This window comes from Miscanthus floridulus, chromosome 1 (assembly GCF_019320115.1).
Source record: "Miscanthus floridulus cultivar M001 chromosome 1, ASM1932011v1, whole genome shotgun sequence".
Taxonomy (NCBI): Eukaryota; Viridiplantae; Streptophyta; class Magnoliopsida; order Poales; family Poaceae; genus Miscanthus; species Miscanthus floridulus.
The window spans coordinates 58,175,270-58,247,358 of NC_089580.1; the positions used below are offsets into that span (position 1 = coordinate 58,175,270).

At 50.6% G+C, this 72,089-nt stretch overlaps 1 protein-coding gene across 1 annotated transcript; it reads right to left on the reverse strand.

Annotated features, from left to right (window-relative positions):
* Positions 1-24,894: 24,894 nt before the first annotated feature.
* Positions 24,895-47,503, reverse strand: LOC136457322 (uncharacterized). The gene is made up of 5 exons (XM_066457364.1): positions 47,313-47,503; positions 46,855-47,232; positions 37,140-37,392; positions 26,002-26,165; positions 24,895-25,459 (listed from the first exon to the last, which is right to left on the reverse strand). Exons 1-5 carry the CDS (start codon positions 47,501-47,503, stop codon positions 24,895-24,897), a joined length of 1,551 nt encoding a protein of 516 aa, XP_066313461.1.
* Between the last annotated feature and the right edge of the window lie 24,586 nt (positions 47,504-72,089).

Genomic DNA, 72,089 nt, shown 5'->3' on the forward strand with positions numbered 1-72,089 from the left:
GCTCAGAAGCCATCTTACCAGCAGATTTGATATGGAACTCTCCCAGGGTTGAACAGTACAATCAAGGTAAAGCAGACGAAACCGATGGCTAGAAATTGACAGTGCCGAAGAAATCAAACTTAACGCAATCTTCTAGTCTGCTAGGTACCTACAAGGCCTATGATGTCACTATGACAAGAACGAGCACCCCCATACCTTTCAAGTCAGAGACCTAGTCCTCAAACGTATCCAGAATACATCAGTACGACACAAGCTACTCAGCCCCTAGGAAGGCCCCTTCATCGTCTCCAAAGTTAGTCGGCCAGGCTCCTTCGAGTTAATCATAGAGGATGGCGATCATGTGCCTAACTCTTGGAACATTGACCAGTTATGGAGATTTTACGCTTAATATTATTAAGTAGTTTTCTTGAATTCAGTGTTCTAGCTTATGTACTTTAGATTCTTTGTTATTAATACAGAGTCAATGTTCTTCGCTACGATGAACCTATCTTTTTACTTTTATGCAAGATACACAACTTCCCAATTGTCTCTCTTTGTTATAGCCTTTGTCACATCATATATGAGATATACAGTTGACTGATTGCGTAGCTACACATCTCTAAATATGATAAAGTTACTCAACACATAGTTCTTACACTGTATACCGAGTACCAAGCTATATTATACGAGATATGCCTCCTACTCAGATGGCTCACATCTCCTTGGCTAGGAGCCAACTACTGACATTTAGTCTGACTATCTCATGTCATCCTAGCTAGGGTGATTCCCACAAGCAGGGTACCTGATTCGTTAGCTATGGGGCAGGGATCCCAACAACAAATAATCACTACAAGGGTTCCTTGAACAAGTGACTTCGCTGCACTTAATATCGACAGGAAGGGTCTAACATGATTCTAATCATATAGACTACTGCTGATCACTTCTTACTTGGCTACTTAGTCTTAAGCACCTTTTTAAAGGACTTTACAAGACCAAACTTATAGCATAAACATACTACAATCTTATTCAAAAGATTATCAAGTCTAAAAGATGCTAACTTTGCACGGACAAGTTAACTGGGATAAACCATCTTCGGATGTTTAAGTACCCCAACAAGACGCATTACTTTTGAAATTTACAGGCTAAGTTTTTCATTTAACTAACAACTTATGCAAGCAAAAGAATATTGTTTCTTACATCATGCCTACCCAGCACACTTGCTTAACAAGTTTTTTCAAACTTACAACAGCCTATTTGCTAAGCTTCTCCATCCTTAGGTCTAGCTCATTTGCTATGGTGGTTGTAAGTCCATCGATTTCCTCCTTAGCTCTTTCCACATGGTAGTAAGATGGCCTTCATCATCATAGTCTGTGGCTACCTAATGGAGATCCATAGCTAGGTACAACACTTAGAGCATACCGAGTACATTACAGGACATAGACCTTAGCGGCTCCATGTACATAGCTCTCGAAACGATTGGGGATTTCTTTCACTATATCCACCCACCTTCTTCACCGTCTTTTGGCCTACGAAAGAGGAGGGCAAGGGGCTTCACAACTTCCTAGAGCATGTTGTGCTCCGTATGCACCCTCTCTAGCTAGGCCTTCATATCGGTCATCGACTTCAGAGCCTGCATCAGATCAAGATTAGCTCCTTGCTTTATTAGCTTAGCTCGAGCGAGTTCTTCACTCGCTCATTCTGTTACCTCTTTAGCCTGATTGTGCTGAGTCCTTAGGGCTCCATTGAGATCTTTCACCTCACCCTCTAGTCACCAGGTTTTGCCCTACCCGTCTGCAAAGAGGAACACTTATGATCATTATCATGATCACCGAGTACTACACTCAAGAGTTACAGGGAAGCCGTATAGTTTTCTTACCTTTCAACTTGGTATCACAGAGCTCGGCCTTCGCTATCATCTTCAATAAAGATTCAAAGGCGTCGCTCTTCCTCTTCTTGGCAGCCGCTTTCTGACGCTCGGCTTCACCAATCTAAGAATAGAGGATACAGAGGGCCTCTTCATGGAGCTTCTGCGTAGATTCCCACTCGGTCTCTTTCTTGGCCTACTCCTCCTTTAGCTTGGTTAGCTCTATCTGGACTTCATGAACCTTGACGGAGGCCTTCAACTCTGCGCCCTGGGTATACGACTGTTCCAGAGATAAGAACCTAGAAAATATCAACACACACGAAGCAACAAAGTATAGGACTTATTCTTAGCTGGCCATCGAAGACAGAGGCCTAGTTTAGCAACCCAGACAAAGACTTCATTAACCCAGCAAACTCTGGACTGTACGTCTGGCGGTCCGATCACCAGGATGAACTTTTCCTCACCAGCCAGCCGGGTACTGATCATCGCCACGTCTGGCGTAGGCACACTTGGACTTGGAGTACTCACGCTAGCACTCTACCCATCTTCAATGGTGGTAGAATCCGTCAGCTCTGGTCCCAGCAGCTGGTGAGCTTCGCCCTCATCAAGCGCCGCTAACTTGGGGCTATGACACCTCCACATGTTTCGCAGTACTTGACTTCTCTGCCTGTTCTGCCCCACCATCAGTGGATGTTGGATCCTACGGTTGCGGCGCTTTAGTGGCCTTAGGTGGGGATATAGGCCCGCCCTGCCTGGCCTTCTTCCACCCGGTCACTATTAGTACGCAGGTTCTCTTCAACCTAGGGCTCTTCACTCTACTCCCGAGTACTCAATGTTTTTTGTACCCTGGTATGAGTAGCAGTCAAGTGATGTCCTAGGAACAAAATACCATACAGTGGAAACTTTGATACTTACTTGGCACTAGATCTCTTCTTTAGGGTGGGCTTCCCTAGTGATAAACCACTAGATGATCGACCCAGGTCCAGGCTTGATACTGATGCTAACAGTACTGAGTCCTCCTGATGACTCACAATGCTAGCATCTTGTCCAAGCATAATCCCGTCACCCTAAGTTGGTACTCGGGAGCTCAAAAGGTCTGGTGGCAGCATCCTGCCAAGAGCGATTCAACGTCAACAAGTATATCTATGTTAGAATTTAGTATAGGACTTCACTCAGAATGAATACTTACTGTCTGATAAAATACGAGGTGTCTTCCTCCTCCTCTTCTGGTTGTTCCTCCATAGCTTCATGTGTAGTAGCCGTTCAAGAGATGGATTTAACACAAGAAAACATTCAGAATACATGGAGATATTTTAGACATCTCTTACTTGGTCTTAGGGTACAAGATCGATGGGGCCTCTTTGGTACTAGCCCACTCACGCTTGTGGCGACATTGGCCTCCAGCGACCGTTTCCCGCTAGCAGTTGTCTTCCTCGCACTTGTATTAACCTAGACTATGAAATAATTTGGGTTCCTCCAGTCACTGTCAGCCTCTTGCTCCATAGGGATGACAGAGGAGACACTTCCTCCATCTGCTCCACCAGACACCGCTCCGCTTCCGCCAACTCCCCTAGAGTTGAGATGCGGATGAGTGGCGGGCAAATCATTGAAATTTCACCCCAACTCCTGCATCAACACACAGGAGTTAGTTTTCACAAATATTAAGATATTTACATATCACAATATCAATCTACTTACAATGGCTGGTGGATTCTAATGATCATGCTCCAAATACTGGTAGTGTACCACCTGTACAAACCCAAGCACGTTCTGAATTCTCTCTAGAACTTCATTGTCCATCAGCTCATCAATGGTTACTCGGGCAGGGTCCTCTAACCCAGTGTACTCAAACCCGTAATGTATCCTCTCCTGCAGAGGCTATACTCGGCGCCTGATGAAGCTTGCAACCACTCCAACTCCACTAAGGCATTGGTCCTTCATGGCTTGGATTTGCTTGATGAAAGGACGAATCCCTTCAAGTTCTGTTGCATTAAGCGTCTCTTTATCCCAGCGATTGTTGGGTACATGAGCGGCGTTGCTATGCACTTCAAGGGGGGCCACATGTTCCCCACATAAAACCACTTGGCCCTCTAGTTCTTCATAGAATCAACCAGGGTATAGTGGACATACTCATTCTTCCTCCCCAAGTAGAATTGAATACCGGTACCCCCCCCCCCTAAAACACATGGATTTGTGGTGTCCACGTGCGATTTCAGTTTGAAAAAGTAGCAAAAAAGAGTGATGGATGAGGGGATGCCAAGGAAAATTTCATAGAGATGAACAAGGATCGATAGATGCAGGATGGAGTTAGGGTTCATATGATTCAGGGTTATGCCATAATAATGCAAAACCCCATGGAAACAAGGACATGCTAGCAACCCTAACCCATGCTGGATAAACTGGCATAAAGAGAACAATCTCACCTGGCTCAAGATTGGGAATATGGTGCTCTCCAGGCGCCTTCCATTCCCCAAGTTTCTACTTTGGCAGATAGCCCTAGTCACGGAGCTTCAGGAGATGCCTTGCCTTCGTGGTCGGTGAAAGTGCATCTAGCCCTTTAGTGGGTTTTGGATGATTGAATGACAACGTGATTAAAGGTCTAACCCATTTGCTAAGTGTGGACAGGTAATAGATTATCTCACAGGTACTTAATGAAAGCCAAAATAATTTGTTATATAAATAATCTAGTTCAAGTACAAGACAACAATGCAAATAGAATTCATACAAAGGTTTATTTATTATGGGATTTCCATGTACTATGTGAAAGCAAGCACGGTAAGAATTAATTAATGAGACATGAGGGATTGCATATGGAGTGGTCTCATATTTGAAGCTTGCTAAATTGAAATAAAAAAAAGATAACAATACAAATGAATGGATGATTCAATACAAGATGTGACTTGATGGCTTGAGATGGTGAAGATAGCAAGGAAAGGTTTCGAGGTACTAAGCAAGGGTGAAGGGCAAGCGACGGCTTGGTGGCCGAAGAACCTAGCTAGGGTGAAGAAGAAATTACTTACATTTAGTTGAGGTACTAATCAAGCTAAGATGGTCATATTGATGTGGAGGATCAAATCTATATTGGACAAAGTGTTGGAAGTGACTTGATGCATTTGGAGTTATTCATATTTGATGAATGGAATCAAGTCACGTGCTCAAGATGGCTATGGTCAAGTGAAAAGATCAATATCAACATGTTAGCACCCTCACTTGATGAAGATTGAAAGAGACGGCATCAATTCAAAAGAGATCAACTCAAGCGGTATAAATTTGTTTTTCCTTTGATCTTGAGTTTAATAGGTATGCCATAGTATTAAGAGAGATACATCATGTTGATAGATAATTATTCATAAGTGCTCATGCCAACCCATGTGAGTTTTGAGTGTTTAAGAGACAAAAGAGCTAACATGTTTTTTGCTGGTCTGGCAATACCGGACGTGTCCGGTATTTTCCTAGCCACGGTAAAATACTTGGTGTTCTCGTGTTGGTTCATTGGGAGTTCCGATGGTCGGGAGTTCTAGCAATCATTGGGAGTTCCGACGTCTTGTGCTTTACTAACTTGGAGAGTTGACTGCCTGGTCACACCGGACGTGTTCGGTATTCTACCAGACATGTCTGGTATAGCAGGCCAGAGCTTAAGGGCTAGTTTTCAAATGAGCTGAGGGTCAGGAGTTCTGATGTGAGTTGGGAGTTCCAGCATTTGTCGGGAGTTCCGACACCTCGCATATTGTAACTCAGTTATCATTGGCGCAGTGCAAGTCATACCGGACGTGTCTGGTATTGCCCAACGACTACATAACGGCTAGTTTTTAAAGGGGCTATAAATACCCCTTAGCCTCCACCTTTGGAGGCTGCTGATTTTGCTAGTTACAATACATGTTTTTGAGCTTTGCCAACTCTCCTAAACCCTCTCTTAGTGAGTGTGTGATCCAAATTTCCAAATCCATTAGTGGGTTGAGAAAAATTCAAAAAGAGAGCAATCCAACCACTTGAGCACTTGTGCATATTGTCAATTGCATTATTTGCATTTGTTACTCTTGGACTCTTCAGTCCTAGATAGCTAGGCGTCGCCGGAGAGCATCCGAGAGATTGTGGTGTGCCTCAGAAAGTTTGTAACGGTCGATTCCGCCGCCTTAGAATCAACTAGTGGAAGGAGGAAAAGGAGTTGGAAAAGACTCCGGCTAGAGTGACCTTCATGGTACCCTCTAGGGCTGACCTTCGCTGGGTCGCCCGCAGCCCCCTCAACGGAGAGTAGGACTCGAACGAGTCCAAACTTCAGTAAAATAAATATCGTGTCTCAATTTGTATTTCTTTCGATATTTGTGTTGCTCCAGCTCTTGTGTAGGTTCTCTGTGTATCTTATCATCTCTAGTAGATACCTGTAGTTTGTTTTTGAAGATAGAAATCAAAAGGAGCAAGTTGGAGCTGTTCCACTGAAACCGTGTATATCGGACACGTCCGGTATACCTACCGGACACGTCCGGTATTGATTCCTGTGCCAAACTTAATTGTATTTTGATTTAACTCTTTGGTTGTAGGTGTTTAGCTCCCTAAACTTATTTAGTATCCTTTATATACTCTATGGCTAACTTGTGAAAGGGGGGCTATTCTACAGAACACGTGTCTACCGGACACGTCCGGTATTTGAGCTCTGTGCTAAATTTATTTGATCCGTGTTCTAACTCTTGTGATGCAGGTTCTAGGCTCCTCAGATTATTTAATATTGTTTATTTACTCATTGGCTAACTTGTGAGGGGTTGTATTACTCTGATTTGGAGTTTCCACTTGGAAACTCCCATTACTAAATCATTTTCGCATTTAAAGGTGTTAATTTTTAGAAACGCCTATTCATCCCCCCTCTAGGTGGCATCCTAGGTCCTTTCATCATTTCGAGTACTTGGGTGGGTGAGGACACCGCAAATATTTTCACAAAATTTGTGTTGAAGTTGTCCCCAAGTATCAATGGAGTTGGCTCGTAACTTATCAAACCAGGCGAGAGGCACGATGTCGAGTGCCATGGGAAAATATAACACTTTAATGTCATCGTCGTCGCCTGCCAACTCGATGGACTGAGAGTAGATGCGCAACCGTTGGTTGGGTTCTGTCTTCCCATCGCACTTGGTATGGTTGGACATCTTGAACTTGTAGGGAAGCCGGACAGAGAGTAGTCTGTCAGAGAAACATGGGAACCTGTCCAGTGAGATGCCAGCCTCTCTATAGTCGGACTTGCCTCTACCCTCCCTGTTGTTGTTCTGGCGGAAAGATGATTGTGCGGCACCCTGATTCCTGTTTCTGGTTACCCTGTGGCCCTGGATGAGAGTGGACTGGTACTCATTGTCCTCCTCCTTGATTACCCGACGGTCCTAGACGGGAGTTAGCCAGTGCCCGTGAATCTGGCCCTCGGGAAGGGTTAGCTTGGGATGTCGCTTTTGCAGCCTGTATCAGAAAGGCTATGGATTCTAGAATGACTTTGAGTCATTGCTGATCTAGGGTAGGGTTTTCTATGGCCGCCATATCTTCTACCAGAGCATATACATTGGTGTAGGGTGTAGTAAAGACCCTGTGGCTAGCTACTTCCATGAACTCAGGCTCAAGGTTGTGTGATGCAGAGGCTCTGACGGCATCACGGTCTCGACGCTGTTGTTCTGCTTCTTCATCCCATAGACATTGTTCGTATGCTACTTCTGCAGCCAAGCGCTGTTGTTCAACGTCTTGACAAGTTGACTGATACCACTCCCACTCTTCCCTACGGTGTTGGGCGCGGTTGCGTCGAGCCTATCGAGCTCTGCTCTTCTTTTCCCTAGCCATCCTCTACTCATCCGTCTCTCCATTGGGCGGCGCCGTGTCTGGGGAGATGTCGGACAAGGCTTCTTCTCCATCTTGGATATTTGGTGGGTTAGGCATAGGGATCTGAGGTGGTTGCCCGACCATAAAGACTTCTCTAGAGTGCCTCATGGCCGAGTGAGTTCTAGATTCTGCAGTCATCGCGCTATCCAAGATCTCTGTAGAACCGTGATCGTCGTCGGTGGCTGGAAGAGTTCTACTATCCTAATAAGGCAAGAGTTCCACCATGCCGACTAGACGAGATGGATCTATAGAAGAAGTATCGAGTCGAGCACCCTTTGGGTGTGATGGATAGAACCAAACCCTTCTAGGCACCCGTTAGAGGGATCTCTTGCTCAAACTGCATGAGGTAGCTGATCGTATCTTGATAGATTGAAGCTGAGTTCTTGAGTCCGAGTGGAAAACAAAATGGATCTTCATGTTGGACTTCAGATGGGGTCTCTAGCCTAAACAAAGGTGACGTGTCCGAGTGGGAGTCTTGATTAATGGTGACCTCCTGTGTCTGAGTTGGATCGGAGATCGAGAGGTACAAAAACTTCTTGGTGAGTCAATCCAGCATGGTCGTCGAGATGTCTGGTGAAGCTTGAGGCACCGAGATCTCCATGAGATGACTTTGGAGCTTGCCATTGTCATCTGCCTTGTAGACCTAGGAGCCAAAGATGAAGGTGGTTCCCACCGAGAAAATCATGTTGTCAAGGTCCACCGAGCTCTCGATCGCAAAGTCACCAAAAGCCCCTACCTAGCGCGCTAGTTGTCGGTGTTTGATCACCGATAACTCGTCATGGGGTTATATGGGACAATGTTCGAAGGGCTTCGGCGTACGCAGAACTCGACAGTAAATGCAAAGAGACGAATGATTTATACTGGTTTGGGCCCTCTTGTTGAGTAATAGCCTCTACGTCCAGTCGACGTGTAGCCTTTTGTGTTGGATTGATTGTATGATTGTGTGTACAAGGGGGTGCATTGTGCCTCTCCTTATATAGGGAGAATCCTAATCCTTTTATAGGATCTAACTTTCATCGTAAGCCAACTAGGTCAATCTGGAATAGCTTGAAGTCCACGCCACCTTGTCTCGCGTCCTTCAATAGATCATGGGCTAGCCCATGACCCATCCGGGTAACACCCCTAGGGGAACCCCTAGGACCCTAGTCCGTCACACGCTTCAAAGGTCCATCTCTTATACCTTAGCATCATTTGGTAGACATTACTCTCCCACAACTATAATCCATGCCTATGTGCAAGCTTCAATCTAAACTCTTAGCACATATATAGGGGGAGCTAATGCTACCAATTCGGATTCATGAAACTTGTCCAAATCCATTACACGTGGTAAAAATGCTTGGGCAAGCAACATAGATTCAAAATGATTTTAATTCATATCTTTGTGAAAGGGTTGTCATCAATTATCAAAAAGGGAGAGATTGAAAGCTCTAGTTTAGTTTTGGTGAATTGATAAAACCCAAAGTGCTAACCTTTGACTCAAAGTGTGTATGAGATAGGTTAGTACCAATCCAAGTGGTGGAGCAATTGAAGTCCAAGGTGATGGTGTTGGACACGTCATGATGATCAAGCTTCGGACTTGGAAAAGAAGAAAGAGAAAAACAAAATGAGCTCAAGGCAAAGGTATATTTGATAGGGCTATTTTGTTTTGGTGATCGAGACACTTAGTGAGTGTGATCACATTTATGATAGATAGCCATACTATTAAGAGGGGTGAAACTCGTCGTGAAATATAGTTATCAAAGTGCTACTAGATGTTCTAACTCTTTGCATATGCATTTAGATTCTAGTGAGTGCTAACTCCCTTGAAAATGTTTGTAAAAAGTTGCTAACACACGTGCACAAGGTGATACACATGGTGGTTAACACTTTTGTGTAAGGGTGAAGAAGTTGGAGCTGAAAAGGAGTTGATTGCGCTGGTCACAGGGCGACTGGGCGCGTCCGACTTTGGGACCGTACGCGACCGGTGTTTTACCCAAGCTCGGGCATATGTTGCAGACATGACCGGACACGTCCGGTATTGGGACCAGACGCGTCCGGTATTTGGACCCAAGGTGAGCGACTAAGGTAGAGGTGACCGGACTCTGGCGTGTGTTCGATCAGTGGTGATCTGACACGTCCGGTCATGGTCTGGACCTCTCAGTGTAGTTTTTTGTCATGACCGGACGCTCAGTACTTCATGTGACCTGACGCTGAGCATCGCGTCCGGTTAGAGGGAGCAGCGTGTGTGGAGGAGAGTGACCTGACGTTGTGTGAGTCTAGTCTGGTGAGACCGGACACATCCAGTCAGTCCTCAACAGCTCTGGGAGCACTCTAGACTCGACCTGACGCTACTTCTTCAGCGTTCGATCATTTTCTAACAGCGTGTCTGATTAACTCGTGTCATAGTATGCAGAGAGAGCCGTTGGGCGCCAACAGCTACTTCATTTGAAGGGGACATGTGGCATCGCAGTAGCGGCCGAACGCGTCCGATCGGTGCACAGACTGCCCAAATATTGAGCCAACGGCTCTATTGTTTGGGGAATCTATAAATATCGTTTGGTCGGCTTAGGCTCACTCTCTTAGCCATTTCTATTGAGAATACACCCTAGTGAGCATAGCCAACACTCTCTAACTCACCTTGATTGATTGGATCATCGTCTAGTGAGATTTGAGAGCATCCAAATGCATTGCTTTGAGTGATTGCATCTAGCGGCACTTAGTGATTGTGTTTCACTATGGGATTCGCTTGTTACTCTTGATGGTTGCCGCCACCTAGACGGCTTGGTGCAGCTAGGATCGTCGAGCGAAGGGTGGTGCTTGTCTCCGGCTCCGATCGTGGTAATTGTGAGGCGTTCTTATCTTTTCCCGGCAGAGAGCCAGAAGGTACTCTAGTAGATTGCTCGTGGCTTGTGGATCCTCATTTTGTGTTGGGTGTGCGGCACCCGATTGCAAGTTAGGCGTGTGATGCCTATTAGCGTGTTAACCTCCAAGTGGGTGAATCACCACAACGGAGACTAGCTTACCGGCAAGCAAGTGAACATTGATAAAAAATCATTGCGTCATCTTGTCTCCGAGGATTTCATTGGTATTCATTGCATTCCTAGTGTAGCTAAGTTTTTTAGTGAAATTAGTTTTGAGAGCTAGCTTGTGTCTTGTTTAGTGGTTAGTGAGACTCTTTAGTTAGTCTTTGAGAGCTCACTAACTTGGAGAGTAGTGACTTAGCCTGTTGTGTGAATTAGAGATCATAGCAACTTGAATTATGGATAGGAGGCTTGCATTTTTGGTAGGCTAGTGCAACACTCACTTCGCTTCGTAATTATCTATCGCTTGGCTTAAGTGTTGTTGTAGATTTTTTAATAGGCTATTCACTCACTTTAGCCATTATGACCTTTCGACGGACGTTCTTAGCAGAGCATTAACAAAATAACAATGGACATGGTGACCCATAGTCTATAGGACCACTCGATGTGAAGGCATGCATCGTGCGTGCCAGATCGCCGGTTGGATTGGACGAAGGGGAGAGCAGAAGGCCGGCGAACACTCACACGGACCGGTCAATCAGGTGGAGGCATGCATGGTAGGATGTTCGCGTTCACGCACTGCCTTAGCCCCTGAGCTGAATAGCTAGCGGACCACACGTTGCAAAAGACTGAAAGAGCACGTAACACGCAGGGATTGATTGGTTGCCTCTATTAGGTTTAGCCAGCATAATCCAGTGTAATCTAAAACGTATGCAGTACGTGTTTGGATCTTATACAGCCAACTTAAGCCAATATAAAAGTATGTAGTGTCTTCGTGTTTAGTTGTCCTGCACAGGCAGCCATATTCGATAAAATTATGTTTGTTTATTGTTTACATTTTATACCAGATAGTCATCTTATATGTTCTATTAGAGTTTTCATGTTTCTAGTCTCTATTGTATGAAGTACGAAGTGTGACCATCTGCCCCGATGGTTTTCTTCGGCCTTAATCGAAATCGGCTCGCGCCTTCACCCCACGTCGCCAACAAAAAAAAAGAATCCCAAATCTGACCCATGCCCTGCCTCCACTCCGCTCGTCCCGCGTTTCGCCCCACGTTGCAAAAAAGAAGAATCTCCAGCGCCACATCTGCATCCTCCCATGCCCAGCCACGTCGCTGCGCCACCGCTGCTCTCCCCCTCCATGTGCCCCTGCCCATCGCGCGGCATCATGGCTCCGGAACTCTATGCCACTGCCACTGCCACTGCCGGACCGTGGCCGGTCGTCGCCCACTCAGCATTGGGGAGCGGACCTCGTGCCTCGGCCATAACCCTAGGGCCCGACACCATCGCCAAAGTTGACTCCTTCTCGGTCCCGTCCCACTCGGCGGGAGCTCCAGGGGCGGCCGGCGAGGAGAGGCCACAGCCCGTCGAGCAACAGTAGCAAGAGCTAGGCGCAGCAGGCGGAGGCGGCCTCGCATATCCAGCTCTCGCTCGCGCTTTGCAGCTGCTCCGAGGACTACGTCGCGACGGACCCCAACTTCTTCAACTCCTCCAACACCCTCGCATCGCTCCACAACCACAAGTCTGGCCTCAAGATATGTCCTGTAGACACGTCCGAAGCAGTAGAGGTCGGGCGACCTAACCTTTTGCCCCCTTGAGCTCCACTTTGGTCCATAAGCTGCTGTGAACGGACACTTCTGAAATACAAGTGGGACCAAGTTGTTTGAAAACAAAATGCTATCATGATGTTGAAATTATCTTTACTTTGCCGATATGTTGATAGTTGGATTGAGCATTTAGGGTCTGTTTGGTTGGTTTATTGTCTTTTGGAAAAGTTACTGTGAGCTATCGATTGGCAACTGATAGGATGATACAGTTAAAACAAAAAACTTACATCTCACGCTGCGTAATATCAAAGTTTAAAAAGTATTTGGGGCTTGTTAATTACTTAAACTTTAGTGGAGAAAGAGATCAAGTGTAATTATTTCTCCTAACACTTAACAAATAGCCTACATTAAAATTAGATATTTCAAAATCTCTATGGGTTTTGTGCAAAACTAAAATGGGTTACTTACACCATATACAACACATAAGTTGAATTTTGTTAGATCAAATCTCAATAAATAACTTGTTATAAGAAATATACAAGGTAACTGTGAAATGAGTTTTGGCTGGGCGCTCTCTTGTCATGCCAAACAGAATGATGTGACAAAACAAACTTAGCACGCTAGAAAGGGTGGCACGACATGACCTCCCACGACATGATTGGTGCAACCAAACAGATTAGAATTGAAAAATAGTTTTTGTTAGATTATTTCTAAAATATAAATTGAAAATAGAGTAAAATTTTAAAAAGTAAGGAAAGGGACAGATGGAAGGGGATTCTCGAGCAACTACACTATCCTACCTTGATTTTTTTTAATTTTAACACTTTTTCGAACTTAATTTTAAATCTAACACTCTCGGTTTTTTTAACTAACACTTTTGGCCGCGTCTAAGGCTGGACGAAAAACTCGAAGCTCGTTAGCTCGCTCGGCTCGTGGCTGGCTCGACTCGGCTCGGCTCGGCTCGTTATGATAACGAGCCGAGCCGAGCCAAGATTTTAGCTTGTTAGCTATAACGAGCCAACTCGAGCCAGCTCGCGAGCCGCTCGCGAGCTAAACGAGCCAAGCTTCCAGAAAAAAAAAGTATCAAAACTTGTATTAGTTTTTGTATTACTTCATGTCTTACACTTTATAATTGACTGGTAACTGGTCTAGACCCTATAAATTGACTGGTAACTGGTCTAGATGCATTTCTTTTGTATTATTATTATTCTTAAACTTTAGATAAATGCAAATATTATATTTTGTGTATTTTTTATACCTGGCTCGCGAGCTTAACGAGCCAGCTCGAGCTTTTAACGAGCCGAGCCGAGCTGGCTTTCTGGCTCGTTAGGATAACGAGCCGAGCCGAGCTAGCTCGTTATCTTAACGAGCCAGAACGAGCCGAGCCTAAACGAGCCGAGCTGGCTCGTTATCCAGCCTTAGCCGCGTCTATTGTCCTGGCGCTGCCAAATGCCTGTGCCGCGCCATGCATGGTGGCGCGGCAGAGGGCTAACGTGGCGGCAACCGGAAGCGCTGGCCGCTGACGTGGCAGGGCTCTGCCGCGCCACCGATCTTGGTGCGGCAGTGCCACGCCCTGATCGGTGGCGCGGCAGAGCCGGGTATAACCTCCGCCGCGGCCAGTCCCGCTTCCCGAGCAGCAAAGCGGCCTACCGCCCACGCCTGCCTTCGCCCGCGCCTGCCCACCGCCGTGCACGCCATCTGCCGCGGCCGCGTCCACCCACGCCAGCCTGCCCGCCCGCGCCAACCAGGCAGCCAGGCCGCCGGCCGCCGCGCCCGCACGTCGGCGCGCCTCCCCCTCCAGTCACGCACGGCGGCTGCTCTGCGCCCACGCCTCCTGGCCTGGTCTTGCGTGCTGCAACGAGGTACTCCACTAATATAGTTAGCACAGTTAATAAAGTTAGTAAAAATATTAAAGTATAGTTAGTTAGTTTAGTTAGTATACGTAATCTAATAAGTTAGTATAGGTAGTAAAGTTAGGTAGTTTAGTTAGTACAGTTATAGTATGCCTTGTATAGATGTTAATATTTGATTAGTTAGTATAGTTATAGTTAGAAAATATATTAATGTTAGTATGGACATTACGTATGATGATTTCGACGACTTAATGAAGGTTATTGAAATGCTTCTGCAGATGGATTGTTGTGTTAGAGTTTTGTACGGAGGAAGTGTTAGGAGAGATGATGGTATGTTTGAGGATATGGAAGAAGAATTAGAATGGTTTGATGAACCTCCTAGCTTCAACGACCTTTGTGTCCGTTTGAATATAAAGTTTGGCGGTGATTTCACACTAAAGGGGAGGTTTGATACTGGGAAGACTATGGCATACTATGTCATCATGCCCTTGCGCGACCCTGCTCACTGGTCCCGCTACACTAGGGTTCTCCAGAGTTCCAATGTGCCCATGGCTGAGGTGGTGGTGGAGAATGGGTACATGATGCATGGTGTTCAGAACGGCCCGTCCATTGAAGGTTTTGGAGGCAATGAAAAAGAATTAGGGGTCGAAGGGGAAGCAACTCAAGGTAACATGGATTTGAATGGTCAGTTGACGCAGGAGCAGTTTCATTCAACTGCAGTAGGTTGTATAAGCAATGACTTCGATGTGAATAAGTTTGAACGGGAAGAGGAGGAGCAGGAGGAGGAGGACAGGATCGGTGATGTAGTTAGCAGTGATTCAGACAATTCTAATGATGACCAAGGAGGTACAGATGCTATGGCAACAACGGCTGATGCCATGCCAGTACCGGTATATACTATGCCACTACCAGTACTGTCGGATACCATAAAACGGGGTACCCCGAACGTTTACCGAAAGAATCACTTAAGCCCTATCAAAGACAAAGCCAAAAGGTAAACCATTGGTTGACCTCCGGCCTTGTCCGAGCCCACCGGCTCTCCGCCTCGCATGAGGCCTCGCACAGGAGGCCTCGACAAGGAACCAATTCTCTGTCACGCCCGAGGCCCCGCGCGTAAAGCCTCGAACGAGACAACGATTCTCCATATCGCTCGAGGCCGGCTCAGCAATAACCCGTCGCTTCTGCCTCGACCGGGCTCCCCGACAGAGCATCACGTCCCATTAATATGCCAACCACTCCCGCAATATCAGCCGGACGACGGTTCGACACTGCAGAGTGGCCGACGAGACAAGAAGTCGCATCAACGCCATACCGACCAGGACAGGGCAAGGCTAGGATTACCGGCCACTGTGCTCTGGTGCTGTGCCCACGATCAGCGCTTGCACTACACTGTGCCACCTAACCCCCGCCCCAGAAACAACGCCGCGTGGGGAGTCAAGTCCGAGTCACCATAGCCTCGGAATCAGCGTACGAGACCAACAGCTCCCTCCAAGCCTCGGCAATCTACTTCAGGGTTTTGGCAACCTCGGGATTCACGTCTGCCGAGCCTCCCACGATGGCTCGGCCTCAGCACCAACTGAGTCTCGGCTTCTCACGCAGTCAATACACAGTGACCAGCACGTCGACCGCCACCCCCCGCTTCAAGATAACACTGGAGCCCCATGATGCATAGGATCGGATGTGACCGGCGTGTCGCCCCAGTACTTCAAGGACGGGACCACTCCATCGACCATGCCGCCACAGTAACAGGCTATAGGGCTCGGACATGCCACCTCCGTTCGCACAACGCCATGTAGCTAGCGCATGTATCACCCTTGTCCCCCTTCAACTATAAAAGGGAGGAACCAGGGCCATTTCTAGGGATCAGACACTTACGATTAGGCCTATACCCACGTGATGAACTTACACATAAACGCACGGACGAACACACGAGCTTCCCCGCTGCTTGAGATCAGCATCTCAAGCAATCCACGCCGCTCCATGCGGAGACCTGGGACAAGCTCCCTCTCTCGCCCTACTTGTAACCCCCTACTACAAGCATTTCGGTGCAAGGAATACAAGATCGAACTCTCAGACTGGACGTAGGGCACCCATCGCCTGAACCAGTATAAACCATGTGTCTCTTTGCATCACCATCCAGGATTGGGAACACGCAGTACAAATTTACTAGTTGGTTGAGGGCCCACCGGTCCGAAACACCGACAGTTGGTGCGTCAGGTAGGGGCTCTGTGTGTCAGCTTCATCTCCCTAACAAGTTCCGGATGGCAGATCTCGTACGACCACTGTGTCTCAGCACGGTGATCTGGTTCGGGAGCCTAGAGTTCATGTCTCTAGGATGTGAGTATGATATGGTACTTCTCACACCCTGAGCCCCACCGACCGATGACGACATCACGCACCCGTAGCCTAGGCGTAGGCGGTGCCCGGGCGGCCGCTCTCGTCGCGCTCGCCAGGCACGACGCGAGCAGGGCCACCCTGACACCACGTGAACTCAGGGCGACACGCCGCTCTTCACCGGTATCCCACGCCCAGCTGTTGGCACAAGGTCCCTAGTTGGGGACCTGTCTAGCCTGAGCCTGGACATGGAAAAGACGCCGGTGGCGCATGACGATGCCTTGGCATCAAGTTCTGCCCCGCCACGTCCTGAGGAGTCGACTTCGGTGGAGCAAGGCTCGGCGATGGCACCATCCCCATATCCCTTCGGGTTGGGAAATGCCGCCGCCACCTATGCTTCCGCCTACGCTTCTACTCACACAGAGCCCTTAGGACGCCACCAATGCTTCGCCCTCGACTTTGGTACCACAACTTCGACTCACTCCCACGCCGACTCCTCGGAGGAGGATGAAGCGTGGGCCAGAGTGGACTTCTCTGGGCTTCATGACCATGAAGCCATGCGCCGCTTCCTGGCCGTGAGCGACTACTACTTTGGCTACTCCGACTCTGACGACGAAGACACTTACGATCCCAATCGTGAGTGCTTCCACGTTAGACTCGGGATGCTAAGCACGGGCGATGAGGACGAGGGGCCAGGCAACCGTACCCCGCTTCACCAGGGGACGGGCGATGCCATGCCCTCACGCATTGTCCCACCAGCAGCGCGGAATGAGAACCTTGCCCTCAGACAACTTCGACGCCCAGACCTGGAGCAGCTCTGTGAGCTTCAGGCCAAGGTCGAGCAAGATCGACTCCTTCTGCAACAGCACCGAGACACTCTCAAGCAGGAGCAGCAGGGTTGCGGTGACAGCGGAGGAGCCCGACGGTGGGCCCACGACGTCCACCACCGCATCAACGACGACGAAGGGGGTGAGCATCCCCCAATCTTCAATCACGCTAGCTAGAACGTCGCGGCCGCGGCAATGCTAGTCTGAACGATGCCCAAGCCCTCTACTACGGAAGGGCGACGGGTCCGCGGCGAGCTCCGGGATCTCCTCGAGACCGCCGCGGTGCAGCAGGCCGAGAGTTCTGCCTCTGGACGACACGAGGGCACTTCAGAACTTCCCACGACACCGCCTCGGTAGGCTGGGGCGACCTTAGTCCGTCCTAAGCCCGCTCAGGTATCGACAGCCAACAGGGTCCCCTCGGTCCGCAACCACCTCGATAACCGACGCGAGGCGCAAGGCAACCACGAGGTGGTCGGCCGACGACGGCGCCACGACAGTGAGGGGCCCACCTGGGGCTATCATCCGCACTAGGGCGGCCGCTATGATAGTGAGGAGGACCACAGTCCTTCTCCTGAACCACCTGGCCCTCGAGTTTTTAGCAGAGCTATCCACGTTGCCCAATTCCCGGCCAGGTTTCACCAACCGGCCAACCTCCCAAAATATAGCGGCGAAACCAACCCCGAGCTTTGGCTGGCTGATTACCACCTAGCTTGTCAGCTGGGCGGCGCCGACGATGACCTGCTCATCATCCGCAACCTCCCCTTGCTCTTGTCAGACTTGGCACGAGCCTGGCTCGAACACCTTCCTCCCTCACAGATCCACGACTGGCGTGACTTGGTTAGGATCTTCGTTGGGAATTTCCAGGGCACATACGTGCGCCCTGGAAACTCCTGGGACCTTAAGAGTTGTCGCCAGAAACCAGACAAGTTTCTTTGAGACTTCATCCGGCGCTTCTCCAAATAGTGCACCGAGTTGCCCAGCGTCGGTGACTTAGAAATCATCCAGGCCTTCCTCTCTAGCACCACCTATCGAGACTTGGTCTGAGAGTTAGGCCAGAACGTGCCACGCTCGGCTGCCGCGCTCCTCGACATCGCCACCAACTTTGCCTCGGGCGAAGAGGCAGTTGGGGCCATCTTCCCCGACAACGATGCCAAGGGGAAGCGGAGGGACGAGGTCACCAAGGCCTCGGCTCCCCACCTCCCCAGGAAAAAGAAAAAGGGTCGCTAGGGGAAGCAGGAGATCCTCGATGCCGATCTAGTCGTGGCCATGGAGCGTAAGAATCCTCGAGGCCCCAGGGGCCCCGGGCTCTTTGACGACATGCTGAAGAAGCCCTGCCCTTATCACCAGGGCCCGGTGAGGCACGCCCTCGAGGATTGCATCATGCTCCATTGTTATTATGCCAAACTCGGGCTCCTCGACGACGATGCCAATAAGAGGGGCGCCAGTGACCGGGATGACAACAAGGACGAAGGGTTCCCTGAGGTGCACAACGCCTTCATGATCTTTGGCGGACCCTCGGCGTGCCTTACGGCGTGCCAGCGAAAGAGAGAACACCGAGAGGTCTTCTCGGTTAAGGTGGCCACTCCCCGATACCTCGACTGGTCTCGGGAGGTGATCACCTTTGATCGGGATGACCACCCCGACCATGTCCCAAATCCCGGGCAGTACCCACTCGTTGTCGACCCAATCATCGGCAACACCCGACTCACCAAGGTATTGATGGACGGAGGCAGCGGTCTCAACATCCTCTACGCCAACACCCTAGAGCTCCTGGAGCTCGACCGGTCATGGCTTCGGGGCGACGCCGTGCCTTTCCACGGCATCATGCTAGGGAAACGCACGCGACCCCTCGGGCGCATCAACCTTCCTGTTTGCTTCGGCACCCCCTCCAACTACCGCAAGGAGGTCCTTACCTTCGAGGTGGTTGGATTTAGGGGAACCTACCACGCCATCCTAGGGCGGCCGTGCTATGCCAAGTTCATGGCGGTCCCCAACTACACCTACCTCAAGCTCAAGATGTCGGGTCCCAATGGTGTCATCATGATTGAGTCCATGTACGAACATGCATACGACTGTGACGTCGAGTGCATCGAGTACACTGAGGCTCTCATGGAGGCCAAGACCCTCATCATCGACCTCGACCGACTCGGCAGCCAGCTGCCCGACTGCAAGCGTCACACCGGGACTTTCGAACCCGCGGAGGCCATCAAACTCGTCCCAGTCAACCCCACCTGCCCCGATGAGCGGGCGCTGAGGATCAGTGCCACCCTCGACATCAACTAGGAAGCCGTGCTCGTCGACTTTCTCTGCGCGAATGCTGATATGTTCGCATGGAGTCCCTCGAACATGCCGGGCATACCGAGGGAGGTCGCCGAGCATGCCTTACACATCCGGGCTGGCTCTAGGCCAGTGAAGCAGTGCCTGCGCCGGTTCGACAAGAAAAAACACAGAGCCATCAGCAAGGAGGTGCAGAAGCTTGTGGCGGCCGGATTCATCAAGGAAGTGTCCCATCTGGAGTGGCTAGCTAACCCTATGTTAGTCAAGAAGAAAAATGGGAAGTGGAGGATGTGTGTAGATTACATTGGTTTGAATAAAGCCTGTCCGAAAGTCCCCTTCCCATTACCTCGAATCGACCAAATCATTGACTCCACTATGGGATGCGAGACCCTGTCTTTCCTCAATGCATATTCCGGTTACCATCAAATCAAGATGAAAGAGTCCGACCAGCTCGCGACTTCTTTTATCACACCATTCGGCATGTACTGCTATGTGACTATGCCTTTTGGCCTCAGAAACGCAGGGACCACATACCAGCGGTGCATGACCTAGGTCTTTGGCGAGCACATCGGGTGAACCGTCAAGGCCTATGTGGATGACATCATGGTCAAGTCCAGAAAGGCCGGGGATCTCATCAACGACCTAGAAATAGCCTTTAAATGCCTTAGAGAGAAGGGCATCAAGCTCAACCCCGAGAAGTGTGTGTTCGGGGTCCCCCGAGGCATGCTCTTGGGATTCATAGCCTTAGAACGTGGCATCGAGGATAACCTAGAGAAGGTCTCAGCCATGACCAGCATGGGACCAATCCGAGACCTCAAGGGAGTGTAGAGGGTCATGGGATGCCTTGCGGCCCTGAGCCGCTTCATCTCATGCCTTGGTGAAAAAGGCTTGCCTCTGTACCGCCCCTTGAGAAAATCCGAATGCTTTTCTTGGACCCCCGAGGCCGAAGAAGCCCTCACCAAGCTCAAGGCACTACTCACCAATCCTCCCATCCTGGTACCGCTAGCCAGGGATGAGGCCCTCTTACTCTACGTCGCCGCAACGACCCAAGTGGTCAGCGCGGCCGTGGTAGTGGAGAGGCAGGAAGAGGGGCACGCTCTACCCATCCAATGACCTATTTACTTCATCAGCGAAGTGCTCTCCGATACCAAAACACGTTACCCCGACATCCAAAAGCTGATCTACACCGTAGTCTTGGCTCGGCGCAAGCTGCGTCACTACTTCGAGTCCCACACAGTAACCGTGGTGTCATCTTTCCCCTTGGGAGAGATAATCCATAACTGGGAGGCCTTGGGTAGGATAGCCAAGTGGGCTGTCGAACTCATGGGGGAAGCCATGACTTTTGTGCCTTGGAAAGCGATTAAATCTTAGGTCTTGGCCGATTTTGTGGCTGAGTGGACCAACACCCAACTGCCACCTACTCAAATTCAGATGGAGTGTTGGACCATGTACTTTGATGGGTCCCTGATGAAGACTGGGGCAGGTGCGGGTCTGCTCTTCATCTCGCCCCTTAGAGTACATATGTGCTACATGGTTCGGCTCCACTTCGCCGCCTCCAACAACGCAGCCGAGTACGAAGCTCTCGTCAACGGCTTGCAAATCACCATCGAACTTGGAGTACGGCGTCTCGACGTCCGAGGCGACTCACAACTCGTCGTCGATCAAGTCATGAAGGAGTCAAACTGCCTCGACCCCAAAATGGAGGCGTACTGCAAGTTGGTACGTCACCTAGAAGACAAGTTCGATGGTCTCGAACTCAACCACATCGCGCAGAAACACAACGAGGCCACGGACGAACTGGCAAAGATGGCGTCAGCATGAGCTCCAGTCCCCCCGAATGTCTTTGCCAGAGACCTCCACAAGCCTTCCATCGACTACGCCTCGGCAGCGGAAGAGGGCCCACCAGCCGAACCCACCGCAGGGCTTGACGCCCCCTCTACCGCCGAGACTCCTTCGGTCGAGCCCGAGGTCATTGAAGACGACACAGAGCCTCCCTAGACTGACCAGCACATGGACTGGCGAGTCCCGTTCCTTGATTGGCTCGCTTAGGGAGAGCTTCCTAGTGATAGGACCAAAGCCCGGCGGCTTGCGCGACAAGCCAAAACTTACATCCTCTGCAACGGCGAGTTGTACAGGTGAAGTCCATCTGGCGTCCTCCAACGATGCATCACCACCGAGGCAGGCCAGGCCCTACTTTGGGACTTGCACGCGGGGGCCTGTGGGCACCATGCGGTGCCTCAGACGCTCGTCGGAAACGCCTTCCACCAAGGGTTCTACTGGCTGACAGCGGTTGCTGACACCACCAAGTTAGTACGCTCCTACGAGGGATGCCAGTACTACGTGCGGCAGACGCACCTCCTGGCCCAGGCCCTCCAAACCATCCCCATTACATGGTCGTTTGCCGTGCGGGGGCTCGACATGGTCAGGCCTCTGCAGAAGGCCCCCGAGGGCTACACCCATCTGCTGGTAGCAATCGATAAGTTCTCCAAATGGATCGATGCTCACCCGATCAATCAAATCAAATCCGAGCAAGCGGTGTTGTTCTTCACGGACATCATCCACAGGTTCGGGGTTCCGAACACCATCATCACTGACAACGGGACACAGTTCACCGGCCAAAAATTCCTAACATTCTACGACGACCACCACATCCATGTGGCCTGGTCGGCCGTAGGACACCCAAAGACAAATGGCCAAGTAGAACGTGCTAACGGCATGATCCTACAAGACCTCAAGCCAAGAATTTACAACCGGTTGAAGAAGTTTGGCAAGAAATGGCTCGCCGAACTCTCGTCGGTCATCTGGAGCCTGAGGAACACTCCAAGCCGAGCCATGGGGTTCACACCTTTCTTCCTGGTCTATGGAGCTGAGGCTATCCTCCCCACTGACTTGGAATATGGTTCCCCGAGGCTACATGCCTACAATGAGCAAAGCAACCGCACCACCCGCGAAGACACCCTCTACCAACTAGAGGAAGCCTAAGATGTGGCACTGCTACATTCGGCCAAGTACCAACAAGCCCTACGGCGCTATTAGGCCTGGCGCATTCAAAGCCGAGACCTGAAGGTAGGCGACCTGGTGTTGAGGCTGAGGCAGAGCAACAAGGGCCACCACAAGCTGACCCCACCGTGGGAAGAACCATACATCATCGCCCAAGTGCTGAAGCCCGGGACCTACAAGCTAGCCAACGAGAAGGGTAAAATCCTCACCAATGCTTGGAATATAGAACAGCTACGTCGCTTTTACCCTTAAATTTCCAAGCATTGTATACATTGTTTCTCGAAATACAATTAAGAAGCGTTCTTCAGTTGTTCTAATTCTTCGAGAAACCCCCCGAGCCCATCGCGGGCCTCGGCATTACGATAACATCACAAGGGAGACATGGCTCTGCTTCTGTAGAACCGAGCCTCCCTCGGGGGCTAGATGGGGGACTCCCCCCTAAGTCCCACGCACCATTTTTTAGTCGTTTTTTCAAAAAAAAATCCTACGCCAAACTCTCTAGCACGCTCTAACGAATTGGTTGTGAAAAACACAAGGACCGAAAGTCTGTCTCAGGGCCAGAAGGCCGGTAGAGTCGCGAGACAGCCTACGCCTCCGGGCTACGGCACTCCCTCACCACCTTTCGCCCAAAGGGTGGCTTAGGTTCCAAGGAGGTTTTTTACAAAAGAAATCTGATCAGAGACAACAGAGGGCAGAGGCTCGGAAATACAAGAAAAACAATTAAGAAGCTCGAGTACTTTAAAAAAGGCCTCGACGGCCACAAGCGTTACGATACAAAGTTAATCCCTATTCTATTTACATGGCCTCTTGGGCCTAGGTCAAGGCTTAGGGCCTCCAGCATCGGCGGACGACGGGGGAGGGACCACCTCCTCTTTGAACAGCTTGGCCAGCGCCGTGCTGGGGGCCTCCGCCGCCTCCATCAGCTTCGCGACCGCCTCATTGGCCTCCTCGTCATAGTCGGGCAAGACATGGCCATCGCTGATGGCTTGGAGGTCAACACCGATGTAGTGCGAGGCGATGACGGCCAGCGTGCACTTGACACCCATGTGCAGCGCTCCTCGGAGCCGCTCGCGCACTTGGCCGCTCAACACAATCAGGCGGCTCCCGAGGGAGCTGCCCGACTGGACCCCCTCGACTTCCAGGGCCTCGTAGGCGGTACGAGCAGCACTCTTCAGCACGCCGTGCTCCCCAATCTTGGTCTCGAGCACCGCCTGCACCGCGACAGAGGCCTCGGCTGCCCGAGTGACCTCCTTCTCTAGCTCTGCGCCAAAAGAAACAGAATGGGGTTGAGCGCAAAGGAAAACAAGCCAAATAGGGGCGGAAGCCTACGGGACTCACCCTCGGCCTTCTCCTTCCACCATCAGGCCTCGACCCGAGAGGCCTCGGCTTTCTCATTCTAGCACTAGGCCTCGACCCGAGAAGCCTTGGCCTCCTCCTTCAGGCGCTGGGCCTCGACCCGAGAAGCCTCGGCCACCCTAGAAGCCTCTCTACCCAGCTCTGCATCACATCGGGGAGTTAGGGAGCGAACACAAGAAAAGCGAATAAAACGAGGGGAATAGGACTCACCCTCGGCCTTTCCCCTCCAGACCACAGCCTCGGTCCGGGAGGCCTCAGCCACCGTAAGGGCCTCATCCAAGGCGCCTTTCGTCAGCTGGTGCGCACTCTGCTCCTCCTCTAGCTGCCCAGCAAGGACCTTGCCCGAGGTCATCGCTTCTCCAGCCCGGGACCTAAAGGCGTCGCGATCGCCAGCCACCTGGGCTAGCTCCTCCTCCAACTCCTTGACCCACGCCGCCAAGGGGGCGGCCTGCTCCTGAGCCATGGCCACCTCGGCCTTTGCATCAGCACAACAAAGACAGAGGTCCTCCACCTCTATGCTCCACGCTGATAGAAGATTGTTGGCGCCAGCAAGCAGGCCCTTCTGCCACTGGAGCTGGTCCCAGACGTCCCTCTCTCGCTAGAGAAAGACCGACTTCCCGAGGGACTGGGTCTCGAGCTCCTGGGTAAGCAGAACAGGGGGCATTCACTACAAGAAAACTCAGAAAGAGACGACACCACATGAGAAAAGAAAGTGCGAACCTGGGTGACTCCGGGTAGATCATCGGCCACCACGGATAGCATCGTCCGCAGTGACCGCTCCGCCAGCTGGCGGTATTGCTCGAAGGTGTCCCAGCGCCCACCCTCGGCCGCGTCCTCGAGGGCGAACAGAGGCTCCCCCTCAGGGTCATCCCAGCTCTACCACAAGACACGCGGGTGATCCCACCCGCGGGGCTCGGGTCATACCCGCACGAGGGCCGAGCTTCCCTTGCCCAGGGTCGGAACCGGTTGTTCCACGGCGCCGGCCACCTTGGCGTCAACCACCTCATGTGCCTAGGAAGTATCATCGGAGGAGATCGGATGGACCTCCACCTCTCGAGCGCTCTCCCGCAATGGCGGTGGGCCTTGGACCAAGGGTGCCATCGAGGCCTCCGCCGCCTTCATCTCCACTTCATGGGCCCACGGCTTCGCCGCGATCACGTCGGCCTCGGTGGTCCCAGGGGCTCCGGCCTCTGCCATCGTGGCCTCGGTGGTCCCGGGAGCTCCGGCCCCCGCCGCTGCGGCCTCAGTGATCCTAGGCGCCTTGGCCTCCGTCGCCTCGGCCTCGGAGGCCCGAGGGGCCTCGACCTCGGTGGCCTCGGCAACTGAAGGTGCCTCGGCCCCATCTAAATCGTGAGCCTCGGCCTCGCGGGGCGGAGGCGCTCCCTCCCCCATCTGTGTTGGGGTCGCCTCGGTAGCCCCTCCTTGGGCGGCCGGCTCCTTTGGGTCGGCCCTCGCCGACACCGCGCCGCGTTGTATGGCGGCTTGCACCTCCACCACCCAGTGGGCAGTGGAGCCAGGGCTCACCTTGAGCGCCTTAAGGGGCGCCAAGGTGGGCACCTCCGCAGGTCGCTTTCGGCTAAAGACAAAACACTTACGGGGTCAGCACGAGACCGAAGAACGAACAGAAAACGCTGCGACTCTGCCAAAAATACGCTTACCTCGAGCGGGGCTACAACCGCTTCAGCACGGTGACCCTCCTCTGTGAAGGCGATGGCGGCGGCAGAGGCACGGCCTCTGTATCTACCGGCGCTGGCCGGTCCTCGACGAACCCGGTGCCCCCTCGGTCCTCTGCGGGGGCAGTTGCGTCACCCCCGCCGCCACCTGCTCCACCGCGGCTGTCGAGCCCACCGGGCTAATGGCGCGCTTTCCCAACGCCCATGCCTCGAGCGTGTCGGCCTCGGCCCTAGGGCAGGCAATTACTGGCCCCAAGGTAGCTCCTCCTCCTCCCCCTGGGAGCGTCGGGCTGCTTGCCGATGCCCCGAGCACCGTCTCCCCAACATCGGGGAGATGGTCCAAGGGACCCCGCCCATCTCGCTCTCATCATCTCCGCCCACAGAGTCCGCCGATAGCGACGACGACGGAGACGACTCCACCAGGAGACCGTCCTGCCTCTGCTACCAGCGGCGCTTCTCTAGTTCCTCGCGTGCGAGGATCTTCCTCGTGTGCTTTGCCACCTTGGCGTCCTTCCACCTCTTCTGCGCCTTGGCATGCGCCCGGTTGACCGCCCGCCGCCTTGCGTCCTCGGGAACGGGCGGCGGGGAGTCTCGCACGTCCCTCATCCCCTGCAGGAATAGCGAACATGGATAAGGGAACAAGAAACGGTGAGGAATGGAGAGGCCTTGGGGGCTGCAGCGGCGCGTGACTTACCAGTGAGAGGAACCCTGTGGCAGAACCTCCTAAATTATAGGGCCCACATGCACCTGTCACTGTCCAACGACCTTTGACATCTATGCATATGTTTCCGGTAACTTAAGAAGACTGTCGGGTGTCCTCGGGGAACCCCGAATCATCCACGATTTCCGAGCAGGATCACATTACAGAGTCATTGCAGTATTACAACATTTATTCAAATATCTACACCAGAGTAAAAACAACGGAAGTCTTACAATAACATAATTTACAAAACAGTAGTTTCAAACCTCACAACTAAGTTCGATGATTATTACAAAACAAAATAGTGGAGTGGCATTATAATATAATACAAAACACATAATGAAACTGCCCTGCCTAAGGGCCACACATTTACTTCTCATCGTCATCACAAGGAACAACCGTCATGCAGCACGATCCAAAACAGATCTGCTCATGAGCCTCACCTGCAACAAGGGTCAACGAACCCTGAGTACAAAAGTACTCAACAAGACTTAACCGAAATAAAACTGATAGAACTCAGGAATGCCGTCTCATGGGATTCAAGGTATGGCTTTAACAATAATCAAAGTTCTTTTGCGTAAAAGCTCTTTAACAAAATTCTTTACTTCAAAGGTAAAACTTTATAAGTACCACATTTGAATCTGCCATGATCCGTAATGAGATCATGAACTTCATATCAATCTCTTTCTCAAACCTTACTCAAGTTCTAGTTATTAAACTACGATGATGAACAGAGAAGTGAGTCTCCATAACCGAGGAGCAACGACGATTCGAATCGATTATAACCCAGCTGGGGATTCCAGACCACATGACATATGCAGGTCCCCGACCTACATATACCAACCTACTCTTGGATCCTCTAAAACAAGAATGGGTCCGCACCACCCGAGAATACAGTACTCCACCATTCCAGCCCATGGCCACGTGGGTACACACTATTCCCGCCATCTCTCCACTCCCAGTGCGTGAGTAGCCATTCTTGTAATAGAATCGCCAAGTTAAGGCTTACCAGAGTATGTGGTTAGTACTACAAAGTCTCACCGCACACAGTTCAACAACGGTACGGACCTTAACCGACACAGACGGAAAGAATCCGCTCACAAGACCTCCATGTCTTGTGGCTCACACACACCGAGTCCGTCCGGTCTAGATTTATTACTCCACATGCTCATATCACATGATAACATAAGTAACCAAAGTTCCATTTAAAACTTGCAGATGACAGGTAATCACCCAACTTTGATCTGTCTAAGCATAACTAGACACTTACGACGTAAAACTGATAACAAGGTATATACGGAAAAACAATGTTGGTAACGCACCAATTAGGCTTTTACTTAACTCTTAATCACTTAATGCAGTATAGAAAAGCAAAAGCAAAATTAATTTGTAAAACACAAGGTAGGGTTGTATGCATCCGGGGCTTGCCTTCGTTGACGGAAAAGTCCGATTCCTACGACGTTCCACAAGTATTTGATCCGACCTCAACAGACGGACTAACTTCCTCAGCAACTTGGTTAACTATCACATGTTCACCTTCGTTCACTACACGTAGTAGCAATACCATGTTTAACATGATGCAGAATACGAAACATGATGCTTGATGATGGATGCAAAAGTTAACAACTGGAATACAACTTTCCTTCGCGGTATAGTTACAAGTCAAACTAACTAAACCTTTCCAGAATACTAACATCAATTGTCAAAGATCATTACCAACTAATGACCCAAGGACATCACTCAATCAAAAATTCGAACAAAACCTAAATTGCTAAAGGTTACTATTTGCTTTTATGAATTAATTAATTAATTAAGAATTATGAAATAAATCAACTTGTTCCAATTGACCTCAAAATTTTTGTAAATGTTTATCACATAGTAACTAAGTGGCAAAACAATTTTCATAATTTTTGGATAAATAAATAAGCCTAGAAAAATCATGGAAATTCATTTATTAATTATTTGAGCAATTTTCATCACATTCAAAAAGTACTGAAAAACATTATTTCATATTTTTCTTCAATACTATACATCACAGAGAAGTCACACAAAACTTTTCATAATTTTTGGAGCTCTAAATAAATCTACACAAAAATAACAAATTACATCACTATTCATTTAAATCTGAAAATAGAAAAATTCCATTTGAACGCTGAGTCACTGACAAAGGGACCACTTGTCATCCCCAACCTCCAACGTTGACCACGGCGGTGATGGTTCTGATCGACGATAACTCGCCTACGACGAGGTTACCGGCGAAGGCGAATGCACCAACGTGCTCCCCACGACTATGCGCACCTACTGACGTCCTTAGTCGCACTAATTACGGCTCTACACTAACTCAACGCCAGCCATGGCGGACGTGGTGGCACGGCTGTGCTACGCCGGCGATAGGAGCCCGGTAGCGATTGAACAAAGTGCACGAGAAGTATCAGCAGCTCACCCCGAATACGTTGGAGCAAAGGCCGAGACCGGAGGAGCAACGGAGAGGTGGGTCGACGTTCTGAGCAGGCATGGTGGAGCAGACCGTCGTCGGTGGCGATGCTCCGGTAGCCGTGGTGGTCAAAATGAGAAATCAATGGGTCATAGAGTACCACGGCATCGTGGTGAAGCTGAAGCAAGACTCAGCAAGGGCAGAGACGCATCGTGGAGCTTTGGCCACGGTGAGGCGAACGCGACGACGACGCTGCAGGCCACGAAGAAGAAGAGCGCGCACAGCAATTTCCCGGCAAAATCAAGCTAAATTGGTGGGTTGGCTGGGCACGTAAGGATAAGGCAGAGCTGTAGCAAGCCTTTGCGGTGACTAGAACACGCTGAGACGATGGCACAAGCTCACCGGAGATGGACGGTGGCGACGGAAGAAAACAGAGGAAGAGAGCGGGGCAAACGGCGATGGCCAAGGCTAAATAGAGCGGCTCAGAAGCACAAGGAAGCTACGCTGTGGCCTTCACCACGCCAGCGCGACGCTAAAGACGGCCACGACCACGCCTGGAAGCAAACCGAAGGTCGCCGGCGGTGTAGCTTAGGCGGTGAACACTGTTCACAGAATTTACATAATTGCCCTTCATTTTCAAATTCAAATTACTCCCAAATTTGTGTAACAACTCAAAAATCTCCAAAAATAAAAGTTGTTCAAAATTCAAAGTTCTACAACTTTGCTTTTATAACCAACCCCTAATTCGGTCTACATTTTGAAATGAACTTTTGAATTCAAATAGGGAATATTTCACGAATTACGCCTTTTCGAATTACTCCAATTTTTTCATAACAACTTTGAAAACTCCAAAAACAAACTTTGTATAACTTGACAAGCTCTACACTTTTGCTTTTGGGCTCAACCCCAAAATATGCTTAGATTTTTAAATGATTTTTTAGGGTAGGATTTAAATACTGAAAATCAGGGTTTTCACGAAAATTCAAATCCAAACAAAATTTTGACTTGATTCAAACTATTCAATTCAACACTCATAACACAAATGTAAACTTGTTTTAGTGAATACATATCAAAGTTTGCAATATGACCAAATGCCTTGCAATGCATATGATGAAATGTCCCGTTTTTAATATTTAAACACCCGGGGTGTTACAAACCCTCATGACGGGCGCATCGTGAAGGGGGTCAGGCCATCGCTCCTCAGCTTCGCCTCCACCGTCTCCCTCACCCAGCGAAGAATTTCCTCATCGGAGAGGGCGGAGGTGGACATCCAGATGCCCTCGATCAGCTCATCCGGCCTCATCTCGAACACGTGCCGCCGCCGAGCCATCAGCGGTAGCACCCTCCGGTGGTGGAAGGTGGCCACGACCACAGCCACAGTAAGGCCACGATCCCACAGCCTCTCCAGTCCCTCCAGGAGTGGCTGCAGCTTGGGCTGATCCTCCCTCGGGACGCCATACTTCCACCTCTCCGGGTAGCTCCCCACGATCCGCCCGGTGTAGGGGGGAAGTCCACCATCGTCGTTGCGACGATAGAACCAGCTCGTGTACCAGCGGCGATTGGTTGACGTGAGCTGGGCTAGGACATAGAGGTGCTGACGGTCCTGGCACACTTGGAGAGTGCAGCCGTTGGCCCTCTCCACCTTCCTCGTGCCCGACGTACCCGTCGGCTTGGTGGTATGCCCCACCCGGAAGAGGTGGAGCCATAGCTCCCAATGGGGAGCAATCCCTAGATACCCCTCGCAGACGATGACAAAGATGGCCGCCTGCACGATGGAATTGGGGTTGAAGTTGTGGAGCTCCATTCTGTAGTAGTACGGGAGCGCCCGCATGAACCAGTCCGCTGAAAGGCCAAGGCCGTGCTCGTGAAAAGACACGAAGCTCACGACGTAACCGTCGTGGGGCCTCGGCTCTGGCTCGTCTAATGGAGTGATCCACTCCAGCCTATTGGGGTCAGTAACCGGACGAAGAAGTCTGCCATTGATGAGCGACTGAAGCATCTCCATGGTGATGTCAGACGGACCCTAAGGGTCCGCCTCGATGACAACGATGTTGCCGGCCATGAGCACGGTGGAGAATTTGACTACGGCGGTGAGTCTCTCCCCCTCTCTCCTTCTATGCCTCGCCCTTCTCCCTTCCTCTTCCCGGTGCTCTCTACTCTAGCAACGGCTCAAGGGCGGCAAAGGCTAATGCAGGCAAGGTAAGGAGGGGAGGGGCGAGGCTCGTCGCGTATTTATGCAGGAAGAAGGCGAAATGGACGGGCGACAAAATCGGGAAAGTTTCCCTTAGATCCGGCGCAGTTAATCTGGATCTGATTTTACCGCCCACGTGCCCAACTTTTCCTCATTAATCGCGTGAACAGTTATGTTCCATCCGCTGACACGACGTCACGTCCAACCGCTGCAGCAGCAAGCGTCATTCCACCTCCTTAAGAAAATCGCCTCAAAACGCGCGCCTGCCGTTGTCAAGCCAATGGGGGAGATATCCCTCCACCCTATTCCTTTCAGACGAAGGAACTAGGCGCCGAGCCCGTTACGGTCCAGGGGTTCGAAGGCTAGGCCCCTAAGGGTTTTGACAGCTGCCCCAAGGCAACAGAGTCAGGGACGACTGCGGGTGAGCCCATACGGGGCTGAGACCCAAGCAAGAGAAATGCTTGGGATGCCCAAAGTCGTGTCCGGGACCGACAGGGAGGTCTCCGAATGGGATCCCACCGTAGGGAGGCACCGAGCCACCAAGGCCCAGCGAACGGCCCTAACACCCACTAGAGAAACCCTCTGGTACTCTTGGAGTGCGTCTCTGGACCGCTAGCCGACCCCTAGCGAACGAGGCACGGGCCTCCACTCGGACTTACCCGATAATAGCTCACCGGAAGTGCTACCGCTCGCGCCCATCGAGGGTAGCCTAGCATATTTCACCCCTCCTTCTAAACGAAAAGGAAGCGTGAGGGTCGTACAAAAAGCCAAGGGAACCCCTGATGGCCCTCTCGCTCTGTGCAGAGGATAAGGGGCTCTTCCTGCAACCTTGCCGAGACCTAGCGACCCAGGCTCGCACTCGAGGGGGCTCGGCAAAACAACCCCTCCTTCCGAGCGAAAAGGACGCACGAGGGTCGTACAAAAAGCTAGGGGAACTCCTGACGACCATCTCGCTCCGTGCAGAGGCTAGGGGGCTCTTCCTGCAGATATGCCGAGACCCCATGACCTAGGCTTGCACCCGAGGGGGGCTCAGCAAACAAACCCTCATGCGCGAGGGGCGTACAAAAAGCTAGGGGAACTCCTGATCGCCCTCTCGCTCCGTGTAGAGGCTCAGAGGCTCTTCCTGCAACTTTACCGAGACCCAGCGACCTAGGCTCGCACACGAGTGGGCTCGGCAAACAACCCCTCCGTCTAAACAAAAAGGATGTGCGAGGGTCAAACAAAAAAGTCAGGGGGACCCCTAACCACCCTCTCGCTCCGTGCGGAGGCTCGAGGGCTCCTCCTGCACCCAAGACAAAGACAAGCGACCCAAGCCCGCACTTGAAGACTCGAAAAAATGTGATAAAGGGCATCGAGCCCGTTACGGTCTAGGGGTTCGAAGGCTGGGCCCCTAAGGGTTTCGACAGCCGCCCCAGGGCAACAGAGTCAGGGACGACTATGGGCGAGCCTGTACGGGGCCAAGGCCTAACCAAGCGAAACGCTTGGGATGCTCTAAGTCGTGTCCAAGACCGGGAGGGAGGTCTCCGAATGGGATCCCACCGTAGGGAGGCACCGAGCCACCGGAGCCCAGCGAATGGCCCTGGCACCCACTAGAGAAACCCTCTGGTACTCTTGGAGTGCATCTCTGGACCGCTAGCCGACCCCTAGCGAACGGGGCACGGGCCTCCACTCGGACTTACCCGCTAATAGCTCACCGGAAGTGTCACCGCTCGCGCCCACCGAAGGTAGCCTGGCATATTCCACCCCTCCTTCCGAGCGAAAAGGAAGCACGAGGGTCGCACAAAAAGTCAGGGGAACTCCTGATCACCCTCTCGCTCCATGCAGAGGCTCGGGGGTTCTTCCTGTGATCTTGCCGAGACCCCGCGACCCGAACTCGCACTTGTGGGCTCGGCAAATACGATAACATCCCTCGGTCAACGTGAGAAAAAGACCCTAGAGGAATGAATCCACTCCCCTAGAGCCTCGGGGGCTACACCCAGTGGGTGCGCTCGTGCACACCCACCAAGGCCTTGAAGTATGAAACACTATTCCACTAGGAGCTACCGCAAGTCAAGCCTCGTCAAAACCTCAAGAAGAGCGCTCACGCTCTCCCTGAGGCTTGGGGGATACTGTCGGGTACCATAAAACGGGGTACCCCGAACGTTTACCGAAAGAATCACTTAAGCCCTATCAAAGACAAAGCCAAAAGGTAAACCATCGGTTGACCTCCGGCCTTGTCCGAGCCCACCGGCTCTCTGCCTCGCACGAGGCCTCGCACAGGAGGCCTCGACGAGGAACCAATTCTCTGTCTCGCCCGAGGCCCCGTGCATAAAGCCTCGAACGAGACAATGATTCTCCATATCGCTCGAGGCCGGCTCGGCAATAACCCGTCGCTTCTGCCTCGACCAGGCTCCCCGACAGAGCGTCACGTCCCATTAATTCACCAACCACTCCTGCAATATCAACCAGACGACGGCTCGACACTGCAGAGTGGCCGACGAGACAAGAAGTCGCATCAACGCCATACCGACCAGGATAGGGCGGGGCTAGGATTACTGGCCACTGTGCTCTGGTGCTGTGCCCACGATCAGCGCTTGCACTACACTGTGCCACCTAACCCCCGCCCTAGAAACAACGCGGCGTGGGGAGTCAAGTCTAGGTCACCATAGCCTCAGAATCAGCGTACGAGACCAACTGCTCCCTCCAAGCCTCAGTAATCTACTTCAGGGTTTCGGCAACCTCGGGATTCACATCTACCAAGCCTCCCACGATGGCTCAGCCTCGGCACCAACTGATCTTGGCTTCTCACGCAGTCAACACACAGTGACCGGCACATCGACCGCCATGCCTCGCTTCAAGATAACATTGGAGCCCCACGACGCACAGGATCGGATGTGACCGGCGCGTCGCCCCAGTACTTCAAGGACGGGACCATTCCGTCGACCACGCCGCCAGAGTAACAGGCTATAGGGCTCAGACATGCCACCTCCATTCGCACGACGCCATGTAGCTAGCGCATGTATCACCCTTGTCCCCCCTTCAACTATAAAAGGGAGGGACCAGGGCCGTTTCTAGGGATCAGACACTTACGATTAGGCCTATGCCCACGCGATGAACTCACGCATAAATGCACGGACGAACACATGAGCTTCCCCGCTGCTTGAGATCAGCATCTCAAGCAATCCACGCCACTCCACGCGGAGACCTGGGACAAGCTCCCTCTCTCGCCTTGCTTGTAACCCCCTACTACGAGCATTTCGGTGCAAGGAATACAAGATCGAACTCTCAGACTAGACGTAGGGCACCCATTGCCCGAACCAGTATAAACCTTGTGTCTCTTTGCATCACCATCCAGGATTGGGAACACGCAGTACAAATTTACTAGTTGGTTGAGGGCCCACCGGTCCGAAACACCGACAAGTACCAACTGAGGTTTTGCAAGGTGTCCATGCTCAGGATAGACTAGTCATAGATTTGGTTGCAGATGATATCCCCTATGATTCATGGGTCAGAATTAGTGAAGCGTAATAGTATATTCCACCACCACCTTACATAGCGACTGAGCTTGAGCAACTAAGGTCCAAGAACATACCTTTCAGGGTCGTTCCGAACTATAGGGATGTCAGCATGACAGATATGGCAGTTTGTGATACCGGTCTCCAGATGTGTAGGAATTCATTGTATAACCATGAGACAGAAACCCTTAGGAAGGGGATGATATTCTACACGATGTCAGAGATGAAACTCTTCCTTCAGGACTATGCTGTGTACCACCATAGACCGTACATCGTCACTCATTCGGACCAGGAGTTGAGGTACCACTTGATATGCAAAAACGGTTGTCTGTGGAGGTTAAATGCACGAAGGAGACAGAGTGATGGCAAGTGGAGGATAACTAAAGTTGTTGAACCCCACACTTGCCTAGACAATAGGGGAAGGAAAATCATCAGCAGCTCACTGCACGTTACCTTGCCCATCGTATATTGGGGCTCGTTGATGACAACAACGACATCTCGGTGTCTTCTTTACAACAGTCTATATCTAGATTTGTTAGGTACGATGTGACGTACGGGAAGGCTTGGCGTGCTAAGCAAATTGCTCTGGCGATTCGATGGGGTACTTGGGAGGAAGCGTACAACAGGGTGCCCCGCATCTTATGTGCAATGCATTATTACAACCCTGACTTGAAATGGTTTGTGGACACCGGAGGGATGTTTTTTTGGGACCCATTGAGGCATGTCCTCTATCGTGTGTTCTGGTCGTTTGCGCAAACAGAACATGCATTCTAGTTTTGTCAGCCAGTCGTACTTGTTGATGGCACTTTCCTGATAGGAAAGTACAGGGGCACCTTGATGATGGCTGCTGCTGTTGATCCTGAGGACCAAATAGTACCCATGGCATTTGCTTTGGCAGAGGGAGAGAACAATGAATCATGGTCATGGTTCATGCGGCTTCTACGTGTGCAAGTGCTTGGCCCAACTCGCACTATATGTTTGATCTTCGACCGCCACACAGGGCTTCTTAATGCTGCAGCTGAGCATATAGATGGGTTCCCGCCTCTAGTACATAGATGGTGCATGAGACACTTTGCCGCTAATTTCTGGCGGCGTCAGCGGAAGCAGGAGGTATGTGACAAGGTAAAGGCTCTATGTTGTGTACATATAGAGCACCAGTTCAAGGAGACAAAGAGAGAACTAGACAAGATGGTAAATGCAACGGGAAAGGCCTGGTTAGAGGCACAGATGGAACAGAAGGCTCAGTGGGCGTTAGCATATGACGAGGGGGGTTTCAGGTGTGGCATCATGACCACTAACTCTTCAGAGTCCTTCAACCGTGTATTCACCGGAGTTCGATCGTTGCCTATGTCTGGAATTGTTGAGTTCTCCTTTCATAAGTGTAACAAATATTTTGTGAAGAGGTGGGAGCTTGTGCAGAGGAATATAGCTGAGTAGGGGCATTTTGGCAAGGCCGGAGCTGAACATTTGAAGGAGGTTGAGGAATTGGCCAAGCAGCACACCGCCGAGCCATATGGACCCCGCCGCTATATCTTTAGTGTACGGGGCAAGGGTGGCACAAGCCTAGGCAGCAAACGTTATGGTGGACGAAACTACCGAGTTGATCTTGAAAAGGTAGAGTGCAGTTGCAACATCCCTCAGATTATGCATGCCCCTTGCTCTCATATGATCATGGCCTGCAGGGTTCACGGGTACAACTATGAGGATCTGCCATATATGTCACCCTTGTATCTCTGTTTGAACATCGTTAGTATTTGGGAGATGAGCTTCGAGCCATACCTTGACCCAACACAGTGGCCACCTTATAATGGTTATGACTACATGCCGCATCCGGATCTAATGAAGGTAGGGAAGGGTAGGAGGAAGAAGAAGCGACTAAAGGGGGACATGGACGCTATGAGAGGGTACGGCGAAGACATGTACGGCGGGGGAGACTTCAATGAGACCCGTGGTAGGAATCTTTGCTCCGTTTGCAAACAATCTAGCCACAAGGCTAGCCGGCATAGAAGACAGCAGGTGATTTCATATTGTGTTCGTATTGCATAACAAGTAGTTCAATTTTTGCAATGCTACATAATGTTACTCTGAAAATTGTTAATTTGAATACTCCAACCCTTTGTTTATCATTTTGTAACAGGATGGCCCCTCCCACGCCACACCAGCTGGTCCCCCTTTTTGATGTGGAGTACGATGACCCCCTTCTTATACCAGACGACGAGGTTCATTACGTCGTGGGACTTAGTTCATTACGTCCAACTTATGTCGAACGAATATTATCGTCGAAAACTTATAGACTTATAAACCAATGAAAATGTTGTATGGCAACTTATCGTCCATTTATTTGCTTCATGTTCATTTTGTACAGCATTTGTAGTTTTGTACAGCACCTCTGCCTGTAAGCCCACCTCCGCTTGTAGTTCTGTAGTTTTGTACAACATAGACGCGCCGTGGGCTATGGCACAACAAATGATTACGTTCATTTTAGAAATTTTTAACGCATAATACAAACAGATGTGATCACTTAAGATCGATCATGGGTAATCCGAGTACATCATACATGGGTACAATACATCGTTAGTTCAAATGGAATATAAGACAACATAATAGAATTTCTACTATATGGCTACATTGATCATTAATAAAGCATGGAACTAATAGACGGCGCAATCAAAAACCCTCAGTCAGAAACATACTGAGTAAGCAACTCATCGTCCGAGTACCAATCCTTAACCACAACCCTGTTACTGTGGCTAGGCTCACCTACATTGCTCTGACCTGCCTGTCGCCTGTAGTAAGCGGCCTCCGCTTCATCTACGGCTGCTGTGGCCTGAGTAAAGAATGCATCGTCATCCTCCTCCGCCTGTAACCCCACCTCTGCTAGAGCGATGAGCTCGCTCAATCTGCCAGTGTCATCCTCATCCTCCTTTGCCTGCAAGCCCACCTCTGCTTGAGCGATTAGCTCGCTCAGTCTGCCAGTGTCGTCCTCATCCACGTTCCCACCTGTATTTCCTAGTGCTCTGTTCAAAAGAAATATTATATCATATGTCTTAGCAAAAGAAACAAAATACGATTTCATGTTTACCATAAAAATAACGAACCTCTTTGTACTCAACCATATGACCGCAATAATGGCCTATTCCAAGCTCCGAAGGGACTAGGCCATAGTTAGAATTAACACCACATTCGCACTTGACTGGTGGTGCTTTGTAAATTAACATTTCTTTCTTCTTTTGTTTTGCTTTTGGAGGTTCTTCGGGCCATTTGTTCTTAGGACCATACAACCACTCCTTGAAACGACACTTCTCCATTGAATACACCTAAATAACGTGACATTAGTACATGACACATATAGCTCAACATTTCAACACATACACTTTACACCTACTTCATGTTTGTTTGGACACACAAACTCCAATGTATTGTCAGGGTTTATCACGGCTCGGTCTCCGCAATGGCACAGAGGAGGTTCCTCGAGTCGTCTAACTGCGGCTAAGTGCTTCTCCTTAGCTGTCATTGGAGGGGGGGTTAGGGGGAGGTGGAACCCACCGCTCGAAGTGATCTCGTGGATGTCGCCCTCTCCACCAATCGTCGAAAAGGAGGTACCTAGGGTCAAACTTGTCTGCACCGTCAATCCAATGAAAGAAAAAGCACCTCTCATGGGCCTACACAACAAAAATTTAACAAAATATTAGTAACCTAGTAATACAAATGATGAAGAAAAATATACAGAAACAATAACTTACATTAAAACGACTGCACGTGTAGAAGCAACGAGCCACTGTGTTCGGATGTCTCGATTAAAACACGTCGGCCGGACGACCACAGTCACAATTAGGGACAGGGAGTTCAGGAGGGACGGGGGCATCTTTGCTAGACTCGTCGGGGTACATTTCTCTAAGACGACCCCATTTTCGCCATAACTGCTCCCGAAACATGTCTTCCATCTAATAAAACAGTTCAAATTAAACACCAATCAAAACAACGCAAATTAATGTAAAATGTAATCATTTGCAATGCAACTAAAATATTATAAACAACAATTATAGCAACAAAAATATACATGGCAAACATACTTCTAACTAAATAATTAACCTTAACATTGATAAACTCATACTAATATCTTCACCATAGTTCCCAAATATAATCTTCCTACTAACCTTAACTCCCATTCATAATATCCTATCCACCATTCAAACGAAAATAAAATGTGCATCATTACCTTGAACTAGGACGAGGAGGGAGGGAGGCAGCCGGGGAATGGAAGGGAAGGGAGGGAGGCAGCAATGGAGGGCCGAGCTGCCGCCGTTCGTGGCGCAGCGTGCTTGGATGAGCGGAGGCCGTTTTGCTGCTCGGGCAGCGCGACTAACCGCGGCGGAGGTTATACCCGGCTCTATCGCGCCACTGATCAGGGCGCGGCACTGTCGCGCTATGGATCAGGGCGTGTCACTGCCGCGTCAAGATCAGTGGCGCGGCAGAGCCCTACCACGTCAGCGGCCAGCGCTTCCGGTCGCCGCCACGTCAGCCATCTGCCGCGCCGCCATGCATGGCGCGGCACAGGCATTTGGCCGTGCCAGGGCAATAGGCGCGGCCAAAAGTGTTAGTTTAAAAAAACGAGAGTGTTAGATTTAAAATTAAGTTCGAAAAAATATTAAAATTAAAAAAAAAATCCCTACCTTCTCCTCATCTTGTTGTCCCAAGGTCATCTCAAAGTAACTACATAGGAATGCCAGCCCTATGCCAAAGGTTTTTAGCTGCATAAAAAGGTATGCATTCTTTTCCAATTGAAAAGCACGAGACTACAAAATATTACTGCTAGTATGATCCAAATCGAGCTAGTCATGCAGGTGCTAAATAGCAGTTATATACACACACGGAGAGAGAGAGACAAGGGGAGGGAGGGGGGTGTTAAAAGGAGTGATTTCTGGCTACCATGTTAAGTCAAACCATCTTTGTTTTGATGAACTTTTTACATAAATATGTAAATATTTACTGCTAATATGATCCAAATTACTAAGATAGCTAGTCACGCAGGTGCTAAATAGTAGTTATATACAGAGAAAGAGAGAGAAAGGTATACTCTCTCGGTCCCTCTATCCCAAAATAAGTGGCGTTATAGTATTTGTGCCGGTTAAATTTTCGCAAATTTAATTAGATTTATAGAAAATATCAACAACATTTGTATCTTCAAATAAGTTTACTATAAAAATAAATTCAACGATCTACTAATCATATACTACAAATATTAATATTTTCTTATATATATTTGATCAGAGCTAAAAATGTTTGACTTATTGGGAAGCGAGAACGACACTTATTTTAGGATGGAGGGAGTATACTGTCGGATACCGTGAGAAGGGGTACCCTAAGCAAGATCCAAAAAACGACTGCTTAGACTTCGTAAAAATCGAGACCAGCTAAACGCTGCTGGCCTCGGCCGATTCTCCGACTCGCCCGAGGCCCCCTCGCCGCTGACCGCGGGCGACCCCCTACCAAAGGCCTCGGCCGACCCCCTCTCTCGTCGCAGGCCTCGGCCGGGCCACCGATCCTCCGTCTCGCGCGAGGCGGGCTCGGCAGCACTCCGCTGCCTCTTCCTCCTCCCGTCCCTCTGACAAAACGTCGTGTCACATCAACTCAGCCGGCTGCTGTCCCTGACAACAGCCGCACGCCCGGCCCAGTACAGCAGAATGGCCGATGGGACAGGAGGCAGGACTGGGCAGGGGTTACCCGCCACTGTACTAACCACCGTAACGCCCATACCTCACTATGCTGCCAACTCCTGCACCGAGGACAATGCAGCGTGGGGAGCCACATCTGGGCTACTGTGGCCTCGGAATCAGTACCCAGGGCCAATAACTCCCCCAAGGCCTCGACAGTTTGCTTCACGAGCTCGGCAGCCTGAGGGTCCATGACCACCGAGCCCCCCACGATGGCTCGGCCTCGGCATCGGCAGAGCTGCTGCTCCCTACGACGTCATTTCACGACAACCAGCACGTCGCCCGCCATGTCCTGCATCAAGCCGTACTGGAGCCCCACGACGCACAAGACCGAGTATGACCAGCGTGTCACTTCCGCACGTCCCATCAGGGCGCTCAACCACTCCGACAAACCACACGACGGCACAGTACAGCGAAGTAGCAGACCAGACGTCCGTCACGTCAGCACCCTGCCATCCACGACGGGACTGTGCAGGGGTTACCGGCTACTGTGCTGCCTAAACTCCTGCACCGAGGACGAACACGACGTGGGGAGTCAGAACCGGGTTCCTGTGACCTCGGGACCAGCGAACCGACCGCTCCGCCCCGCTCGAGACCCCCGATAGGCCTCGGACGAACTAACCGAGTTCCGCCTCGCCCGAGGCTCCCGGTAGGGCCTCGGGCGAACTGGCCATGTTCCGCCTCGCCCGAGGCTGGGCTCGTTCCGCAACCTCGTCGCCTCCGCCTCAAAAGTCACTCTGGCAGGCTATCGCATCCAATTAATGCGCCCAGCTGCCCCCACTACGTAAGCCACGATCGGCAGTACGCCGCAACAGGAGCGACAGGACAACGGTCAAATCGCCTTTTTACCATCCCTTACTAACAATACATGGTACCGTATCCTGTAGACGCACGTTCCGCACTGTGCCGCCTAAATCGACTATCGACAATGGCCGCCCAGACCTCACAATGGGCCTAGGCCTCAGCACGGCAGGTCTCGGCATAGCCTACTACAGCAGCCACCAGACCTCGGCACTTCACCAAGTCAACAAAAGTACAGGAGCGCGGCATGTCGCCAGCCTTGAAGACCATGCCGACTAGACATCGACGGGAACTCCCACGACGCCGTGCTGCTCCAGGGAGCGGAATACGTCACTAAATAGGAACCTCCTCATGTACTTCTGGCTTCCTCCTTGTGGCTATAAAAGGAGGTAGCCGGTGCCATTTGTAGGAAAAAAAAGGAGAACGAACACACCGATAGAACGACACACCTCTACGCTGCTTGGGAACAACGTCTCAAGCAGCCCGCACCACCCTCGCTGAGACCTGGGGCTATCCCCCTCTCTCACCTAGCTTGTAACCCCCTATTACAAGCACTCCGGTGCAAGGAATACAAGATCGATCTCTCAGACTGGACGTAGGGCCTCGATTGCCCGAACCAGTATAAACCTTGTGTCTCTTTGCATCACCATCCGGGATTAGGGGCACGCAGCACAAATTCACTCGTTGGTTGAGGGACCCCCGGTTCCGAAACACCGACAGTTGGCGCGCCAGGTAGGGGCTCTCTGCGTGTCAGCTTCGTCATCCTAGCAAGTTCCGGATGGCAGACCACATACGACCGTTGCGTCTCGGCACCGTAGTTTGGTTCGGGAGCCTAGAGTTCATATCTCTGGGGCATGAGTACGACATGGTGCTCCTCACTCCTCGAACCCCACCGTCCGACGACGAAGTCGCGCCCCGGCAGCCCAGGCGCAGGCGGCGCCCGGGCGGCCGCTCTCGCCACGCTCGCCAGGCACGGCGCGAGCAAGGCCACCCCGACGCTACGCGAGCCCGGGGCGGCACGCCACTCCCCGCCGATACCCTACGACCAGCTGTTGGTACGGGGTCCCTGGCTGGGGACCTGTCTGACCTGAGCCTGGACAAAGGGAAATCGCCGGGAGTTTACGGCGATGCCCAGTCATCTAACCCCGCTCCGCCACTCTCTGAAGAGCCGACTCCGGCGGGGCAGAATCTGGAGACGGCCCCGTTCCCATACCCTTTTGGGTTGAGAAATGCCGCCACCTCTTACGCTTACGCTTACGCTGCCGCTCACGAGCACCCCTCGGAACGCCGCCAGCTCTTGGGATTCATAGTCTCGGAACGTGGGCATCAAGCTCAACCCCGAGAAGTGTGTCTTCGGGGTCCCCCGAGGCATGCTCTTGGGATTCATAGTCTCGGAACGTGGGATCGAGGCCAACCCGGAGAAGGTCTCGGCCGTGACCAACATGGGCCCGATCCGAGACCTCAAGGGCGTGCGGAGGGTCATGGGATGCCTTGCGGCCCTGAGCCGCTTCATCTCGCGCCTCGGCGAAAAAGGCCTACCCCTGTACCGCCTCTTGAGAAAGTCCGAGCGCTTCTCTTGGACCGCCGAGGCCGAGGAAGCCCTCGCCAGGCTCAAAGCACTGCTCACCAACCCCCCCGTCCTGGTTCCGCCCACCGAGGGCGAACACCTCTTACTCTACGTCGCCGCGACGACCCAAGTGGTCAGCGCGGCCGTAGTCGTCGAGAGGCAGGAGAAGGGACACGCTCTGCCCGTCCAGCGACCTGTCTACTTCATCAGCGAAGTGCTCTCCGAGACTAAGACGCGTTACCCCCACGTCCAGAAGTTGGTTTACGCCATAGTCTTGGCCCGACGCAAGCTGCGTCACTACTTTGAGTCCCACCCGGTGACTGTGGTGTCGTCTTTTCCCCTGGGAGAGATAATCCAAAACCGGGAGGCCTCGGGTAGAATAGCCAAGTGGGCTGTTGAACTCATGGGGGAAACCTTGTCTTTCGCGCCTCGGAAAGCGATCAAATCACAGGTCCTGGCTGACTTTGTAGCCGAATGGACCGACACACAGCTGCCACCCATTCAAATCCAATCAGAATGCTGGACCATGTACTTTGACGGGTCTCTGATGAAGACAGGGGCGGGCGCGGGCCTGCTCCTGGTCTCGCCCCTTGGAGTACACATACGCTACATGATCCGGCTTCACTTCGCCGCCTCCAACAATGTCGCCGAATACGAGGCCCTCGTCAACGGCCTGCAAATCGCCATCGAACTGGGAATACGACGTCTCGACGTACGGGGTGATTCGCAGCTCGTCGTCGATCAGGTGATGAAAGAGTCAAGCTGCCACGACCCCAAAATGAAGGCGTACTGCGCGATGGTACGTCGTCTGGAGAACAAGTTCGACGGTCTCGAACTCAACCACGTTGCACGAAAGTTCAACGAGGCCGCGGACGAACTGGCAAAGATGGCATCGGCACGGACCCCGGCCCCTCCAAACGTCTTCGCCAGAGACCTCCACAAGCCATCCGTCGACTACGCCTCGGCGACGGAAGAGGACCCATCGGCCGAGCCCACCGCAGGGCCCGAGGCCGCCTCTGCCGCCGAGACCCCGCCAGCCGAGCCCGAGGCCATGGCGATTGACGCAGAGCCTCCCAAGGCCGATCGAGGAACGGACTGGCGAGTCCCTTTCCTTGATCGCCTCGTTCGGGGAGAGCTTCCTGCTGACAGAACCGAAGCCCGGCGGCTCGCGCGACGCGCCAAGACTTACGTCCTCTGCGACGACGAGTTGTATAGGCGTAGCCCGTCCGGTATTCTCCAACGATGCATCACCACCGAGGCTGGCCAATCCTTACTTTGGGACTTGCACGCGGGAGTTTGCGGGCACCACGCGGCGCCTCGGGCGCTCGTGGGTAACGCCTTCCGCCAAGGTTTCTATTGGCCAACGGCGGTGGCCGACGCCACGAGGCTAGTACGCTCCTGCGAGGGATGCCAGTACTACGCTCGACAGACGCACCTCCTGGCCCAAGCCCTCCAAACCATCCCCATCACATGGCCATTCGCTGTATGGGGGCTGGACATGGTTGGGCCTCTGCAGAAGGCACCCGGGGGCTATACCCATCTACTGGTAGCTATCGACAAATTCTCCAAATGGATCGAGGCTCGTCCAATCACTCAGATCAAATCCGAGCAAGCAGTGCTGTTCTTTACGGATATCGTCCACAGATTCGGGGTTCCTAACACCATCATCACTGACAATGGGACACAATTCACCGGTCGAAAGTTCCTAACGTTCTGCGACGACCACCACATCCGGGTGGCCTGGTCGGCCGTAGGGCACCCAAGGACGAATGGCCAAGTAGAGCGTGCCAACGGCATGATCCTGCAAGGCCTTAAGCCAAGAATATTCAACCAGTTGAAGAAGTTTGGCAAGAAATGGCTTGCCGAACTCCCGTCAGTCATCTGGAGCCTAAGAAATACCCCGAGCCGTGCCACGGGATTCACACCGTTCTTCCTGGTCTATGGGGCCGAGGCCATCCTCCCCACTGACTTAGAATACGGCTCCCCGAGGCTACAGGCGTACAACGAGCAAAGCAACCGCACTGCCCGCGAAGACGCCCTCGACCAACTGGAGGAAGCCCGCGACGTCGCGCTACTACACTCAGCCAGGTACCAGCAAGCCCTACGACGCTACCAAGCCCGGCGCGTCCAAAGCCGGGACCTGAAGGTGGGCGACCTGGTGCTGAGACTGAGGCAGAGCAACAAGGGCCCGCCACAAGCTGACCCCACCCTGGGAAGGGCCGTATATCGTCGCTCAAGTGCTGAAGCCCGGGACCTACAAGTTAGCCAACGAGAAGGGCGAAATCTTCACCAACGCTTGGAACATAGAACAGCTACGTCGTTTCTACCCTTAAAATCCCAAACGTTGTTTACATTGTTTCTCGAAATACAATAAAGAAGTGTTCTTTAGTTGTTATAATCTTTCGAGGAACCCCCTTATAGACAAGTCGACTGTATAGAACCTAAGGACCGAAAGATCGTCTCAAGGGCGAAAGGGCCGGCCGAGTCGTGAGAACGGCCTATGCCTCTGGGCTACGGCAGCTCCCTCACCACCGTTTCGCCCAAAGGACAGCTTAGGTTCCGAGGAAGTTCTTTGCAGAGAGGTTGTCTATCGATAGGGGCTCGACGTCACTATAACGCAATAAGGGAGACTCGGCTCTGCCTCTGCAAAGTCGAGCCTCCCTCGGGGGCTAAAAAGGGGGAACCCCCCTAAGTCCCGGACACCATTTCTCAACCGTTTTCCGAAAATTTCCACGCCAAACTCTCTCGCACTCCCGTCCACCAAAAGCTTGTCCGGAGGCCAAAGGGCCGGCCGAGTCGTGAGAACGGCCTACGCCTCTGGGCTACGGCAGCTCCCTCACCACCCTTCGCCGAAGGACGGCTTAGGTTCCGAGGGATTTCTTCGCGATCGAGACAGAGGGCACGGACTTAGAAATAGAACGGAAAACGGTTAAGAAACACACATACGCAAATATCTTAAGGGCCTCGACGGCCACAAAAAACGTCACGATTCGGCAACTAACCCAATCCGGTTACATGGCCCCTTTTGGCCCAGGTCAAAGCTCAAGGATCGGCGGCTGGCGCGGGAGGGACCACCTCTTCTTCAAATAGCTTGGCCAACGCAGTGCCAGGCGCCTCGGCCGCCTCCAACAGCCTCACGACCTCTGCATCAGCCTCCTCGTCATCTTCTGGCAACACATAGCCGTCGCTGACAGCCTCGAGGTTGATGGCGTAGTGCGAGGAGATGACGGCCAGGGCGCGCTTGACACCCGTGTGCAACGCCCCTCGGAGTCTCTCGCGGACGTGGCCGCTCAACGCGATCAGGCGGCTCCCAAGGGAGCTAGCTGATTGGACCTCCTCAGCGTCCAGAGCCTCGCAGGCGGACCGGACAGCGCTGCGCAGCGCCTCGTGCTCCCGGACCTCGACATCCAGCGCTGCTTGCGCCGCGACGGAGGCCTCAGCCGCCTGGGAGGCTTCTTTCTCCAGACCTACGTCGCAACAAGGGGACAGGAGTCAAGCGCGAACCAGGACAAGAAGAGCAAATAGAGCGAGGAACATGGTTCAGCGGAACTTACCCTCGGCCTTGCTCTTCCAGGCTGAGACCTCGACCCGAGAGGCCTCGGCCGCCTGGGTTGCCTCTGCCAAAGCGACTTTCGTCGCCTGATGCTCGCTCTGCTCCGCACCCAGTTGCCCGGCTGTTTCCTTAGCAGAGGCCGTCGCTTCTTGGGCCCGAAGCCTGAAGGAGTCTCGCTCCTCCTCCAGCTCCTTGATCTTGGCCACCAGAGGGGCGGACTGCTCCTTAGCCGTGGCCAACTCGGCCTGAATGTCAGCACAACGAAGGCGGAGGTCCTCCACTTCCGCACTCCGCGCCGACAATAGCCCCTGGGCATCAGCAAGCAGGCCCTTTTGGCGCCGGAGCTGGTCCCAGATATCCCTCTCATTTCGCAGGAACACCGATTTCCCAAGGGATCGGGTCTCGAGCTCCTAAGAAGGCAAAACAAAAAACGCACGTCAAACACTGCGAGGGGGCTCGGAGAGAAAACAACGCGGCACGAAAGAGGAAAGTACTTACCCGCGTGACACCGGGCAAGTCCTGACCCATAATAGTCATTGCTGTCTGCAGCGACCGCACTGCCAGTTAGCGGTACTGCTCGAGGGTGTCCCAATGCCCCCCCTCTGCGGTATCTTCAAGGGCGAACACGGGCTCCCCCTCGGGGTCAGCCCGGTTCCGCCAGAAAACGCGCGGGAAGTTCCACCCGCGAGGCTCGGGCCGTAGCCGGACTAGAGCCGAACTCCCCTCGGCGGGATCTGGGACTGGTTGCTCCGCGGTACTGGCCGCCTCGACGTCCGCCGCCTCCTTTCCTCGGGAGGAATCATCAGACGAGATTGTCTGAACCAGGGGCGGCGCCAAAATTTGCCCCGTCTCCACCTCCATCGCCTCGGTCTCGACGGACCCGGGGGCTCTGGCCTCTGCCACCGCTACCCCGATGGCCTCGGCGTCCACCGCCCTGACGTCGGAGGTCTCGGGGGCTCCGGCCTCACCCTCAGTGGCCTCGGCAACAGCAGACGCCCCAGCCTCTGCTCCAAGACCCACAACATCGCGAGGCATGGGCTCCTCCTCCTCCACTTGCTCCTCCTTCTCCTGGGCAGCCGTCTCCTCCGAAACGGCCTCGCCCGGCGCCGCGCCGCGTCGCACGCCAGCCTGCGCCTCCGCTGCCTGATGGGCGGAGGAGCTAACGTTCACCTTGAGCGCCTTACGGGGCGCCAAGGGAGGGTCTCCCACCAGAAGCGTCTGTCTGGAAGAAAGGACACTCCCAAGGTCAGCATGCAACCAAGGGGCAAACAAGAAGCGGACTCCACCAGGGAAGACGCTTACCGCGAACGGGGATGCAACCGCTTCGACACCGCCAGCCTCCTCTGCAACGGCAGCGGTGGTGGCAGCAGCGCGGCCTCGGTGTCCACCAGTGCCAGCTGGCCTCCGTCGGACCCCGGCGCCTCCCCGACCCTTCGCGGAGATGATGGGGTCGCCCCCACCGTCACCCGCTCCACCTCCACCGTCGAACCCATCGGGCCGACGGCACGCTACTCCGACACCCGCGCCTCGGGTGTGTCGGCCTCGGCCCCGGGACGGGCCGCCACTGGCCCCGGGACACCTCCTCCTCCTCCTAGGGGCGTCAGGCTCCTTGCCGGCGCCCCGGGAACCATCTCCCTGATGTCGGGGAGGTGATCCAGGCAGGCCGTCCCCACCTCGCGCCCGCCGCCGTCGCTCGAAGAATCCGACACCGACGACGAGGGAGACGGCTCCAAAGGGAGACCGTCGAGCCTCTGGCGCCGGCGACGGGCGTCCAGCTTTTCGCGCGCAAGAATCTTCTTCGTGCGCTTCGCCTCCCGGGCATCTTTCTTCTTCTTCTCCTCCTCGGCACGCGCCCTGTTCACGGATCGCCGACGGGCGTCCTCGGGAACGGGCGGCGGGGAGCCTCGCACGTCTCTTATCCCCTGTGAGAACGACGAAGTAAGACAACCGACCAAAAAGGCGAAAAACAACAAGGCCGCGAAAGCCTCGACAACATCCAACTTACCAGCGAGACATACCCCCGCGACGGGCGCATCGGGAACGGCATCAAGTCATCGAGCCTCGGCTTCCCGTCCACCGCTTCTCTCACCCGACGCAGGGTCTCTTCGTCGGTAAGGGCGGAGGCGGACATCTTGACACCGACGATCGAATCGCCCGGGGTCATCTCGAACAGCCGCCGCCGCCGGGCCATCAGCGGCAACACCCTCCGGCGGTGAAAGGCCGCCACGACCACGGCCGCCGAAAGGCCGCAGTCACGCAGCTTCCCCAAGGCCCTCAAGAGCGGTTCCAGCCTAGGCTGGTCGACCTTGATGACGCCGTATCCCCATTTCTCCGGTTGACTCTCTACAACCCGCCCGGTATAAGGGGGAAGTCCTCCGCCGTCGTTGCGGAGGTAGAACCAGCCGTCGTACCAACGACGGTTGGACGTTGACAGCTGGGCCGGGATGTAGAGGGACTGCCGGTCTTGGCGCACGTGAAGGGTGCAGCCGCCGGCCCTCTGCGCCTTCCGAGCCCCCCTCGTTCCCCCCGGCTTGGAGGTGAACGTCGCTCGGAACAAATGGAGCCACAACTCCCAGTGGGGAGCGATCCCAAGATACCCCTCGCAGACGGCGACGAAGATGGCCGCCTGCGCGATGGAGTTGGGGCTGAAATTGTGCAGCTCCACACCATAGTAGTGCGGGAGTGCCCGCATGAAGCTATCCGCCGGCGACCCGAAGCCTCGCTCGTGGAAGACGACGAAGCTCACCACGTAACCGTCGCGCGGCCTCGGCTCCGACTCGTCCCCCGGAGCAATCCACTCCGGCTCGTCGGGGTCGGTGATTGGGCGAAGAAGACCGGCCTCCACGAGCGACTCCAGCTTCTCCTCGGTAACGTCGGACCGCTCCCAGGGATTCGCCGGGAGGATGACGGGACCACCAGCCATGGCGCGGCGAACGACGCTGCTGCGGCGGTAATCTCTCTCTCTCTCTCTCTCTCTCGATCTCTCGCCCTCGCACTTCTCTTCCCCGGCGCTCTACGCTCTCAGCGACGGCACGGAGGCAGCAAAAGCGAACGCGGAAAAGGTAAGGAGGGAGAGGGCGAGGCTGTTTGCGTATTTATGCAGGGACGAATCGAAACCGCCGGACGACGAAATCGGGGAAGTTTCCCCCAGAAAATCCGGCGCGGTTATCCAGATCCGGTCTTATCGCCCACTCCCTCCTCATTTATTGCACGTGCAGTTACGTCCCGTCGACTGACGCCACGTCGCGCCCAACCGCAGCAGCAGCAGGCGCCGTTTCACCTCCCCGAAAAAGCTGCCTCAAAAGGCGCGCCTGCCGTTGCTAATCGCAGGGAGAGAGGTAACCCCCACCCGATTCCTTTCAGGCAAAGGAACTGGGCGTCGAGCCTACTACGGTCCAGGGGTTCGAAGGCTGGGCCCCCAGGGGTTTCGACAGCCGCCCCAGGGCAAAAGAGTCAGGGACGACTACGGGCGAGCCTATACGAGGCCGAGGCCCAAGCAAGCGAAACGCTTGGGACGCCCTGTGTCGTGTCCGAGACCGGCAGGGAAGTCTCCGAATGGGATCCCACCGTAGGGAGGCACCGAGCCACCGAGGCCCAGCGAACGGCCTCGGCACCCACTAGAGAAACCCTCCGGTACTCTTGGAGCGCGTCTCCGGACCGCTAGCCGACCCCCAGCGAACGGGGTACGGGCCTCCACTCGGACTTACCCGATAACAGCTCACCGGAGATGCCGTCGCTCGCGCCCACCGAGGGTAGCGTGGCATCTTCCACCCCTCCTTCCGAGCGAAAAGGAAGCGCGAGGGTCGAACAAAAAGTCAGGAGAATCCCTGACGGCCCTCTTGCTCCGCGCAGAGGCTAAGGGACTCTTCCTGCAAAACATTGCCGAGGCCCAGCGACTTGGGCTCGCACACGAGGGGCCTCGGCAATACAAACCCTCCTTCCGAGCGAAAAGGAAGCGCGAGGGTCGTTCAAAAAGCCGGGAGAACTCCCGACGGCCCTCTTGCTCCGCGCAGAGGCTAGGGAGCTCCTTCCGCAAAAGACGCCGAGACCCCGCGACCTAGGCTCGCACCCAAGGGGGCCTCGGCCGACAGACCCTCACGCGCGAGGGGCGAACCAAAAGCCAGGGGGACCTCTGACCGCTCTCTCGCTCCGTGCGAAAGACTCGGGGGCCCCTCCTGCAACTTTGCCCAGACCCAGCGGCTCAGGCTCGCACACGAGTGGGCTCGGCAAACAGCCCCCGTCCGAGCGAAAAGGACGTGAGGGAGACGGACAAAAAAGCCGGGAAGACCCCTGACCGCCCTCTCGCCCCGTGCGGAGGCTCGGGGGCTCTTCCTGCACCCGAGATAAAGACAAGCGAACCGAGCCCGTTACGGTCCAGGGGTTCGAAGGCTGGGCCCTCAGGGGTTTCGACAGCCGCCCCAGGGCAACAGAGTCAGGGACGACTACGGGCGAGCCTATACGAGGCCGAGGCCCAAGCAAGCGAAACGCTTGGGACGCCCTGTGTCGTGTCCGAGACCGGCAGGGAAGTCTCCGAATGGGATCCCACCGTAGGGAGGCACCGAGCCACCGAGGCCCAGCGAACGGCCTCGGCACCCACTAGAGAAACCCTCCGGTACTCTTGGAGCGCGTCTCCGGACCGCTAGCCGACCCCCAGCGAACGGGGTACGGGCCTCCACTCGGACTTACCCGATAACAGCTCGCCGGAAATGCCGTCGCTCGCGCCCACCGAGGGTAGCGTGGCATCTTCCACCCCTCCTTCCGAGCGAAAAGGAAGCGCGAGGGTCGAACAAAAAGTCAGGAGAATCCCTGACGGTCCTCTTGCTCCGCGCAGAGGCTAAGGGACTCCTCCTGCAACTTTGCCGAGACCCAGCGGCTCAGGCTCGCACGCGAGTGGGGTCGGCAAACAGCCCCCCGTCCGAGCGAAAAGGACGTGAGGGAGACGGACAAAAAAGCCGGGAAAACCCCTGACGGCCCTCTCGCTCCAGGCGGAGGCTAAGGGGCTCTTCCCGTAGCATCGTCAAGGCCCTGCGATCCGAACTCGCACCCACGGGCCCAGCGAACACAACGTAAACTCCTCACTCGAAAGAGAAAAAGCCCCTGGAGAAGTGAAATCACTCCTCCAGGGCCTCGGGGGCTACACCCGGCGGGTGCGCTCGCGCGCACCCACCAAAACCTCGAGTACGAAACACCATCCCGACAGGAACTACCAAGGGCCAATTCTCGTCAGAACCTCAGGGGGAATGCCTCCACTCCCCCCAAGGCTCGGGGGCTACTGTCGGATACCGTGAGAAGGGGTACCCTAAGCAAGATCCAAAAAACGACTGCTTAGACTTCGTAAAAATCGAGACCAGCTAAACGCTGCTGGCCTCGGCCGATTCTCTGACTCGCCCGAGGCCCCCTCGCCGCTGACCGCGGGCGACCCCCTACCAAAGGCCTCGGCCGACCCCCTCTCTCGTCGCAGGCCTCGGCCGGGCCACCGATCCTCCGTCTCGCGCGAGGCGGGCTCGGCAGCACTCCGCTGCCTCTTCCTCCTCCCGTCCCTCTGACAAAACGTCGTGTCACATCAACTCAGCCGGCTGCTGTCCCTGACAACAGCCGCACGCCCGGCCCAGTACAGCAGAATGGCCGATGGGACAGGAGGCAGGACTGGGCAGGGGTTACCCGCCACTGTACTAACCACCGTAACGCCCATACCTCACTATGCTGCCAACTCCTGCACCGAGGACAATGCAGCGTGGGGAGCCACATCTGGGCTACTGTGGCCTCGGAATCAGTACCCAGGGCCAATAACTCCCCCAAGGCCTCGACAGTTTGCTTCACGAGCTCGGCAGCCTGAGGGTCCATGACCACCGAGCCCCCCACGATGGCTCGGCCTCGGCATCGGCAGAGCTGCTGCTCCCTACGACGTCATTTCACGACAACCAGCACGTCGCCCGCCATGTCCTGCATCAAGCCGTACTGGAGCCCCACGACGCACAAGACCGAGTATGACCAGCGTGTCACTTCCGCACGTCCCATCAGGGCGCTCAACCACTCCGACAAACCACACGACGGCACAGTACAGCGAAGTAGCAGACCAGACGTCCGTCACGTCAGCACCCTGCCATCCACGACGGGACTGTGCAGGGGTTACCGGCTACTGTGCTGCCTAAACTCCTGCACCGAGGACGAACACGACGTGGGGAGTCAGAACCGGGTTCCTGTGACCTCGGGACCAGCGAACCGACCGCTCCGCCCCGCTCGAGACCCCCGATAGGCCTCGGACGAACTAACCGAGTTCCGCCTCGCCCGAGGCTCCCGGTAGGGCCTCGGGCGAACTGGCCATGTTCCGCCTCGCCCGAGGCTGGGCTCGTTCCGCAACCTCGTCGCCTCCGCCTCAAAAGTCACTCTGGCAGGCTATCGCATCCAATTAATGCGCCCAGCTGCCCCCACTACGTAAGCCACGATCGGCAGTACGCCGCAACAGGAGCGACAGGACAACGGTCAAATCGCCTTTTTACCATCCCTTACTAACAATACATGGTACCGTATCCTGTAGACGCACGTTCCGCACTGTGCCGCCTAAATCGACTATCGACAATGGCCGCCCAGACCTCACAATGGGCCTAGGCCTCAGCACGGCAGGTCTCGGCATAGCCTACTACAGCAGCCACCAGACCTCGGCACTTCACCAAGTCAACAAAAGTACAGGAGCGCGGCATGTCGCCAGCCTTGAAGACCATGCCGACTAGACATCGACGGGAACTCCCACGACGCCGTGCTGCTCCAGGGAGCGGAATACGTCACTAAATAGGAACCTCCTCATGTACTTCTGGCTTCCTCCTTGTGGCTATAAAAGGAGGTAGCCGGTGCCATTTGTAGGAAAAAAAAGGAGAACGAACACACCGATAGAACGACACACCTCTACGCTGCTTGGGAACAACGTCTCAAGCAGCCCGCACCACCCTCGCTGAGACCTGGGGCTATCCCCCTCTCTCACCTAGCTTGTAACCCCCTATTACAAGCACTCCGGTGCAAGGAATACAAGATCGATCTCTCAGACTGGACGTAGGGCCTCGATTGCCCGAACCAGTATAAACCTTGTGTCTCTTTGCATCACCATCCGGGATTAGGGGCACGCAGCACAAATTCACTCGTTGGTTGAGGGACCCCCGGTTCCGAAACACCGACATATACCCTCCAATACAAAAGAGAAATTCTAGCTATAAACTTTTTTTTGACAAACTTTTTACAAAAATATATAAATATTTATGATATAAAATAAGTATTATTGGATTCATCGTAATTGATCCAACAAGTATATCTATTTAAACTTATAATTATTGATATTATTTTTGTAAATTTAATCAAACTTAACATAATTGATCAAACCTAGAAGTTCCCTTTTTGAACGGAGGTACCGCAGGCCAACAGCCGCCGAAGGAACCGGCCTTTGTCCACTTCGATCTCGTACAGTACCAGTGCATAGTGTCATAGTGATAGTGCGCTCTACTACGGTACAGTGAAGCGGGAGCAGAGCGTACCGAGTACCGACAGTGACACACAGATAGCCGCCTATCACGTCACGTCACCTGCACGGCGCCAGCACAGACTCCTACGTATGGCAACATGTAAAGCGGAAGCCAGACGCGTGCGTACAGGGGCCCGGCCCCTTGTTTTAGTAGCAAGCCGTACGTCGTCGTCTCGTCGAGTCCGGCGTCGCCTGCGTCGTCATGTGGGCGTGGCGGCTCTTGGCACGTCCATCGGCCAGGCCCGCCGGGCAACACGCAGTGCCGGCCCGGGTTAGGGCACCAGGTGTGACAGCCGAGGGCTCAATCGGACGAGGAGCCTAAGTCCTTTGTATAAATGCCTAGGTGTTATAGTCTATTAGATATTAGTAAACTAATAAAAAGATAGATATAAAACTGATCAGACGATCAAAAAGATAATATCGACATTTCTTTTCTAATTTCTTTTTCCTATTACCATCGGACTGAGAGGAGGCGAGAAGTCACGCTGCACATAGTACACTCTGATCGTGAGTTCGCGATGTGCACCTTACACACGCGGAGCTGGCGAGCCACGCCACCGCGAAGAGCTAAACTACCGGAGACACGGACACGACGTACGAGGACGGCGACCAGGCAGGGCTCCACGACGATGACATCTTGATTCGTAGCTTTTTATGAATTACGATCACCGATCAGTTGTTTAGGTCCAAGGTATTTTTTTCTTTTTATTTTTAATCCAAATTAATTATTTATATAGTATTCCAGACTTCTAGTACTTTGTACCTATATAGTCATATTTTTCTTCTAATTTAGGTGTTAGAATTTTAGAATGTTACATAAAAAACATTTGTCGTGGGTGAGAAAAGAAAACGAATATATTTCTTTTTTAATCTATATTGTTCCTCGATAATTATCAGACATGTTAAATTAAAAATATGTTATTGAATTTATTTTTATTTTGTAAGTAAAATTAGTATCTATATATTATAAAATTTTATACATGGTGAAGAGGAGCCGTTACGACGAGATCGCCAGATGCCCTTGGAATCTTATGACCGGCACTGGCAACACGATCCAGAAACGAGCGAGGCCACCGCTGCCGGGTGGCGGCGAGCCTGGCGACCCACCGGGCTTTTCATTTTCCTCCCGGGTCCGGGGTCCCGGCTCCCGGCCGTCGACGACGGACTGATATGGTCGCGGGTGTCGCTACGCACGCACAGTCTGACCGATGATGGGTCGGGGCAGGAGAGGAGCCTCGGAGGCCAGGCAGGCAGGGGCCGGGTCGCCGGGAGCGCGGCGTGAGTTCAGGGGCTCAGGCCCCCGGCCCGCCAGCCGTTTTGTCGCCGCGACATGTGTGCTGGTGCTGGCCGGCCGGCTGGCTGGTGTCTTTCCCATCGGTCGACGGACCTCATTCGTCTGAGAAGAGCAGGAGTAGCTAGTGGCCAGCTGCTACGGCCCAAACGCGCGCACAGTGAAGATGCTGTGTCGGGAACAAGAACAATCGGGGTGCTGCTGTGACGGGAGAGATAGGGTGCACGGATGGGATTGACCGATTGAGCGGGAGGTACGGTGACGCACGGTTGGGACGTGCCTGCCGGGTTCATTCCCCCCGCCCACGGGGCTTCCGCCACTTTTGCTCCGTCACCACGGGGATTTTGCGTGATTCCACCCGAGCAGCATGCGGGGCTTCTGATATCGGAGCCCTGAAATGCCGTTGTCGAACATCTCCGATCCCCACGGGGGACGGGGGGAGGATGGCAATAATGGGCAGACCAAGAATGGCAAGGTGTGGATCGGATCGATTATGCCATCAGATCATATGACCTACAAATAGCCTGGGATTAGCCTGGGCATCAGGCACGACGACGGCTGCAAATCTCAGCGCCAAAAAGCTGCTGCAGCAACCATGCCTTCCATGGTCCGCCACATCCGGCTCCAGTACTCTCCAGCTCCATCGGCACGAATACACACACGGCTATGCCGCCGAGCGCCGGCTTCCATGGTCGCCCTGCATCTCCATCTCGCAGTCGCAGGCCTTCTGTCGTCCGTCACCGGGGCCCAGGACCGTCCCGTTCCGCCACAAATTTGGTCCAGCGACGGGCCCCCGACGTGACTCCCGCGGCCCGCCGCTTCCTTGGGCCACTGCCGCTTCGCTTCACCTCTGAGCCGTTTGGTTATTGGAAAAGGGGGCGGTAGTACTAGCACGTACTAGCCCTGGTTTAGTTGGAGAAATTTGGATTTTAGGGCTACTGTAGCACGTTCGTTTTTATTTATCAAATAGTGTTCAAACATGGACTAATTAGGCTCAAAACGTTCGTCTCGCAATTTCCCACCAAACTGTGCAATTAGTTTTTCTTTTCGTCTACATTTAATACTCCATGCATGGGCCGCAAACATTCGATGTGACAGGTACTGTAGCAACTTTTTAGAAGTTGGGGTTAAACTAAGGAAGTGAAATAATAGTCTTATAGTCAGTTGATGTGGGGGAGAGGATGAGAGCTTGACTCTGGTACAAGTAACAAGTCTGCACGGAAGCATGTGCAGCAGGGCCACGTAGCAAGTGTCACTAGTAAAGAAAAATTAATGACGCCTCCTATTTTTTACAGGAAAGGTTTACTTAGCAAACCGTTTGAAACTAGCTCTAGGAACACTGTAGCTTATAAACTGCCTCAAGAAATATATTTTTAGGGGCGGCTCTGTTAAGTAAACCGTATTTTTAATTAAGGACGGTCAGGTTAAGGAGCCGCTTCTGAAAATATGATTTTCAGAGACAGTTACTTATGTCGACCACCTCTACGAATAGGTGATTTCTAGTCAATCGCCCTTAAAAATAGTTGCAACACAAATAAGTTTGTAACTTTTTCAAATGAAGTCGGATAAACACAAAGTTTATATCAAAATTATAGAGCTTGACGAGATCTAAAACTTTATAAGTTAAAATATTGATTACATGATTCGTATATATTGGTACAAATAGATAACATTCATGTAAGTAGTCACAACTAGTTGTGTGGTGAGGTGGCATGTCCTTGATCATTCAAGGAAGGACGTTGTGGGTTCAAATCCTGGCCACTGCATTCAATGGTCCTTTAGGCTTCCTTACCACATTTTTACGACTTCCAAATGATTTTTTTAGAACTTCTAAATGAAAAAAATCCAAAAATTATTTTTAGGGATGATTGACCTAAGTTAACCGACTCTAATTATCGATTTTTAAGGACGGTTGTCTTGACAAAACCGTCCCTGAAAATCAATTTGTAAGGACGATTTTAAAACCATATCTGAAAAATCGATTTTAAAACCGTCTTGCGGTCGAGGGTCGTCAAAAGGTAGAAGGCGGCGACAAAAATAGTGGAGTCCGACATAGAGACTTGCCCTGAATGCGTGCGCGCGAAGACAAGGGGGCCACGACCGACTCAACCGCACACTTGTTGAAGCGGTGATGGCCTGCACATTGACGTGAACGGCGACGCACATGAGCTCAAAGGTCAACCATGACAGCTATAATACGACAAGCTAGGAGCTCGGGCATAGTTTTTGTGTACCCAACAAGCACAAAGGGTAGAGGAGGCAAAGACAGATTCAATAGAGCTCATTTCTAAGACAGAGGTGAAGAACAAGATGAGGAATAGCGGCGGTAGTGGGAGCTCGGTGACCGATAATTAGTTGTGGCAAGAACTGGAACATAGATATAGCATAGACACATATGCCAAGCTTGTTGGAGTGAAAAGGATGGTGGCGCGGGTGGTTAAGCATGGGTTCAGCAAATTCCGTGCTATGCTCACTCTACCTACCACATCAAATTTAAAAGGTTAAACAAAGGGGGTATGGACATATAATAAACCACTTAAAAAATTTTACGGACCCGAAAGTTAGAATCTAAAAGCTAAATAAAAGGATATGGTTCTACAATCAACCATTTAAAAGGTTTATAGACCTAAAAATCAACTTTTTTAGCTGATGGATGTAATTGAAACCGTACAAGTTAAATAGATTTTATGGTGCATTTAACTCAATTTATAATATATACGTGCAACATGTAGCACTAACGGGGAGCTGTGATTTAAAGCATGTCCCGGCCACCCGGTGAGTCGTGCAAGGAAAAGAGGACAAACAAGTTGGCCTCCTGCCCGAAAGACCTCTAACGACCACCAAAACCAAATCACCCCCATAAACGGAACCAATAAAGTCATTTCGGACATCATCAGTTTCTCATGAAATCAAACGCTGGCCGGTGAGGTGTGATATCAAGAAACAGGGCCCGTAGTACCTGGCTACTGCGACTATTTCTTGCTTCAATGCACGAAAGAATCAAATACCCGCTACCTAATTTGAACGTACAGGTACTCTCATATTTTTCCAGCAAACATTTGGAGCTGAGTTCTCAGGTTTTTCCCAGTAAACATGTGCTGATGTAGACTGCCAAAAGCGGCATTATTTTATATTGCTAGTAGTCAAAACTACATTATTTACGCTATTTTAATTTAAACTAAACCCCACCATTCCAGTACAAAAATGTGATGTGAAACATAAACAAGCTAGGTCTAAATCACCCTTACCATTACATCCTATATATAAACATAAATTTGCGGTAAAATTTTCATTCCAAAATAAGTGCACTTCTAAAACTTTGGTGAAGAAATAATTGCCAGTGAAAAATTATCCTATAGAGATACAATTATTGCATTTTGGGAAGAGAGAAAGTAGAAAAGTACGGTATTTTTGTGAGAGCCATTTGTTGCTGCCTGTTTGGTACTTGGGTGGTCGGTTTTCACAGCCACCAGCAACAGATGGCTCTCACAAAAATATTGTAACGATAGATAGCTGCTGTTGTGTTACAAGCAGCCGAACAGACCAGGTTGTCTTGGTATATTTATTTTGGGACTAATTTTAAACTATAGAAGTGCACTTCGTATGAAACTGAGGAAGTACAAAATAAGGGTGCGATATATAGGAGTATATACACTTCTACTAGTCTCGTTCAGCTTATACCAGCATATATAATTACAGTCAGGCCTGAACAGTTCATTTCGGGCATGAGCTGAGTAAAATATTCATGTTCCTAAACGCGGCAAGGAAAAGACGTGCACGTTGCAGTCCTGAAATGAAATAAAAATAAATAAATAATGTACTAAAATATAAAACTACCCTGTAATTAGGGACTCGCATTATTCCATATAGAATCGGATCAAAAACAACACGGATGAGATAGGAGTGATGTCAAATTGATCATTTGGAGTTGGGTGTGGTTCAGCCATATATGTAACCTGATCATATCTCTACAAAAAATGCTCTCAGCAATCTACAGGCCTACAGCCATAGTACAGTACATGTGAAGAAATAGCATGCAACTAAATAGAAAAAAGAGACTCTTTCTTTAGGACATTGGAAAGAAAACTCTGTGTGTGTATGCAGTCGTGACTCGTGACACACACATACATATACATATACTCCGTGTGCCAACTAATCACACAGATGTATTTGCTATTTACACTGCAATGTCTTGAGGCCTTGTTTAGATGTCATCCAAATTCCAAGTTTTTTCACTCTCTCTCTATCACTACAATTTTTAGCCGCTTGCATGGAGTATTAAATGTAGGTAAAAAATAACTAATTACACAGTTTAGTTGGAAATCACGAGATGAATCTTTTGAGCCTAGTTGGTCCACGATTGGACAATATTTACCAAATAAGACGAAAGTGGTACTATTCATCGAGTTCACTTTTTTTGCAAAATGAACGAGGCCTGAGTAAACACAGCAGAATCACCCCAAGGAAACACACAGAAACAGTTCTCTAAAAGCACTCGAATCAATCATCCAATGACACCAACACCTGGTACTCCAGCTCATAAAAAGAGTCAACATGGAACTCATGCTTGTCAAACTTTCTTAAGTTTAATTATGTCTATAGAAAATATTAACAATATTTATATCTTCGAATAAGTTTATTAGAAAAATATATTCAGTGATCTATCTAATAATACTAATTATGTATCATAAATACTAATATTTTTTAATAATATATATTTGGTCAAAGTTAAAAGTGTTTGATTTTTTGGGAAGCAAGAATGATACTGTATAGCTTATAGTTGAAACTTCAAAATGACAATCCATTTTGTTCAAATAGAATGCATTATATTTTGCAGCAACTATGCTAGAAAATGCTAAGAGAAGCGACAAGAGTACTATAGTGTTTGCACAGTCCACAGATGCACCCCTGCACGCCACTTTCTGTTGTCTGAGACTTCCGACCGATACTGAAATGCATGGCGTTAGCAGCCTGTTAACCCATGGGCAAACGGCGAATGCAACTACTACCCGGATATACTCCTATGCAAGGAGGACCTCCCAATAGCCGATCGATCCTTGCAAAATACTCCAACTTTACAGCCATGCTTTTTTATTTGATGTGAGCAGGCAGCAGGCATGAGTAAAATGAAATGGATATGAACCGGTCAATCTCCGTTCGGCTGGGCTAAATCTGCTGGCTGGGCTAGTTTTGGCTGGGCTGACCTAAAAGACGACCGGCCGGCTGTATTCGCACTCTTTCTCTCGTTCCGTTCCCCCGATAGCCATTAGGGTTTGCGCTTGCTTGCTCGCTTTGCCGTGCCGGCCCCGGCCACCGTCAGCGGATCCCTCCCCGCCCGCCTCTCTACGCCGTGAGGGCGCCCCGCCGCCGTCGACAGCCTTCCGCGGCGACCATGAGCTCCGCATCTCTCCCAGAACCCGCCGCCATTGACGCCCGTCCGTCGGCGACAAGGTAACCCCGGATCTGAGGCCGCCGTCGTCCCCCCCCCCCCCCCCCCTTCGGATCTGACCCCCACATGCTCGTTTTACCGGTGTATCCCGCACTACGTAAAAAATGATTTTTAGCAACGGTCGAATTTTTTGTAGGGGCGACTGGTGATGGAGCCGCCCCCCCTACAGCGGCGTGCTCGGGTGCCCAGACACCAGTCGCCCCTACAAATGGAACAGCAGGGGCGGCTGGTGATACGAGCCGCCCCTACAAATGGGGTCTGATTTGTAGGGGCGGCTCAATCACCAGCCGCCTCTAGAATTTCTATTTGTAGGGGCGGCTGGTCATTGAGCCGCCCCTACAAATGGCCACGTATATATAGCTCGGATTTGTAGGGGCGGCTCAATCAGCAGCCGCCCCTACAAATGACCCACATATAAAACAGCTGCAGCATTTTTTTCTCCTCGGGTCACTCACTTCAACCTGTGAAAGAAAGGTGGGGAGGCCTTGGGCACCTCCCAAAAATTGCTCTACTAAGGGGAAATGTTTTGGTCTCAAATCCTTTGATGGAGAGGTTGTAGAAGGGAAGAAAATACTATTCCACACTTTTTTTTAAGTTTTAATGGTTGGTTAGTGAGTAATTAGAGTTTTGTTTTTCTCTCTCTTCTATGGTGCTTGAGCTACTTATGAAGCAAATTAGAGCCAAGTTTTAAATGTACTAGGGTAAATTAGGGAGGAGAACAAGATCAGTACCTTATTTGGTCCATGTTTTTTGATTTTAGTGAACAATTAGTTAGTTTTATGGATGTTTGATGTGCATGTGGATCTCGATCTAGGGTTTAGTTTTTTTATTAATTTCGTTTTTGTAAATTTATATTTGATGAAATTGGACTAGGGTTTGTATGAAAGACATTGGGTAAAGTATAATTGTTGTTAATTGTTGTCTTTGAAATTGTTTATTGTAATCAATAAATATGTATTTTAATTATTTATGGATAAATGGACCATTAATTAATTTTTCTCTACCATGGTGTGTTTGTATGCTTCATGTAATTATATTAGATTTATATTCATATATATCTGAAGTATATACAATTATTCTCAAGTAATTATTAATTTGATTCATTTTTATATATATCTGAATAAGTAGTTCTTTAATGTTTGTTTTATTGTTGTTGTAAAAGATGGAGTACAGAAACTCTTGGATATATGGTTCGTTAAGGTTCAAGGCAGGTTTCCGTGAAGAGGTGGATAAATTTATTGAAGCCGCAAAGAAGCATGCAACGACATTGAAAGAGAATAAGGATACAATTATTTGCCCCTGTAAAGATTGCAAGAACCGTATGGCATAGGACAGATGTGACTATCATAAGATCACATTTGATTATGCGAGGATTTGTTGAGGACTACACAGTGTGGATTCATCATGGTGAAACGGTTATTGTTAACGACGAGGATGAGGAGGAATACGACGACGAAACCATAGAATCCCTGTCCCAATATTTAGCAGAGCTTGATGCACGAATGGATTTCGAGTTTGGCAATGAATAAGGTGGTGATGCTGGTGGTTGGGATGGTAATGATGAAGGTGGTGCCAATAATGATGGTGGAGCACGTGTCGGGGATGAAGATGATTTGGAAGACATGATTCGAGCCCCTTGGACCAAAGATTTTACTAAATAGCCTGAAAGGTCTAGAAAATTTGGAAAGGATGACAAAAGCATCGAAGGAGACTGTGTATGGTGTTGAAAAGTGTTATCTGACACATTGGACATTGCTACGTTTTGTGCTTGAGCTGCTCATCCTGAAGGCTAAGTATGGCTGGTCTGACTGTAGTTTCAATGATCTATTGCATCTCCTATCATGGGTGCTGCCACAACCAAACTCAGTTCCCGCCAACACATGCCAAGCGAAGAAGGTCATAAGTCTATTGACAATGGGGGTTGAAAAAATCCATGCATACATCAACCATTGTATACTTTTTCATGGCGAAACGTTCAAGTCACTAGATAAATGTCCCGGTGTGGGGCCAGCCGGTACAAGAACAATGACCTTTACAGTGGGGACGAACCCTCTATGGGGAAAAAAGGAATAAGAAGGGTACAAAAAAGGTGGTACAAGAATCTCAGCCCCTAGAGGACACTCTATTAGGCAATGATGCAAAGCAGAAAGAATTCCTGCCTTGGTAATATGGTACCTGCCAGTGACCGACCGCTTGAGACGTATCTTCCTAAACCCTAAAGAAGCCGCACTCATGACATGGTGGGATGATGAGCGCAAGGTGGATGATGATAAGATTGCACACTCGGCTGATTGTAGTTAGTGGCAAAGGTTTGATGAGAAGCACAAAGAATTCAGTGATGACCCAAGGAATGTACGGTTTAGCTTGAGCACCGATGGAATGAATCCCTTCAATGAGAGGATGAGTGACCACAGCACGTGGCCAGTGATCTTGACCATGTACAACATCCTAACATGGTTATGTCAGAAGAGGAAGTACCTTCTCCTCACTATTCTTATTTCTGGCCCTAAACAACTAAGCATTGATATAGACGTGTTCCTCGAGCCTTTGATGCAAGAAATGGAGAGGCTATGGAGGCATGGGGAGTAGATGTACGATGCATTCCGAAAGGAGGACTTCATATGTAGAGCAATAATATTTGTTACTATCAATGATTATCCCGCGCTATTTGCTTTGTCTGGACAGATCAAAGAAAAGATGGGATGCTTGGTTTGCTTGGATGGTACTACATGGGTGTACCTAGATGCATCCAAGAAGATAGTTTACCTAAGGAACCGACGCTTCTTAAAGACAAGTCACAAGTACCATAGTAAATTGTTCTTTAGATTTTATGACAATGCCCCAGAGATTGAACCCCCTCTGGAGAGACGTCATAACGGAGAACACGTGTACAGAATGGTGAAAAACATACGCGTCGTCTATGGAAAGAAGAATCCGGATGGGACGAACAGAGATAGAAGCACACCTCCTATCGAAGGCGTACCTTTCAAGAAACAATCGATCTTCTTTCAGTATCTACCTTATTGGCTAGACTTGGAGGTCCCCCATGCCATTGATGCTATGCACGTGCAGAAGAATGTCTTTGAGAGTCTCATTGCTACCTTGATGGACACAGGTAAGTCAAAGGATGGTCTGAAAGTACGGAAAGACATGGTGCAGCTAAACGTGATGCCACAGCTTCACCCGGTAGCCTGAGGCTAATGGAAAATACACTCTGTCCGTAGCGTGCTTCAACCTAACACCAGATGAGAAGAGAGCTATATGCACTTTCCTGAGGGGGATCAAAGTCCTGACTAGGGTATTCAGCAAATGTTAAGAAGCTAGTGTCGATGAAGGACTTGTCAATAACACACTGCAAGGCTCACGATTGCCATATGATGCTGACAGTGTTTCTACCTATTGCAATCAGGGCTATAAAGCTAGAGTTCTTGAAAATGGCCATCACCCGCATGTGCTACTTCTTTTCGAAGATCTCATAGAAGACGATTAGCAAGCAAGAGTTGAGTGACCTACATAATTGTGCTGAGACCACCAATAGAGATGTGTTTACCTCCTACTTTTTCTGATATAATGCCACATCTCATGATTCATATGGTTCATCAGATACAGGCGCTGGGCCCTTTGCTACTTGCATGAAATGTGGTCCTACGAGCGGTTCATGTTGATTCTAAGTCGATACGTGCATAATCGAGCATACCCAGAGGGCTCCATGATAGAGGGTTACAGTACTGAAGAAGTCATCAAGTGCTGTCAAGTAAAGTACAGAAAAGGATTGGTAAACTCGATTCTCATCACAAGGGTAGGCTGGCCGAGAAGGGCACCAGTGGTAGAAAAGTATTCATCGACCATGATTATAAAGAGGTGAGTCGGGCGCATTATAGTGTCTTGCAGAGTACACAACTGATGCAACCGTACATTGATGAACACTTGGCTACCATTATGGCGGAGAGAAATGGTCGTTCGGATGATTAGGTCATGAAACAACACAAGCAACGACTAACTACATGGTTAAGGACCAAAACATACCGCCTGGAGAAACCATAGACTCTATTACCATTAGTAGGTTGGCAGAAGGGCCATCGAGACAGGTGACATCTTGGAATGCTTATGACATCAATGGGTATACGTACTATACCCACGCAAAGGATAGTAAATATGTGAACCAAAACAGCGGCGTTCGAATAGAGGCTCTTGATAGATTGGGGTGAAAGATCCAATACTTTGGCATCATTGAAGAGATATGAAAACTTGACTATGGAAGGGATATAACGGTGGCCCTGTTTTGATGCTGCTGGATCAAACAACACCAACTGAACGAGATCGGATTGAGAGTCATGAACCTCGAGAATCTAGGCTACCAAGATGACCCTTGGGTGCTCGCTTCATGTGTCACACAAGTTTTCTATATGTCTGACCCACAAAGTAACCTCCCCCCGAAGAAGAAGACAAAGCACGTGGTTGCCTCCGGGAAACAGCATATTATTGGAGTTGATGGCGTGGACGATGTTGAAGCTTACAATAACTACGATGAGATGCTGCAATTCATAGACTTTTCTAAGAAGATCAGTGTTGTGGAAAAGAACCTCTCCAAAGACATATTGCCATGGGAACGAAAATGTGTCAAGGGGAAAGTCGTTACAGCGGGCTAGCTAGTTGTTGAACGTGGAGTATTTGTGTAAGTGTGTGTTTGTAAGACTTCATTTATGCATGCGTGTGAGACTATATATTTATGTATATGTGTAAGACTACATATTTTTGTATGTGTGTGAGACTACATTTATGCATGTGTGTGAGACTACCCTTTGCAACATCCAGATGACTCTATTTGAACATCCACTCTATTACTACTAAAACTTTATGAAATCACTTAACACTTTATGAAATGAAGAAATTACCAAAATAAAAGTAGGAGATCTTGATGAGTTATACAACTTTTATATTCATCACCTTTACAGCTGAAATCATTTAGTGTTTGAAAATCAGGTTTGAAGCTGTCATTTTCTGAAATTTAAAATTTGAATTATTCAAAATTAGTGACAAAGATAGATGACTAGACTAAAATGATAGAGCATGATTTTATAAAATTTTAGGAAAAAACCATCACATTTAGAGTTAGTATGAGGGAGAAAAACCAGTTACAAGTTTCAGCCACTTATTAAAAAGAGAAATCACACTTGTTCATCATTGATCATCATGAACGGTTGTGATTTTTTTTAATCTCTGGGTAAAATTTATAACTAGTCTTTCTCCCTTATACTAACTCCAAATGTGATGATTTTTTTCTAAAATTTTCTAAAATCTTGCCCTATCAAGTTAGTGTGTTGATTTAGTCATTCTTTTCATTTGACAAAGTTTGAGCACTTTAAATTTTTAAATTTAAAAAATAACAAGTTCGAACGAGATTTTCAACCATTAAATGATTTCAGCTGAAAAAGTGATGAGTACCAAAGTTGTATAACTCATCAAGATCTACAACTTTTATTTTGATCATTTCTTCATCTGACAAAGTGATAGTAAATATTGTTTACAAATCAACATGTTTCTCGTATAGTAAATGAAACTATGAGTCATATGTGAATTTATGAACAATGTTTACTAATACTTTGTCACATGAAGAAGTGACCAAAATAAAAGTTGTAGATAGTGAGGAGTTCAATAACTTTTATGTTCACGACTTTTATTGTTGAAATCATTTAAGGTTTCAAAATCTTGTTTGAAGTTGCCATTTAGTGAAATTCAAAATTTCAACTATTCAAATTTGGTCAAATGAAAATATGATCAAAATAAAAGTTGTACATATTGATGAGTTCTACAACTTTGGTACTCATGAGTTTTTCATCTGAAATCATTTACTCTTTCAAAATATTGTTTCAAGTTGAAATTGTTTGAATTTCAAAATTTGAATTGTTCAAACAAAGTCACATGACAAGATGACCAAAATAAAAGTTGTACATGTTGATGAGTTATACAACTTTTATGTTTACAACATTTTCATTTTATTTCATTTAAAGTCATAAATTGTAGTCGAAGTTTTAAAATTTAAATTTTTAATTTTTGTTTTTTTTGTTTTCTATATTGTTTTAACCACAATTGTTTATATATATATATATATTTCTTCATATATAGAATAATACAAAATATTATATTTGTGCATATACATAATTTTTTATATTGCTTTGTGTTTTTATGATATAAAAAATATAGAATTTATAATTTAAAAAATAGAAACTATTTGTAGGGTCGGCTGGATCAGGAACCGCCCCTACAAATGCATTTGTAGGGGCGGCTGGATCAGCAACCGCCCCTAGAAATGCATTTATAGGGGCGGCTGGATTAGGAACCGCCCCTACAAATCATCCCGACTATATATTCAAGGCCGCACACGGGAGTTGCCTGTTGGGTGCTCTCTTCTTCTCCGACGCCATCAGGCTACCTCCCGGACCTGTCCCGACGCCAGCCCCACGCGCCCCCTCCCCGCACCCGCAGGCCTGCTCCTCCCCGCCCTAGGGTTTTCGACCGTTCGACGGCGCGCCTCCCTAGGGTTTCCACCTCTAGCCCCCGCCGTCGACGCTCGCCCGCTCGCCTCCACACCACCGCCCCGCCGGCTGCCTGGCCCCGAAAACCGCCCGTCTCGATGGTTGGCCCTGGCCGGCCAACCGCCCCAAGATAGCCTGTACGCCCTAGGACAACCGTTGGAATCATCACCAAACATATCCAAAAAGTGTCCCCTTCCACCCTCCCCTTCCCTGAGACCCTGAAGATCCAAAACATGCTTTGTTTTTCTTTCTAGATGCTAGGTTGGTTCCAATTAGCGGATTACTAGAGATGCTAGGTTTTCATTTCTAGATTTCTTAGTGGCTTTTACCAGCTTTGTTTGAAGTGGATCACACCTTCACCGTAGTCAGGGAACCCTCAAGAAAGCAAACTGAAATAAAAATCTCTCCACTTCCTTTTGAAGTAGTATTTTGTTTGGAGTCATCCAACAATGATGTGATGTCATGTCTGGTTGGATTATTCTTGATTTCAGTTTACATGTTTGTATGAAAGCATGTTAGCTGTCAATGAGTTTTTATTGTGGTATAGTGCCAGCTATTAGCAGATTGTAACTTGTGTGGGGAACACGACTTTCTTCTAATAGGCTACTTTAAGCGCGTTTAGTGAATGTCTGAAATGTTTTATCTAAAGCACCTGCACTTGGTTGGTTTCATTAAGGATCGGTAGCATGTATGGATCATTGTTTCTAGTTGGCATGCAACCCTGTTTGTCTAGGTAAGAACTCTAAAAAATGTGCATGTGTCGATAGATCAGAGCCTCGAGGATCAGAGCAAAACTAAGGGCGTGTGTCTCTGTAGTGTGTACTGCACATCACCATGCATGATAGTAGGTTAGTTACTAACATGTTCCTTGCTTGATCTGTCAATGAAATAACAGAGTCTCATATGCATCAGCAGAAATGAATCAATAACTCAATTGCAGAAATCTTTTCCTATATGTGTTCTGATCATTTCAGAAGCTTGAAAACTGAGCCACCTTTCAGTTAGCTAGTACTCAGTTAGTACTGTTTGGTCTCATATGCATCATAAGCTAGTACTATTTGGTCTTAGTTCTCAACTCTGAAGGAAAGCCACCTTTCAGTTAGCTTGCTTTGTTAAGTTTATTAAACAGTTCTGACCCCCTTCCTATTGGCATTAAATTTCTTTGCTTTGTTCTGTTTACCAAGCTGTTTCAGGTGTCGATCTATAACATGTTTTAGTCTGGTGCTATTTATGCAGCTTTAATCTGTATGATAAGATCAAATCTGTCATTATAGCACCTGTGAAATGAGATGACTCATCTAGTCTGGTCTCCACTTAAACTCATTATAGCACCAGACTTGACTTTTGTTGACACATTTATAAAGTGCTATATAATCTGTCACATTTATAAAGTGCTACTCCTACTGCTGCTCTTCTTTCAGTGATGCTCCTACTACTACTCCTAAGTGGCTGCTGCTCTTACTCCACTACTACCACTCTACTGCTACACTTACTCTACTCTACTACTTTCTACTTACTACTACTACTTGCTACTCCTAAGTGGCTGCTGCTCTTACTCTACTACTACCACTCCTTCTCTGTTTTTTTGCTTATATACTGCTGGTGTGTAGTGGTTGTTGCTACTACTACTACTTAACTACTACTACTACTACTTAACTACTACTACTACTACTACTACTACTACTACTACTACTACTACTACTACTACTACTACTACTACCACTACTACTAGTACTCCTCCTGCTCCTACTACTACTCCTTCTCTGTTTTTTTGCTTATATACTGCTGGTGTGTAGTGGCTGCTGCTGCTACTACTACTACTCCTACCACTACTCCTACTACTACTACTCCTCCTACTCCTCCTCTTACTACTCCTACTACTGCTCTTACTACTCCTATTACTCCTCCTCCCTGTACTTGCTACTCCTACTGCTGCTATTCTTTCAGTGATGCTCCTACTACTACTCCTAAGTGGCTGCTGCTCTTATTCTACTACTACCACTCTACTGCTACACTTACTCTACTCTACTACTTTCTACTTACTACTACTACTTGCTACTCCTAAGTGGCTGCTGCTCTTACTCTACTACTACCACTCCTTCTCTATTTTTTTGCTTATATATTGCTGGTGTGTAGTGGCTGTTGCTACTACTACTACTACTACTACTCGTACTCCTACCACTACTCCTACTAGTACTCCTCCTGCTCCTACTACTACTCCTTCTCTATTTTTTTTGCTTATATACTGCTGGTGTGTAGTGGCTGCTGCTGCTGCTGCTGCTACTACTACTACTCCTACCACTCCTACTGCTACTCCTACTCCTCCTCCTCTTACTACTCCTACTACTCCTCTTGCTACTCTTATTACTCCTCCTCCTTGTACTTGCTACTCCTCCTTACTACTTGATACTCCTCCTTACTACTTCCTACTCCTCCTCTTACTCTACTACTACCACTCTACTGCTACACTTACTCTACTCAACTACTTTCTACTTACTACTCCTAAGTGGCTACTTCTAGCTACTAACTGTTGGCTGCTGTTGCTTTTTTTTCCAAATCTCCTAGGACTTGCCCAGGACTTGTTGTCCTGTCTTTTGCCATCAGCTGCTGCACTTTGTTTGCTAAGTAGCTGTTGGTTTTTTTGCCAAATCTCCCCTCTCTGCTCCTCTCCTTTGTTTTGCGGATGATGAAATTGTCCAAGTCCATACATTATATGGAATATGAGCTGATGATCAAGAACTTGTGAGGAACTTGGCATCATTAGCAGCCGCCCCTACATTACCTTCTCCTCTCTTCTCTGTTATGATGCCTTGATGCTCCAAGTTCAAGATCAGATGATGATTGACATGTTTCTGAGGCCTCTACCACTGCTACTACTCTTTTATATATATATATTGTTGTTTTATAGGACTACTTTGGTTTATAGCCCTTTTTGATTTCTTATACCTTCTCGCGTACCTAAAGCACACTTTCTTGCATCTATTAGAACAAAGCGCAAAATAATGTCGCGGACACCAGACAGTGTAGCCCGATGCCCCGAGCATGATGAGCACCCAACCAATGAGGAGCAAGCACTAGAGGACTAGCTAACTCAGGAGCAATTTAATAATGAGTTAGAAAAGGATCTAGAAGTGATGCTTACTCAGGAGCAGTGTGATGAGGAGGAAGGGGGGACAGAAGGAAGAGTAGGAGAGGCTGCTGAAGGCGAAGAAGAAGAAGATGATGATGATGATGACTCAAAAGAGGGATATGAAAGTCCCAAGGATCCTTTCCCACGTGAAGCCAGAAGGAGGCCAACGGAGAAAGATTTGGATAAGGATTTTGACCCGAATGAGGAGGTAGGGAAAAAGCCTTAGCTTGTAAATTTTGCTAAAGCTTTGGTTGTGTTACCTCTGCTAACACTTTGACGTGTCGTATATACAGATCCCTCCTAAAACTCGAAAAAGACAACGTCGACGTCCACGACATCTCGCTGGACAAGACAGAGTAGAGGAAAGGAGAGCAGAGGCAATAGCCACAGAGACGGATCACGATGCCTCTGCTCCACAAACTCAAGACACAACCATGACTACCAAGCCTAAGAGGAAACAAGGGGATAGAAAAGAAAATCTATATCCAGATAAGGCATGCTATGTGATAACAGAGGTCGGGCCAGCAGGGGAGATCCTTGAGCCGAAGGAATTAAGAGGAAAATTTCATAATACGATCCGAGCCCTAGTAAGAGATAAATTGAACCCAGCAATCCCTAACTGGAAAGAGGTACTAGAGAACACAAAGAATGCACTATGGGATAGGCAGCTGAAGGTCAATTTTAGATTTCCGGAGGGTAAGCACGAATTGGTAAAAAAATGCTATTAGGATGATGGGAGAGTTATTCCGACGTTGGAGGTCGGAGCTCAACACGAAGTATATCCAAAAGGGGTTAACTCCTTTCAACGAGTTTGGCAAAATAACTCCTAGTCAATGGGAGGAGCTCGTGGCTCAGAAGACTTCACCGGAGGCATTGGAGCTCAGTGCCCGTAACACCGAGCTGGCGAAGAGGAACAAACACCATCATCATCTAGGCCCTAGTGGCTACTATGCCAAGGAAGAGAAGTTTAGGAAGATGGACGAAGAGGCCACAGCTGCTGGGAATATCGATGTGACAAATTTGAAGGTACGCTCAAGGAATTGGATATATGCGAGGAGTATAGAATCATCCGGCAGTAATCTTAAGTTTGATAAGCCGGAGACCCAAGAGGTGGTATCAAGGATACTGAAATATACTGAAGACAAGGATAAGGGCTCATTCAATCCTTCCAGGGAGAGGGACGAGCTTAGCCTTGGCTTGGGAAACAAGGAGCACACAGGCCGCACCAGGGGGCTAGGGAAAAGGACAACCTGGAAGCAAGGATTCGAAGAGAATAGGCACATGTACAAGAAACAGGGCAGAGACCGGGAGACTAGTCTTGAGCTCCAAGTGAAGGCTCTAGTTGTGAAGGCACTGGAGGAGCAAGGACTGTCTATGGAGCCACGGATATTAGTGACGCCACCGAGAGAACTAGCATTAGTTGGCAGCCCTCCAAAAGTTCCTAGCAGCCAAGGTTCCACTGCAGCCACAACCCCCGTCGATCACATACGGGAACCAACTAGTTGCACCTTGGTGTTTCTCAGCGGCCAACAGAACACTATGATGGAGGTGGCAACGGGTGTGGCACATCCTCCCGGTGGCTTACACCACAATAATAAGATACCGTTGGACTACACTAGGGTTGAGGTGCATACAGTGAAGCCCGAGTTCATGCAGTGGAGGATAGACTACGCAACTCCTGAGGGGCTGGTGTTACTCAGAGACGTTATGGGGCAGTTCATCCTCTGGCACAAACGGGACATTATATTGACTGCTTCTTCGCCGCCTCCCCCTCTCCCAAATTTGGAGCGAGTTGTTGAGGTCGGAGAGATATTTTCACCGTCTCGTGACCCCCACATTCCTGAGATGCCACATTCTTCCCCGCCTCCTAACGAGCATGTGCCTGATGAGATGCCACAACCTTCTCCAGCTCGTACCAAGCAAGTGCATCATGAGATACCACAGTCTTCTCAACAAGCACAGCCGATACATGAACAACGAGTGCCTCCTGAAGAAGTTGTAGCATAAGAAGATGAGGATGTGCCTGAATGGGAACTTCGAAAGAAGCATCCAATCACCATAAGGCCAGTTTATGTTCTGATCAAAGACGTCTCGTCGGTGTCCAAGTGGTATTCCCATGACTAGTTCAAGCCTGTGAACCAAGTTAAAAAAGTCCCATCACGG

Bases quoted from the DNA above. Each gene is read 5' to 3' on its own strand.
- LOC136457322 (XM_066457364.1), bottom strand. From the start codon at position 47,503: ATGGGTTCGACGGTGGAGGTGGAGCGGGTGACGGTGGGGGCGACCCCA. The intron at 26,166-37,139 runs GTAGGTGAGCCT...CTATTCCTGCAG, and splicing joins GACAGGCAGGTCAGAGCAAT to GGGATGAGGGACGTGCGAGA. The intron at 25,460-26,001 runs GTAGCAGAGGCA...TTTTGTCTTTAG, and splicing joins GAACTAGAGAAGCGCCGCTG to CCGAAAGCGACCTGCGGAGG.